The sequence below is a fragment of the Gallinula chloropus genome, assembly GCF_964237585.1.
Source record: "Gallinula chloropus genome assembly, chromosome: 11".
NCBI classification, from domain to species: domain Eukaryota; kingdom Metazoa; phylum Chordata; class Aves; order Gruiformes; family Rallidae; genus Gallinula; species Gallinula chloropus.
Genome location: NC_140096.1, coordinates 7,533,951 through 7,602,940, shown reverse-complemented (window position 1 = coordinate 7,602,940; position 68,990 = coordinate 7,533,951). Strand labels below are relative to the sequence as shown.

Genomic DNA, 68,990 nt, shown 5'->3' with positions numbered 1-68,990 from the left:
TCCAAAGCTTTGATAGCCACAATTTGTTGCTCATTCTGGAAAGAAATTAAAACATCTTTTGTATCAACTGCACTGCCTCAGTTACCACAAAAAAAACCAACAAAAAGCCCCAAGAAAACCCAACCCTACCCCAAAACTAAACCCACCCAAATCAATAGCATATTCCAAAAGTCTGTGCAGCCTGCTAGCAGGAAAAGGAACAAAGGACTCTGCACAGAAGAGTCTCACAGTCAAGAGAAAACCACAAGGAGAGATCATATGATTCCACGCACAAAAAGCCTACGGCAAGAACAGGATCAGTGCAGGTGGACAAGGCTTCTGTGCCTCACAGTTGAAGCACTGAAAGGCAATCAAAGGCCTCTTCTAATTGTGCTAATGTAACCAGTCACTTTAGACATCACTCCAGACATCAAGATGCAAATAAGGACAAGTGACTGTTTAGTCTTACATCACTGACTTTTGTGTATTCTGTGCTGTTTCCCCCCAGCACATCAAAGATCAAATCCCAGAGGCAGAAAAAGATGTAACATTTTGCTATGGAGAACTTCACAGAAATACAGTGTCATTTCCAGATACCAACATTCCTAACTCAGAATCCTTTCTTTTCCTGAAGAAATATTAAATACAGTTCCTTTATATGTGAAATCAATTCCTACTTTGCATTACACAAAACATTTGATTGAGACTGAGGTCAAAAAAGCACAAAATACTTATAAATGTGCAAAACATGCAGAAATATTAAAAGTAGGCCAGGTTATATCAATAAAACAAAGTAAAGGCATCATGTGCTGTACCTCTAAAGCAATGTGGGCAGCTAAACTCAGGAGGTTAGTGCCTGTGTTCTCATCCGCTCTCAGCCTGTCTTCATGTTGAGATGGTTTTTCTGCTAGCTTCCCTATTTCAATGGCTGCTGCCACAGCTGAATCAGACAGAAGGAAAAGTTGTTGGGTTTTTTATAGAAGCAATTGGAAGGTGGAAAGTTCTACTGTTTTAACCAGGCTTTTTTTTTTCTTTTAATATGAAAAACCAAGACAAGAAAACTTGACCATACCAGCACTTCTCCACAACTAGGCACTTCTGGGAAGTAAGTAGCTTTCCAAGCTACTAATCTAGAGAGACAAGCATGCCACAAAAATAAAACTCTATCTCACATCCTTAATTTTTTTCTGCTAAATAACTGTTTGTCACTGAAGACAGAAGACTTTCTCAAATATATTGTCTGGGTGGGATTCCAAGCTCCCACATCTTGGTTTATGCTATAGGTGCTGCTGCTGCTTTTATGTTCACACTGTGCTGTGGTTCTCGCTCTATATAATGGGAACAAATTATGCTGTCATTAAGAAGATGTATAGAGAACCATTAATTGGCACAGAACTCGTCATATAATAAGCTTTGGATGTTACTCTGTATTCTGAGTACAGACTGTATTTCTCAATTTTCATTGCTTGAGCTAAGATTCTTATTTAAATATGAAATGGCAGAACTCATTATAAAGAAGAAAGAGTCTACAGAGATATGTCATTTTGTAATGCATCTCAGTAATTCATGTATTCTCTGGTAAATTCAGGCTCTACTTGTCCAGAGAAATTAAAAGCAGCAGTAAGGATTCCATTAAGGTTCATTTAACTCAGTATGCTTTTTTTATATTGTATACACATACAATATTTAAACAGTAAGTATACAATGATTCTTACCCTGGGATGCTACTATAGCTTCTGCCCATAATATTAGGAACTTCCTAATCCAAGACTCCATCCAGACAATATCAGATACAGCAATGGACTCCACATCTTACATTCTGTGTGCAAACACCTCACTATGGCAGTGTAAACTCTCACAGTTTCAATGACTTTATAGACCCCTCTTCTAGCTTCCCTCTATTGTGTCTTTCACAAGATACACAGACCAAATCTGCCTAGTATTTTCTAGTATATTTGTCACTTCTTCTCTTTGTAGTGGACTCTTTATCTTTCAAATTCTACCTTTATCAGTATCTTTCTCCATCACTGCAATCTTATAGACACTGAATTTAGTAAAGATGCTGTTTGGATCACATCTCTCTGCTTCTTTAACTGCTTCTTTAGCCTATTCACAGAAAGGATTAAAGGAAATCAGTACAATGACATCTTGAAATCAGTAATATAATTTGCAATATGAGAGATCTAGAAAAGATAACACAAAATGTTAATAGTTACACTGTTAATATTTATATAATTATTCAAGAAGTTTGGTTTGGCAACACCTTCCCTGGAAAGAAAAGTGAGAGAAGAGTGCAGAAGGTGGCACCAAAGGTTGACAATGACCAGACTGAGGAAAAAGCCAATTCCTCAAAATTAGAGCTACAGAATCAGAAAGCAAGTAAAGCCCTGGGAATGGTGACAAAACACACTCCCTTCTGTCACTTGTAACTGTGAAGTTTAACACCTCCAAGCCAGGAGGCCTAGCTAGGTAAAGCAGGTGCACTTCTCTGCAGAAGTGAAGGCTAAAACACGATACTGAGAAGTTCCAGTGAGATGTCAGACATTTTTTCTGCCAGGGCTCATCCCAAAGCAAAAGAGGTACAATAACAAAGCTTAGAGCTATAAAACATTAATTAAATAAATAAATGTGCATACATATATATTCTATTTACCTTGTCAACTTGTTTCAGATGAAGATAGCAAGAAGCCATGTTTCTCTGCAGCTTAGCCAAGTTCTGATCTATCTGCCCGGGTGTGTAGAAGCTGACAGAATAATTGTACCAGTGAAGAGCTTCAGAATAGCTTTTTGCCTAGAGAACATTAAAAAAAAAAAGAAAAAAGAAAGAAGAAAGGGTCATAGGAAATGAAAGACTTAGGTAATGAACTATATTCTAGTATAACCCTTCCCCCAGAAAAGCAATCATTGCAGGTAATACTCATTAGGAGAACTGATGCTCTACCTATTCCTATTCTTCCCTTATTCTTACAGCCTTATTCAGAGATAGGACACTGGACCAAATGAGTCGTTCACCTGACCCAGAAAGTATATCCTTATGACTAAATACAAACCAGAAATATTATTTTAAAAAACTTTATCTCTTCATGACACTAAGCACCTGAAAACTACAAGAAAAAGACAAAAGTGCTTATCCCATTTCTTCTGCCAACCATGCTGTCAAGCTGAAGATGGCAGCCCCAACTACAGTCCTAACTTGGACAAAGAATTCTTTTTTTTTTTTAATAAGGAGGAAGGATACTATGTCATTAGCAAAACTCCTTCTTGACTTGCCTGGAAATTTTGTCAAGCTGAGCATAACTGTTGGCATAACTAAATTAAGTCAGTATAACTAGTTGCTACATTTGCCAAAAGTGTAGGCCACAAGTGATGAACTTTCACTTAGATATACTGAACTTTTGCTGAAGCCTTTCCCAGTTAAAAGAAGGCCCCATAGTTGGTTTAAAGTGGAAGATAAGGAGACTACAACTGTCAGCAGAGGCTTTTAGAATATATAGAAAAACAAGCATATGACAGAAATGCAAGAGTAGAACATGAACCTATCTTCTCCAAATACTGAAACAGTAAGAAGGCATCTGGTTTTGAATCACAGAACTTAGTTCATAGGCATTTGTACCAGAAGTATGTACAAGATACAATGTAATCATCCAAAGCTACTTTATATAGACTAAAAAGACATCTGATGTACAAATGGTAACACGTCTTGCTCCATAAAGCAAGAAGTGACCACCAGAGGGCAGGAACCGTAAAATAAACAGCTGTGTGTAAAGAATATTTTCAGGGTTTTGTACCCTCCCCATGACAGAGCCAGAGTGATGGGCTGCACAAGTGCCTTGGCTGTGCCCGTGTATGAACCTTGAGATGAGGGTACCTGAAACTCGATGCTGTAATGGAAAACAGCACCCAGCTGGATGAAAATAAAACTAGTGCAAACTGGAAGGGGGATCTTGGTAACAGCTTGCACTCTAACCAAAAGTAGCCATACTAAAGAGGTCAGAAAAAGCAGATCTTCATTTTCACTGATAGAAATAACAACACTACTGTTTGGTCCCAAACCTCGTAATGTTTGGCAGCTCTGTCCCACAAGATGATGTGCAGCTGGTTTAAGGCTTCAGGCAACAGCTGTTTCCCAGTATAATGACCTGAGAAGATATTGCAAATCATCACTTTACAAGTTTAAAGCAGCACACTGAGCAACACATAAGAACTATCTGAGAAAGACCATCCCATAACCTACAACAAAAAAACTGAAACAGCAACAGTTTCAGCCATGAGCCAGTGTTTCATATCCTACTTCTGGGTAAAAAAAAAAGCCCAAAACTAAAATCAACCAACCAACTCAACAACCTCACAACAAGAAGAAGAAACATAAAACAAAAAACCCAAACCAAACAAAAAAAACCCCCAAAAATTAACAAAAGCACCCTCCCTAAAAAGCCAACAACAAAAACCAACCCACAGTAGGTAAGAGAATAAATATATTCATGGTTGAATAATGTAAATGTGGCTCTTGCACCTAGCTCAATGCTATGTAAAATGCTGTCTGATTTTTAGATCTGGCAGTCAAAACACACTACAGTGCTACAGGTGCAAGAGTCCTGAAAAAGAAACTGTTATTCAGCTGCTCAAACAAGGACATCCAACCTGCTTTAACAACGACAAACAAAATCACACTGGGCTGAATGGAGGAACTGTGAACATTACACAGAACTGCTGATAAATGTTTCTAATCCCACGTATATCAGTCACACACAGCCCACACTAAGAAGGAGGAATTGTTCTAGCAAGTTAATTTAACCCTGAGCTTTATCACGACTGTCATTCATTATGGAAGCTGAGAGTTGCCATGCAGAAGGAACACAAGGAAAGCAGACACAAATAGAAAGAACGAGGACAATAAGGAAAAGCAAAAAACAGAATTCAAGACTTTAGCCAACTAAGTCCAGCAAACAGCAGCAAAAGATGGATACAGACCTATAATAATTTCTTCAACCTTTTGCTTAGCAAGCAGCTCCCTCTTATTCTGTAACAGGAACTCGATGTGGAGCAGGGCAATCTTTCCAAAGTCAGGTGAAGATTCAAATCGTTGAGGTACAGATTTCAGAAAGTCTAAACCAACTGATTCCCTATTCACACAGAAGCACTTTTAAGAGCCCATACAAGAAGAGCTGATAATTATCCATTCTAAAGAATAACATATTCACACCATACAGCTTGTACAGCATTAACACTGCTGGCAAGCTACCACACTGAGAGAGTGAGTCATGGTATGTATGAATTCACCACTTGTGCTGAATTAGCACACACTGGGTCCACAGTATTCACAAGAGAGTTTACTCCTCACAAAGAAAGAGTAAGAATTCACTGCAAGCTAGAAACACACACAGGTAATTATGATGGAGCACTCAACAGTGTGAAATTCCATTCTTCAATTTATTTTGCAGTGATTTGTTCATCCTTATTCTATTTTTCATGAGTCTAGGACTCTAAACTCTTTCATTCTGAGGGTTGGTTGGTGAGTATGGAAGAAAGATTTCAGTCAGGTAATTACAGACCCATATATATAATTCCATATATATATTAGAGCCATATAGGGAGAATCTTAAGCATTCAAAGTAAAGCTACAGCATTGCAAACTGCCACTGAACATTATTTCACACCCTGTTCTGCTGCTTCCACCATCTGTTACACCTTGCTACAGAAAAGAGAGGCTACCACTCAAAACTGTTCACCTACCTCTGTGAGTTTTTATTTAAAATAAAGCATTATTGTAGAATAGATGTTCTTCACTTATAAAAAAAAAAAAAACCTACAAAGAACAGGTATCATGTTCACCTCAAGTAGTGACACTTTCATACCTTCCATGTTCCAGCAGCAGTTTGGCAGTGTTCAAACAAAAGTCTAAAGACATCTCATGGTGCTGGAATTCCGCAACAGCTAGAGAGGAGACAATGCAGTTGAGACTATTTAACCAACGTAGACACTTGACTGCTTAATTTACATTTTACCTCTTACAGCCTCTTTGAAAACAAAAGAAAAAAAAAGTCAAAATAATAGTTCTAAACCAGAAAAGAATAAAACATCTCTATTGTGCTTTGACTTTCATTTTGCTGTACAGTTAAATCAGTACTACAGAAAGCTGACAGGCTGATAGCCTTGGAATTGTAGCTCGCTCTCTCTTTAAACAGGAACAGCACGAGCATTAGTTGCACAGACTTTTGCCTCAAGCTGCTTTCCATCAAAATGTCCCATCCTTATCCAACAGGAATCACTTAAGACTGGTGTCGCATTGCAATGGGAACTACTTAAGCCTAATGCTAATGGCATCAGCTGTTGAACTGACTGGTGCTGATAAATAAGTATCAGTTGTAGACCGCTCAGATAAAGTTTAAAAATTGCTAGACTGTGCTGATGGTTAATAAAAAGATTTATAGATTTGTACCCTGGACGAGATCAGAGAAGGAACACATAGGGACATGGTCGTAACAATTGTTAGGCGAAACCTTTCTAAGGCATCTGTGTAAAAGTGCACAATACAAGATATTACTCAAATGCCTAAAACTTAACAGGAACCTTCACTGGAAAGAGGAGTGTATGCACTCTTTTCTGCCAGCCATACAAAAGACAGACATCCACTCATTGATAAACCTGCTTGAAAAACCAACTGGAGTCTTAGTGCAACTAAATATAAGCAGAGTGTGTTTTGAGGGAGAGCACTACGGCTTCACAATTCAAACTGCAGAACTGGAGCCAACCATTGCACAGGTAAGTTCTGAGTAACTGTCCACCTGAAAGCTTGCTGAAATTCCCCAGCAGCAATGTGAACTGCACTTTCTACTCCTTCTAGACTGGCAGCATGCAGCGCTCTGCAAGAAATTCCTCAATTCATCCTACACTTACTTGCCCGAGCATTCATTATACATCTGATGCTGTCCAACCATGAAGAGTACAAAGCCTCTTTTCCTTAAGATTTCAGTATTTATGAAAATAAATTTCTCCTGATACATTAACCTTTCTATATTGAAGTCCCCCCAAAAAATTCTTCTCCTCTCAAGCCCATAGAAAAATCAGTTCTCTCCAAGAAGTTTGAGGAATAAGGAGAAAAGAGTTTCTATGCCCTAGCCAAGCCCTGGTAACACTGGTTTGTAACACCACACTTGATGTCTCCTGGACAAAACATGAAAAAACATGTAGAAAGAATAGAAATGCTTGACAAGCCTTTCTTTTCTGCTGACTGCATATGAGGCAATACACCTTCACACTTTTTGTGTAGCAATAGGCATATGTCTAAAATAAACCATACCTTCATAGTCTTACATTTTCACCGTCTTCATTCTAACAGGCTTCAGAGTCTTATTCCTTCTCGATTTCTAGCAAGTCTATTTAAGTCCTCAACAAAAATAAAATCATGCTTAATTCAAACTTAGATTAGCACGTGGTAACGCCTCTGTGAGCACTGACTACTATGTCTCACACTGCAAACCAGAATGACATTTAGCTAATGAAGATTCCTTTAAAACACATGAGAAAGGGATTTACTTTTTTCCTTTCTATCTATAGCTCAGGCCACCTTATTGGATATGAAGTCGTTACACCTCACTATGAAACCCATACAGAACTATACCTGAGTTGATATCTTCATCTGATGCTCCACTCTTAAGAAGAATTTTAACTTTCAAAAAAAACCCTGCTGGATGAAAATTCTCCTGCACAATGAAAAATAATACATTATTTGGACAGCTGTTTGTAGAATACGGATCCCATGAAGAGCTCAGCACATTCATAACACTGACAAACATCAGGAAATCACATATACTCCAGTGTCACCTTCAGTTCCATTTTAATGACTGAAAAATAGGCAGGCAACTGCTAGTATTTTCATGTAAGTGCAATGTGCATTTTAATATTTATTCTTATACTGCCATAAGACCATGAGGACAATGAAAGCAAAAGATACATGACTCTCATTTTACTGTGGCCCATTTCCAAAGCTTTTAAATAGAAGCTCAACAATACTGAATGACAGAAACATTTCATGCTTCTCTACTTGTGAATTGGCCAGATTACTCTGGAATTAATATAGATGGAATTCAAAGCAGCTAATAATAAGAAAAAATTTAGGAGAGAACAACAAAGGGACCAAATGGAAATAATGAAAACTGTACACTACAGCTCTTACTGAAACACTGCACATTTCAGGCTCTAAAATAAACATTTTCTTCTAGTCTTCTATACCCACATATAACAAAAATATAGATTATAAAAAATGACAAAACCTCTTTGCACCTCAGAATATTTTGTGAAAGTAAATAGAATAAAAATTGCACAGGGCTTATACACTGCAGTAGCATGTTATTTGAATTATTAAGAAACACTGCCTTTTATCCTGATCTCACAAGCACATGGATCGTGGTCTGGTTTTAAGAGAATGTAGAAAACTGAATTTTCATTTAAAACAGGATTTTATATTTAAAACTTGTTTTGTATTAAGCAGATAATGGAAATGTAGAAATGGTTAAAGACAAATGTAATTTTTGACATTTTAGTTACTCTAACTAACCTGAGGAGTTAGGAGCACAAAATTAATTCAAATCTTTGTTTGAGAAATGAAAATTGTACAAGAGCAAGAGACCTCAATGTAGTGACTGCTTAGAAACATAGGAACTTTCCTCAGGGTAGCTGGAATGCTCATTTTTCAAGTTCCCACAAGAAATAGAATCATCTTAATAAAGTGCAACAGCTAAACTAATTCTTTGAAATAAGACTGATGTAGCTGGCTACAGAGCTTTCAAAACTGAACTCTGGGGCTTGCTCAAACATTTGTACAGATAATTAGATGGGGACTCAAAATGCAGTATAGACACATCCATTACAAATAACCCAAAGCAAGGTGTAAGGTCTGCTGCATAAAAAGCCAGCTATTCTATATCTCAGGTAGGCCACATTGTAGTTTATTCTGTTTGTACCAGAATACGTGCCAGAGAAATTTTAGTCATATCATTACCAAAGGACTATTAAATGACATGAGTCAGAAAGACAGCTCTATATCTATATGCAAAGACGTATTTCTCTATAAAAAAGCTGAGAACACCAAAACATACTTATGAGCATGAAAACCAAAGCAAAATCGCCTCCATCTGACATCAGGGATAATACACCGATGATTAATGCAGTCCGTATTATTATGCTAATAAATGCCTGAGTTTCAGCTACTGCACACCAGAAATCCAGTAAAACATTACTACCTGATTTGCCAAGCTAATAGCTCTCAATGCCTTGTCAAGATACAGACTGCAATCCCACTCGAAATAGGCTGTAGCTAACAATCGCAGCACTTTCGCCTGGAAAGAAGAAACATGACATTTAAACAGTCTGAAGAGCAGTGAAATAGCCACACATGGACATACATATGAATACAGAAGACTTTTAATTTTAATTCATGAAAAGTAAAAGCTCTCTGAGTCAAAAGAATGCAGGCCTGATATCAGACATATAAAGTGACTGCTCAGCTCTGAAGCGTACCCAGCCTTCAGCACTGCAATCCACACAGGCCACGAATCAGCTAGAGTGCAGAGAACAGAAGGGTGGCAGGGAAAGTCAGAGATCTGGAAAAACAGAATGAAAGAAGTTGAAGGAACTGGAAGTACACACTTCACTGAGAGACAAAAAAAAGGAACACAAAAAGGAACACAAAGACATACATGATAAAGGCCTTCAAATAGAGAAATGATTTCTATAAAGAGGAAGAGATTAAATTCTCCATATCCAGTGTGAGTAGTTAAAAGGAGACAGACAAACATCTATCAGAAATTACACAGATGTAACTGATGATACCTTACAAGAAGAGGGAGAAGGGAAACAAGATGGCCTTTCAGGGTCTGCTTCAGCCTTGCTTTCTACAATTTAATTTCTGTGAAACAGTAGATTGAAGTGTGATTTAAGGGCATGCATCAGTGATTGAAGCCTCTGAGTAACACTCAAAAGTAACTCAGCCTGCAACTTTGCCAAACTTCTTAGCAGACAGTATTAAAGAGGAGGCCAAAGGATCACTGGGCACTTCTGGCACAGCAGTGGCAGATAAGAAGTGGAGTCAGGTTAACAAAATCCTTCTATTTGTAAACCAGCAATTTCTCTATTCCTTACCTGCATTTCTTTGCCAACAGAGTATTTCTTGTCCATCTTTCCAATGTCATAACTCTGGCTATCAATTGTAAGTGAAAGTTAGAATTAAATGGGATGACAGAGATAAATTCAGCCAGTCTTCTGGCATGTGCAACATTTTCATCCTTTCGTATCATACAGGAGTTGTTTCTGTGAGAATTTGCCAAACAGAGCCAATGCCAGCCAGCTCCAGGACTGACCCACTGCTGGCCAAGGCAGAGCCCACCGGTGACAGTGACAGCACCTCCGTGGTAACATAACTAGTTAAAAAGAAAAATAAAACCCACCACAACAAAAATCCCACAAACTAGGAGGACCATTTACAGCTTGAAGGGAGGATGGATTGAAAGCAGCCCTGAGGAGAAGGACATGGGGGTGTCAGTGGATGAGAATCTCAACACAAGCTGGCAATGTATACTTGCAGCTCAGGAAGGCAACTGTATCCTGGGCATCATCAAAACCAGTGTGACCAGCAGGTCAAGGGAAGTGACTCTATGATATCATTCTGATTTGTTTCCTAATCTAATACATTCTCAGCACAGGGACACTTTACTCACTAGATGGAGCTACATCTTTCTCCATATAATTATTTGAACTTTGCAAAGATTTGCTTCTTCCTCAAATTTTGTCATAAGGATTCAATATTGAATTTTCCACAAGTATAAAATATAAAATAATCTCCAAAGCACCATCTGAAATTAACTCTTAATAATTTCTACTAATCCACTCTGACAATGTATATGGCCATAACTATTCTGAATTAATGTTGCCATTCATTTTCTTCTGACTACTTAAAAGAAATAAAACCAAATTTTCAGAGCTGAGGCTGTGACCTTGCATGAGGATGCTCTTCCCAACAGCCTACATTTTTCTTTCTTAGTAGTAAAACACTTATTTGGATACTACCCAAACCACTTCTTAACTATTCCTTTTTCACCTTGATGTTTGTCTCTTTCATCAGTCAAGGACTTGCTCCCAATGAAGCACCTCCTTTACGGGAAATTCAAATACTGGTTAAAACAAATCCATTTAAAACTGGTCAGAAGAATTTTTCTACTCCTTTCCGAAGCTTTCAAATCCCTTCACTATGCTATATGAATGGCAAAAGAAGTGGGAACAGCATTCTCATAAAAATAATGTAACTGGAAGAAGCGTTAGGGAGAGAATGGACAAAAGCCATGGAAACACAATTTATGTCTAATGATATTAAAACTGTGAAAGCAGATAAATGTTAAGCAGAGCAAGACAGTCACTAAGGATCTGGTCAGCTAATTTGGTTCAGCTAAAATCCTATATTCTCACATTTTTAATTAAACTTCTACTTTCTCTTGTTCCCCCTCTCCTTCACAAGTATTTGTACTTCTCAAAACCAGGCTTTTCTGTTTGCCTTCATTACCTGAGCCAGAAGGAGCTCTGCTCATACTTCTTCCATTCATAGGTTTCCACTCCAAAATTGTAACAGAGGATGGAGAGGTAACACGCCTGCAATAGAAGACTCCTGCTTCTACACTGTTCTTGTAGGAACATCATTGGATCTATGGCATTACAGCCACCAGTTCTTTAAAATGCATTTTACTTTGAAGATTTATCCACTGTTATCACTTCTGACCTTATACAAGGGGATACTGAACATGACTAAAAGGGAAACATAATTGTCTGGGAAAGTGAAGCATGATTAACAAATCCAGGACGTGCAAAACAGCAAGATTCTTGAAACACATGAAGGATCCCAAGAAATTATGGTGAAAAGACTAGAACTGTGTAAAGTACATAATAAAAATTAGAATTTGAGAGAAAATTGGAATATTACAACTTAATTTTTACAGAAAAAGGTTTTACATAGTTAAAAGCCTTTACCTCTCCCATGGTGGCTTCTTCCCTGCATGCCTCTTTGGGGTTAAAAAAGGACTATCCACATTACAGGTTTCATGAGAAATCTGTTTTTGAAAGCTTAGTTATTCAAAGCACTGCTGCTTTCTGCTCTATCAGTCAGGCCTGACAATATCTGTTCATAACAACTTGTCTTTCCTTTGAAATGATTTGCAGCTGTCGTATGTTATTCAAGGAAAGGACAGAAAAGTCATTTTATATGCTAACAGGCTGCCAATATTTACATCCATTTTCCCTTTTCAAAGTATAAATGATGTTTCTTGCAAGTGACTATAGATTTCAAATCCTCAAGCGAGAAGAAGAGGTGTAGCACATCTTGTTTCAAATGCATTGTTTATCTCTTCACAATCCAGAGACAAAAGCACAGATTCAGTGTTTGTGAACAAAGAGGGGGGAAAAGTCAGGATTTAAACCCCTTATTTTTCAGAAGTTCATTTGTGAATGTTTTCTTTCCAGAACAGTAAGTTTACTGTAGTTTCAGGGCTTCATGCAAAGTGTTTAGCATAACACTGCAGGCATACTGTGCCAGACCTCAGTCACTTGCACACTTGGAAAAGAGGTACTTCAAAGGAAAATTAAAGTATTATTTCAGTGAATGACTGTTCCAGGCATTGAGTGTAACACTAAATATCCCCATAAACCTGACACTTCTTTGAACAAGTGTTTGGAACAATTCTAGTATTTCTCCCTGCAGGGCGAGAGTTTCCAGTTATGGTTCATAGGCCACTGATGGACCAGAAGCTGCAAATCTTCTCCAGCTTATCTGCAGTACCAGGTATTACCATAATATGTACTATCTCATATTGCAATACATGATATGTAATATAATTTCCCAAGAGGGAATGGCTGCAAGTTGTGCCAGGGAAGGTTCAGGTTGGAAACGAGGAGAAATTTCTTCCCAGAAGCGGTTGGCCATTGGAACAGGTTGCCCAGGGAGGTGGTGGAGTCACCATCCCTCAGGGTGTTCAAGGAAAGGTTGGGTGAGGTACTTAGGGACATGGTTTAGTGAGTAATATATGTGGTAGGGGAACGGTTGGGCTAGATGATCTTGGAGGTGTTTTCCAGCCTTAATGACTTTATGATTCACCTATAACGCAACAATCGCCTTGTGATACTCTGCAAGTGCTATCTGGTGCAGTGGGAGCCTCGAAGAGTTAAGGACTGACAGCAACCCAGTGCTCCAAAAGTCCTGAAGGCACTCAGCAGTCACCAGCTCTTTCCTTTCTTCTGTTTAAATACCACTTTTTAAACCAGAAGTAAATTGTATTTCTCATACCAGAAACCTTTGCCATGCCTGCGTCAGTGCTGCTGGGTTGTGAAGGGCACTTGTCATGAGAAGTTTAATATTATTTAATGGAGTTTAAGCAGAAATGTTGAAATTAATTTAAAATGGCATGAGGAACAGTAATGCAAAGATCACCATGAATCGTTGAAAATGCTCACTGGGAAAAGCTCTGCTCTCATGAATCAAATCAAAACTAGACCCCAGCAACTGAGTCGCTCAGATGCACTGAACAAGGCCAGTGGATCACACAAAACAATTTAATATTGGTTGGAGTTTAATTGATTAAAAACCCAATTAAGCTCCAACCTTATTTCCCAAGCTTCCCTTTCAGAATTTACATCCATCCCTTTGAATTTTATTACCTGTGCCACAGAGACAAGAACAAAATCTTCCCTAAATTTTGGGAAAACATTAAAGTAAGCACATGAATGTGGAGAAGTTTATTCCAAAGTAAAAACAGTAGACTTTTATCTTTGCAAATGAAGAATTAAGCCTGCATATGATAGAGTTGCTTTTCTTTGGACACTGTTTTGTGACACGAACCATAGTTCAGTACAAGGGGAAGCCTCATAGCTCTACAGCTTTGTGAAGATAAAAGATTAGTGCTGAGGGTTGTGATAAAATCGCACACAAAAACCTTAGTAACTCAGTTCTCATTCCATCTGCTTCCCAACAAAAGTTCACATGGGTACAAGTGAAAAAGTATACAAGATCAAGATATAAAATGCAGCTGGTTCTGTAGAAGAGTAGGTGGCATATTCAATTTAGAAAACTTTTTGCCTTGCTTGCTGATTTGCTTTCTCTCATTCTTCAGGAATGAGAAACAAGGACAAAAAGAACTTTGAATAAAACCTCCTGCTTTTTTCATGCAAAACTGTTAGGAAGAAAATCTCAAAGAAGCAAACAACCACAGAAGAGATACACAGCTCCGAGTACTTTTCAAAATGTTATGTGGCATATGTCATTCTTTAACATACAGAAAGGAAAGCAGATTTTCAAAGTCTGGAATTATAAAGAGAGGATGATTTCACTTACCTCTTTTGGCAATTTCATCAACATCTCTTTGCAGCGCTGCACACACATCATCGCCTTCTGAAAATCCCCTTGAGCAACTGCCTAAGAAAGCAATAGAGTATGCCAACGAACTGCTAATGAGCAACTTGCCGTTAAAATTCATTAGAAGACTGATTCTCTAAAATAGGACTTGGGTTTCTTTCAAATTCAGTAAAGTTAGATTTGGGATTAGATATCTCTCCTTACAGAGCCACAGTAATTCTGTATATCTCTATATATTGCCAGATGATAAAGTCATCCAGAAAAACTCTGCAGTCCTTATGAAGTGTGAAAAGACCAGATGCATGGGACAAGTTCATTCAGATGTTAAGATGATACAAAGATTCAGCAAGTCTTATACAACCTCTCCAGTAATTTAAGGTTCTCTTTTGTCTCCATGATCAAATTAAAAATTCTGGTCCCTGTCTTGGCCTGTTTAGGGAAGCTCTTCAGAATTTTCCATAGTATCCCCCTTCTAGAAACTAAGGTCAGTGTTATCAACAAATGCAGGCAGCTAAATTTTTCTCATACGTACCCTTGTATGTCTGCAATGCTCAATAGCATTGATAAAGTACTCAGTCAGGCACAATACCCTACAAAACTGAGAATTTCTAAATGACATGCTCCAAATTGCTGTCATTTGTGGTTTTGATCACCTAGAAAACCTTTAGCACTTTTTCAGACTTCTCTCATATTGCACTAATTACCACCATGACTCTTACCTGATTGTATGATGCCATAAAATACCAAACATCACAGATCTTGCTAGTTTCAGATCTTGTAAATTTATACTGATTCTCCCAGTGTTTAAAGGTTTTAAATGTGAAAAGCAGTATATATGAGATCATGTAAGAGGGGGCATCCATATACAAAAAGATCTCTGCCTGATGGCATACACAATTAATAGCTTTGATGATGAGTTTGCAGAGTCATGAGAGTTTTAAGTTACAGAAGACTTGCCACATGTGGATAATAATATCTACTTGTTAGCTATGAAGCTCGGCTGTTTGCAGCCACGATGAATACTACCTTCATATACCTTCAATCAGTCTAACCACCAATACTAGCACAGTACAATGACCGTTCTGAAGTGCTGTGCCCATGTCATACAAATGCAGTTTGTGGTACCCAGGGTCTACACCAGTCCTTGTGCAGTGAAGCACAGGAGACCTTTGGAACTGACACATTTATGATTCAAAAAGGTAGCTGTTTGTTTTATAAACAGTCACACTAGCCAAATCATGGAGCAAAAATCTGAACCAGAATACACAAACACCACAGCAGAAAATGATTGTGATAAATTAGGCAAATTAAAAATGATTAAATGATTGCAACACTGAATGCAAACACGAGATCTGCTATCGTACATCTAGGTGAAGGAAATATATCCCTCAGCAAGTCTTCAATGCCAAGCATTCATACATTTAATAACTGGGCCAGAGTTTCCCTTTATACCTCTAGTGACTTATAAGGAAAACTGTGAAGAACACATACTGATTCAGCCTGATAAGACAGTACTTTGAAGAGGTTTTTCTCCACATCAGCTTTGTGCATGCGAATATTTGCTTCATCATTGGTCTCCTTAAGTAACTTTGCATACAGTTTTTCTGTGCTCTGGAAAACAAAGTGTAGGCATCACCCATGGAACTTACATATAGGTGTGTTTATAAGAAATTTAAACTGGAAAAGAACTTACACACATAGCAATCTCTAGAAATCCATCAGCAAGATCAGCTTTTCCAATATCTATCCAGCTTTTCCCAGTCTTCATACACATCTGAAGGAGAAAATAAGTGCTCTGTGAAAATAGTCACTTTGGGGAAAGGCAATGTGAGATCTCATCTTGTTGATGCATATATCTAACATATGAGAGGGGTATTTCAGCTCTTCAATTTCTGACAAGCGCCTCTCATGTCTGAATGAAAGCCTTAACACTTAGATACAGCATATGACTTATGAATATGCTGCTCATATCACACTTTACCATACGACAAAGACATGCTGCTAACTGCATTGTCCAGAAACTCCTTAAGTGCACAGGCAGGTATGGCTCCTCCTTCTGCCTGCACATTCCCCAGAATGACAGGCATATCTCACTCCTTTTCCAAAACAAGTATAATGGGGTTTGAAGGTTTCCCTTGGTCATCAACTGTACTTCACTGCTCACCCACCATTAATTAGCCTTACCAAGATCTGTCTTCGGATGGTTCCTTCCGGAGGATCAGCGCCTTCGCAAAGGCACACCAGTTTGCAAGCAACAAACCGTACTGCAAGAAAGCAGAGCAAACATCTGTGAGTTCCTTTTTTATTATTTAAAGAAAGCCAGGCCCTGCTGTATCCAAAAGACTGCTTCCCATTTCCATTTTAAATTACAAGAGAAGACAAATTTGAAAGCTCCAGGAGTCAAAGCAGCCTGAACTTTAGCCAAGCTGCTTAAAAATGCTTTTTAGGCAGTGAGGGGGGAAAAAAAAAAAAAGGAAATTCTCATCAAAATACCTATTAAACACTTCATAGTGAGTTTAAGTTAAATACATGTGTATTCAAAGACTTAATTACAATGCTGGCACTTACAGTAACATGTCTTGAGAGCCTCAAATAGCCTTCAGCAAAACAAGAAAACAAAGTTTAATAATCTTTAGTTTCAAAGTAAAAAACAAAAGTATTTGCAGGCCTTCCTTACACATCAGGGATGGAAAAGACACCACTTCATGTATTTAAAATAGCCTCTCCCTGGCCCTTCAGCTGTGATACAAGATCTGAGAACATTACACTCAATTACTGCTTATTTTGTGTAAACTTAGCCTTTTCCCTTCACCTGATATAATTTATATGATGCAGATTATATGTAATTTTGACTATAATCCCTCAAGAGAAAAATGTAGGCCAGATATTGCAATCCTGCAGAACCACATAAAGAACAGGCTGAGAAGAAAAAGCTTGCTTCTGCTTTCCCCTAGCTCCGCTCCTGGCTTGAAGCAGACCCACAAGCTGCATACCTGGCTAAAGCAGGCAAGTAAAAAACAGGATTTAGAATTTTTCAGTATATAAACATTGACAACAGAGATAAATTAAAGAAAAAATCTTACTTGATATAAATTAAATGACAAATGGTCTAAAATTTACCTCTATGTTATTTCTATATATTTTTAGATTAAAACCATAGCATTAGAAGGCAAGTATCAGCTTCCTTTCTTCACATCACCTCTTTGCCAATTCTCTGGCATGGAAAGGGGGAGTGTAAGAATGGCTACACTGATTCTATATCACAAGAGATCCCTATTACACAAGGATGCTCCTTCCTGAACTGTTTATACAAGCCTGGCTGGGTATTTTCTTCTGTCTACAACGATCCAAACAAACCTACACCACTACATACATGCCAGTCAGTAGAGTTTTCCCCAGATCACACAAAACATGTTTAGGAGGGTCCAGAAGGTATACATACGCTTTGCTCTCTGCTCATCACTGAGAACAGAACCCATGTGTTTGGTCACTGCCCAGTTCCACAGACTTATTGCACTCTCTTCGACCTGAGGAGGAGAATTCTGTTAAGATTTAATTTTGTCCTGGATTTGGGTCACACTAAAATTTACTACTAGAAAAGGAACCAGCTTTCATGTGTATCACAGCAATGACCTGTCCACGTATCTGTGCAGCTTCCTTTTACACTGGTGCCAAAGGTGTGAGTTTTCCACTAAATGGTTACATGACCCCACAGGGAGATCTGGGATAGTGACCTGAAACCAGGCGTGCTGGATGGACCATGTAGCACTTCTTCAGCTGAAAATATGGATCATTTCTTTCCTATAGATCCATTTTTTCAGTAACACTTTAAGCAGCTGGCAGGAAGCACATCATCTTTTCAGAAGTGTATTTCATAAAGATATATTCAGTCTTATAAAAATACTTTCACGTGTTCTAAAAACATGAGAGCACTTCTAAGGTGAAGCAAGGTAAGAAAGAAGGTAACTCTCTAAATCCAAGGCTGACAAGGCTCGAAACTAAAATGAACTAATTAATCCTATGAGCAATAGCACATGTGTGTCACATCATCCATGACTGCCTTCAGCTCCAATCTGAAGATATGCATAACATAAAATTCTGTAAATAAAGTGTTGGACTTCAGAACATACCAAATATGTTTCTAAACAAATCCCATTAGGCGTTCATATTACTGGAATGTCCTAACCTATGTTTCCACCAAGTCCTTTTCCAAACTTGACAAACCATGACATCACTTACCCTATCCATCTGGGATAAGGTTTTCTCACAAACACTCATAAATACAGAATTTGTGCATTAGGACATCACCATGTCCAAAATACAACTGATTCACCCGTAGATGTCAGAATACATTATGTAAATTTTAAACAGATAGAGAAAAACATGAAGGAATTGGAAAACAGCTGAAAGAATTCTATCAGGTTTGAAAAAATACCTATAGCAAGGCTTCACCTCTTTTGCCTATCAAAAAGAAAGTATAATTTATCTAAACACTTCCACCAGGAAACTTCTGACATGAGCAAATACAGAACAAGGGTCATTGACTACACACTTGTTAAAAAGATAATGCAGTTCTACACCAAGTCAACAAGCTCCTTTAACAACCCACTTTGTAGGGCTGTACTTTCCATCACATCAAATCCTAGTTTCCATGGCAGATTTTGGCTACAAATACACTCCAGCCTAACAAGAAGGCATTTTATGGCCCCTTTTATTGAAGGGATTAGATTATAAATGAATGATTTCTCCTTTCTTTAAAAACAATTTAGCCCAACTGATTCAGGAAGAATGGAAGGATGACAGTTTTATGGTCCTGAATTTCTTTACAGACTGCACTAGGCATACTTTCTGCTCTTACACTTGCTAATCTATCTTGCTCCTTGTCACAAATTTAGGACTTTGAAAATCAGTCTTCCTTAGATGATAATCGCTATGAGAAAAGTCCCTCTTCAAATGACAATTTTGGAGGAAAAGGTTGGGTGGTATTTCAGCTGGTCTTGTTTTTATTCCAGATTCACATTTTTCTCACCAGCCTTCTTCTTCAAAAACATCTTCTAAAGTAGAAGCTCACTACTTTATAAGCACTCCTCCAGAAGAAATACACAGAAGGGAAAAAATTAATTAAAAACATTATAAACAAGAGCCTCATTCACTTTTGTAATGTATGAAAAAAAGAGTACCTCCCACTCTATTATTATGTACTGTGTTTACCAGGCAGTTCAAACAAGCTCGCTTTTCTTCCTCCAGTATCTACCATCACTATCAGAATCCACGTGTGCCAAACTCAATGCATCAGCACTCTATGCTTGCATTTTTACTTGAAATTACAATTAGATACTACTGGAAAGTTGAAATAATAGTAACTTTTCCCATTATGATGCACACTTTTATATCTGGGATCAGCATTCTGCATGGGCTTTTTTAACGTAACATTCTCCATCCTAGTTTGGACTTGCATGCTATTGGGTTACTAGATGCAAACCAAAGCTTTATTTACATTCCAGTGTTGCTTAGCTAAACGTTTAGCTTTACCACAGAAGACAAGAAGAGGAAATGGCACCCAGTTACACCAGGGGAGGTTTAGATTGGATATTAGGAAAAGCTTCTTCACAGAGAGGGCTGTTAGGCACTGGAACGGGCTGCCCAGGGAAGCAGTGGAGTCTCCATTCCTAGAGGTATTTAAAAGAAGGTCAGATGAGGTGCTGAGGGGCACAGTTTAGTGAACGGCAGACTAGGATGATGGCTGGACTAATACAAAGGGTCCCTTCTCAACCAAGGCAACTGCATTATCCTATAAAGCAAGAGCACGTGCGCAGGGAGCTGCTGAAACCGCAGCCACCAACCTGTGCAAGGGCTTCAGCACGGTCTGAAGCACACGGCAACTGCGTTTCCTCAGGCGGGCTGGAGAGAGCCACCGAGCCGGGAAGCCGGGGCTCTGCCTCAGCTGCCCTCCCGCTCTCCTCAGGGACGCTCCCCGCCGCCTGGAACAGCTCCTCGGTGAGGGCGGCGATGCGGGACAGGATCTCCTCCGTCACCAACTCCCGCACCAGCCCTGTAAGACAGTACAAGGGTAGAACGAGCTACAACCCGCCAACAGGCCCGAGCGCTGAGGGGAAGGGGAGCCCTCGCCTCACAGCGAGCAGTACCTCCCATCGCCACCAACCGCGCCTCAGCCATCGCCACACACACCCCACCCAGCCCAGGCGGCTCCGAGAGAGGGAAAACCACCCCCGCGCATGCGCACTACGCCCCCGGCGCGCACGCCGCCGCGGAGCATGCTGGGCCCAGCGCTGGCGCCGGTTCCGCGCGCCGATTGGCTGGCCGGAGTTCCCGCCTCCTTTCCCCGCCCCGAGCGACGGGCGCCGGAGCCAATCGGGCGGCGCGGCCGATCGGTGGCTCCTCTCGCTGCCCGGTGGGCGCCGCCGTTGCTGCTGTTCTGGAAGGATCGCGGGAACGGGGGCCCGGTCCGGCTCAGGCGAGATGTCGGGGCTGCTCCACACCACGCTGAGCGGGCTCAACAGCGACTCCTACTGCGAGATCAGCCAGTACCGCGACCAGCACTTCCGGGTGCGCCCAGCGGCCGGGCTGGAGGCGCGGGGGTGCGGGCGGCGGGCCCCGGCCGGGGGCGGGGTGGTGGAGCGGGGAGGCCTGTTGCCGGGCCGAGGCCGCGGCGAACGGGAGGGCACCGCGTCTGTGGGGCGGCGGGAGGCGCCCGGCGGGGCCTGGAGGCGGGAGCGGGGCGGCGGAGGCGCTCACCGGGCTGCGCGCTCCCCTCTGCTCGCAGGGCAGCAGGCAGCTGCAGGAGAAGTCCCTGAAGATCTCCTCGACGCTCTACGTGGGCAACCTGTCCTTCTACACCACCGAGGAGCAGATCCAGGAGCTCTTCTCCAAGTGTGGGGACGTCAAGCGGATCGTCATGGGGCTGGACAAGATCAAGAAAACCCCCTGCGGCTTCTGCTTCGTCGAGTATCCTTCCCGGTGTCCAGCTGCTGGCAGCCCACGTGTGGTTGCCACCGTTAGTTCCTCTCCACGCAGCAGAATGAGCCAAGGAGTGATAGGCAGGCGCTTCCCCTGCTGCTCCTGAGCTTGCTTCTTCCCCGTCATCACTTTAATTAGGAGACAGACTGTCTCACAGAGCACATCTTCACTTTCTCACCTTCCCACCTGAACGGAGCAGCAGAATAATCTGCAGCAGTGTTCCCAAGCAGGGGCTGCACACTTGTGCAAGTTGTGCCGTGCCTTTGCAAAGCTTTCCTGTGAGGCCTGCCCCTCTTGTTCAAACTCAGCCAGGTTTTATGTAGCATATAAAGGCATATTGCAGATTTCTTGCTTTTAGCAAGCTGTTTGTTTCATCTCCTTGTGAAGTAGATGATCCAGAGCTACTTCTCTCTGCAGGTACTAACATTAAAGTCCAAAATCCTTTCTGAGCAGCAGCTGGTTTTGGCTTGGATTTATGTGGGCACAGGTTTTGAGGCCATATAGAAGAGCAGGAGGAGTAAGAGGGGCTGGAAGGCAGGGGTTTTCTACTTCTCAGATACAATGGTTATCTTTCTTTTATTTTTTCTGTAGCCAACAAAAGAGCAGGCTTAGTTCTCCTTACAGTATGCTTCAGATACTACACGAGAGCAGATGCCGAGCACGCGATGCGGTTTATCAACGGCACGCGGCTGGATGACCGCATCATTCGGACTGACTGGGACGCAGGCTTTAAGGAGGGGCGGCAGTACGGAAGAGGAAAGACTGGAGGACAGGTACAGATAACACCAGTTTGCACTTTGAATTTCACACACACACCCACCCCCGAGACTGCATACTGCTTCTCTAGTTGTGCAGATCAGCGCATAGGCGGTAAGGACTTGATAACGAACCTCAGCCATTCCCCAGTTGTTTTGATAACTGGTGCAAAAGGTGGGAATAGAACTTAAGGCCCTTTCTGTCTAGGACTCCAGAATACCTGCAATCCAAGTTAGTAACCTTAAAATCATGCAGAATTTGGACGGATGGGTGCAGTGTAGCTGCTAGGCCAGTCTCATGATGCAGTAGTTTGCACCAGTGCAAACATAAGGTTCCGTTGTGGATTTTCAGGGCAGAAGGGAGAAAATGTTCTGGAGGCCAAGCCTGGCAATCCAGAAAACAGAACTAATGAAAATACTGAATGAAAATACTTTGGGATATTTCTTCCTTCTTATCTAAAAGGACCTCAGCCATCAGATAGATCCTCATTTGTCATTTTTGTCACCATTGCCACCTTTGTCACCATTGCCACCTTTCTGCTTGATTATTTGAAGAGCTTTCAAGTTAATCAAAGTGTTTGTCATCCTGAGCTTGTAACCCAACCTCACTGACCAAGGAGGGGATGATGAAGCTTAGCAGGAGACAGGCAGTGCAGGGTACTAATGTCTGTGTTACTGCTGTGCCCCAGGTGCGAGATGAGTACCGGACAGACTACGATGTGGGAAGAGGTGGCTTTGGGAAGATCATTCAGATGCAGAAGGCAAATCATCAGTCTGCCGTCTATTAATTGCCTCGTGAGTCCTAGCTCACATCCTTCCAGAACTAGCCCTGTTCTCGCATTTTGGAGTAGAGACTGAGATCCAAATTCCTGCAAAAGGTGACCCTCCTTAGACTGTGAATGTACATTCATTCCACCTGTCTTCAGGGCTAGAGAGGATGTTCTGTGCTGATCCAGGACAACAAGGTGGGGAGGGTGGGGAAAGGACAGCTCTGCAGGATTTTGGGTAAGAAGAAATGCAGCATGTCACACACTTTGTGCTATGACATAACTTTTCATGTTGCAGCTAAGCAGGTGGCTTCCTCCAAGCTGTGACTACAGCTGTGGTTGCTCTCAAATGGAACTTCTTAAAATCTTACCACCATCTGAGCTCTTCGGGTACCTGGGCACCCTGTGAGGATGCACAAGAGATTCAAGTTTCTAACTTAGAGCCTCATCCACCTTCATCTAAACAGTAATACTGTTTTCTGAGAGGTGGAACAACGTCTTCTGGAGGTGCTTGCCTGCACATCTAGCCCAGGGGTTGTTCAGGGCCTGCAGAGCATTTCTCTTTATGGTACCCCCAGTGCTGCCTGGCTTTTTAGACTCTCACTGTTCAGTGTGATTTTTGTTAGAAGTTTCTTTTAATTTTTTTAAATAAACAATTGTATTTGGTCTGGCTGAGAATGAGTCATTTTCCTCAGGCAGCCCTCACAGAGCTGCACTGGGGATCAGTCGCTGGAAAGGCGTTGATAACACACCAGTGCTGTGGCTACTGCTGAGCAGTGCTTCCAAGGCTGTCTCTCTGGCTTTGCCCCTCACCCAGTAGGCTGGAGTGGACAAGATATTGGGAAGGGACAGAGCTGACCCAAACTGACCTAAGGGATATTCACAGAAGCACAGGGGTTGGAAGGGACCTCAGGAGGTCATCAGGTCCAACCCCCTGCCAAAGCAGGGTCCCTAGGACAGGGCACACAGGTCGGCGTCTAGACAGGGCTGGAATCTCTCCAGAGAAGGAGACTCCACACCCCCTGGGCAGCCTGTCCCAGGGCTCCCTCACCGGGAAGAAGTTCTTACACATGTTGGTGCAGAACTTCCTGTGCTCCAACTTGAGGCCATCACCCCTTGTCCTGCCCCCATAGACCACTGAGAAGAGGCTGGCCATTTCCCTCTGTCTCCCACACTTCAGATATTTATAAACATTGATCAGATCCCCTCTCAGTCTTCTCTCAAGGCTGAACTGCCCCAGCTCACTCAGCCTTTCCTTATAGCGGAGATGCTCTGCTCCTTTAATCATCTTTGTAGCCCTTTGCTGGCCTCTCTCCAGGAGATCCCTGTCTTTTCTATCCCAGGGAGCCCAGAACTGGACACAACACTCCAGGTTGGGCCTGACCTGCTGGCCACACTCCTCTTGATGCCTCCCAGCATCCCACTGGCTCATTTAGCCACCAGGAGACGCTGTTGGCTCGTGGCCAACCTGTCACCTACCAGGACCCCCAGGTCCTTCTCCACAGAGCTCCTCTCCAGCAGGTCATCCCCCAGCCCTTGCTGATTCCAGTGGTTATTCCTTCGCGGGTGCAAGACTCTACACTTGCTTTTATTAAACCTCATTTGGTTTCTCACTGCCCAGCTCTCCATAGTGCATCTGCTGAGCCATAAAAGCTGGGTGGGAGGGAGGGGTGAGGAGGAATTCTTTACTTTAATGCTTGTTTTGGAGCAACTGCTATACCTACTGAAGCCCTGCTTCCTGGGAAGTAAATAATAAATGTTTTTATTTTCCTTTGCTTCCACACCCAGCCTTGCTTTTGCTTTACTGAACTGCTTTTATGTACCCATGAGTTTCTGTTGCAGTTTTGTGAGGCTGTGCTGTTGAGGCGGGTTTTGTAAGCAGCAGTTACAGTTTTCTGCCAGCCTCAGTGTAAACTTCGGGCAATTCAAGGCCAAAGTCATGGCCAGAGATAACCACAGCGCCTCTGAGAATCACATGTAACGAGCTGTGCAGACACCAAGGCCAGGAAAGGGCGGAGGAGGAAGCGGCCCAGGGGCCGGAGAGAAAGATGCCCCTGCAGCCTGTGGAGAAACCCATGGAAAAGGCTGAGACCCCACCTGCAGCCCGTGGAGGGGCTCCACGCTGGATGGAGCAGGTGGAGACACAGAGGAGATGCTGTGACCCTACGTTGGAACAAGCCCCTGCCAGCACTGGCAGCCATGAGGAGAAACAGAGACACCGAGATGAGAGAGAGTTTTGCGTCAGAACAGGTTTGCTGGGGGAGGTTTATAACCCCGTGGAGGACTGGGACTGAGAGACATTGTGATAAAGAGATAAAGCCCTGTGGGGAAAGATTCACGTTGGAGAAGTTCGTGGAGGACTGTCTCCCATGGGTGAGACCCCACGGTGCAGCAGGGGGAGGGTGTGGAATGAATGCCCCCTGCCCCAGCCGAGAGGGAAACCAACTTGCAAGGGACTGACCGAAGCCCCCATCTCCCAGTCCCTGCCCCCCTGTGCTGCGATCAGGGGGAAGAAGGGAGTGAAATCATGACTAGAGTGAAGTCTGCTAAGAAGGGAGCAGGGGGGCAGGTTAGAGGTGTTTTAAAATCTGGAAAAGGAAAACAGCTCATGAAGAAGTAACCAAGAACCCCATTTTTTCCCAGTCCCTGACCCCCTGTGCTGCAAGCAGGGGGAAGAAGGGAGCAAGATCATGGCTAAAGGGAAGTCTGCTTAGAATGGAGGGGTGGGGGGAAGGTGCTACTGAGAGCCCCATCTTCCCCAGTCCCTGCCCCCCTGTGCTGCGAACGGGGGAAGAAGGGAGCAAAATCCTGACTAAAGTCTGCTAAGAAGGGAATGGTGGGGGGAAAGTGTTTTAAGATCTGGTTGCGTTTGTTTTAAGATCTGGTCTCGCTCCCAACTCCATTATTTTCGCTGTTCTTTGTAGTGGAGTGTAATAAAGTAGAGTAGTTTCCCTCTTCACTCTGTGTTGAGTCTGTTTTGCCCACATTGTTGATGACAGAATGATCTCTCCCTGTCCTTATTTTTGACTCCTGAGCCTCTTAATATATATTTTCTCCCCTGTCCAACTAAAAAGGGGAGTAATAGACTGATTTTGGTGGGCGTCTGGCCTCCAGCCAGGGCTAAACCACCACAGTTCCTTTCCATCTTATTTTCTGCTCCCCCTGTCCTGCTTACAAAGGGGAGTGATAACAGCGAGTCCCGTACCTGTTGCAGTTTGTGCATCACAAACACTTGCTCTGGGTGAGAACATCTCCTGTCGGTTTCTTAAAGCTGCTGTCACTTGCAAACACAAAGATGGGATGCTGAAAGGGGGCACAAGTCTGGCTGTATCTCTTGGCTTCCACTGGTGCTGGTTTTTTCTCCTCTTCTGTTTTACTTACAAAGTGTGAGAGTAAGGTAAGTCCTTATGTTTCACATCACTGGGTTCTCTCAGACCTCTTCTCTATCCTGTCACCTGTCCCACAACCAGAGGGGTGTATAAAGCAAAACAAAGGCTCAGTGTGTGCTTCAGAGAGGAGGGAACAAGGATCTCCCTTCCCTGTGTTTATGACATACTTTCTTCCCATTTTAAGAGCACTGCTGACACTCTCAGACCTGCTCTTAACATCTGAACAAGGGACCAGAGACATAAAAACTCTTTCTTATTTGTCCCCAAGAACCTCTCAGGGCAGGTAGTTCCACTGAACAATTTAAATTCTGTCTAAATTGGATTTATACTGGTATAAATAATAGCAGCTTCTCCATGCCCAGTAACATATAATCACCATTTTTCATGCATTATCTCAACCAATATAATAGGAACTGTTACACACTCATCTGCAGACCAGACACACAATATAACACTGACATTACCCCAAAGGCTTGAGAACATGAGCAACAAACATTCAGTTTGTTGAAAAGCCTCCTGTTTGGTTTGCAAGTCAGGTTGCTGTGCCTATACAACTGTCACAGGTCTTGAAGAAACAACATGTTCAGTCTTCAGCAGGTTTAAGCAGTGACAGCATGGAGAAGCCTGTGATGACACTGGCTGCCCCTGAGATGCTGTGAAAAGGAGCAGGACGTTGACTTGTGAGCAAAAAATACAAGCTGTCATCTGGCAAAGCAGCATCAGCATGAGGTCCATGAGATCTCTTGTGGAGAATATGAATTACAGAAGGAATAATTGCCTGGGCAGAGGTGGCAGGGAAACAGGAGAACTTAAGGAAGATGGGGAGAGGTATCAGCCATGAAAACTCAAGAATTAGCAAAGGGATCTCTTGAGTATGAGGTAGGGAAACACCAGGCAACCTTTCCCTTTGCTTGTGGAAGAATCTTGTGTGGCCTTTTGGATGCATCAGTCCTGTGTATGCCACAGAACATGCAGAAACCTGCTCAGGGAGATGCCTGGACTGTTTCATGACTGCAGAAGGCATCCCCACTTTTGCAAGACACTCTGATTTCAGCTCTACACAGCTCTCCCGGTCCCACTCACTTCAGCCTGGAGAAAGAGTGTCTCCTTCAGCAAGTCCCAGAGCAGGGCTAGCAATCTATGCTCTGTTCCTCTTTCAACATAACCTTTGCAAAAAGATTTGTGCTGACTTCTATTCAAATACATGTGTTTGCCTAAAAGAATCCACCTCAAATACTGCAGCTGCCGTTCAGGATCGCTTCCTTCTTGAGACAGTCTGCCCCTCTCCTCCCTTCTCACACACACAACACAAAACCAAACCAGGCTTGTCAGGAAAGAGCCTGGGAGTGGCGGTCCAGTGTCGGAGGGATGGTGTGCTGGCAGTGACCCTTGGGCTGTCACCTTAGAGGTGGTGGTGGACAATACTCAAGTGGTAGCAAAGATGCAAAGTCCACTGACAAGCGCATGCACTACACCGAAGCCCAGAACATCACCAGCCTCTGCATCCCTGTCCCATTGCCAGTAACCTGCACCAGTTTCAGAAACCCCACCTTGATCTTCTTGGCCCCCTTTGTGTAGTTTTTGTTGTCATGAATTCAGTGGGCAGCAGCAACAACGTGCAGGTTGGACACCGCCACACCCATGCATCCCTTGGAGGTCTTGAAGGTAGGGGTAGTTCATCAGAAGTGGTTCCTGCTGATGGAAAACCATCTGTCTGCACCATAAATCTTCCACCTGTATTGCACACATTGCCTTCACCATCTCCTCTCTATGCCACTCACCCAGAGGCTCAGTCCTACCATGGTGAGACTGTGGGTGCCATCGGGACACACTGTCTCAGAGGTGCTCCTGGAAGTCCTGAGGGACCCGGGAGGCTTCCCACTGGACACAGGCATTGTCACAGCCTGTTGTCAACTCCAGGACAGGCTGTGACAAGAACTGCCCTTTGGTTATGGACTGAGAAACAAGAGTGGGACCCTGGTCACCAGCTGCATCACCGAGAAGAAAAGAGAGCAAAAGAAGAGCAACCACCTGGCAGCAAGTTAATAGTGTCAGACCTGCACAGGAAGGAGAGCATTAAGCCTGCACAATTAGAGAGCTGGCCACCTGCTGTGGCTTGGGCTGGAGAGGATTATCCCATGCATGAAGTCAGTTTAAGCTGTTACTACAGAAAGCAGAAGGGCTGTAGCTGCCTGGAGCCAGGTGTGACAGTATGCTTCCCCCATTGCCACCATGTTTTCCTGACTTTTTTCCTGTTTATATGGATTGATTGATAACCATCGGTGCTGATTGTGATTTCTGCATCCATCTCACAGCGAGTTCAGGAAGACAGATAACAACACAGTAGCAAAGGGTTATCTATGCTAATGTGCCCACCAGACACTGGTCAGTGTCCACTGGCATATATGGGTGGTATGTAAATATGACTATGAGCCAATTATCTTACTCCATAAATAGTGAGCAGTCCAAGAGCCCTTTGAGCTCTCCTGAGATGACAGTGGGCTGCACGTCAGGATCTCCCCTTGAAAGGGATGCCTCTGAAGGTTACTCCTCGAGGTTGAGAGAATCCTTGCTGCAACAGATCTGCAACAGATCCTTGGGAAATGAGTTGGGAATTAGTGCACTAACATTTGTGATCTTAGCTAAGAAATAGAAAGGATTGATTGTACATATAATCCTTTAGACATAAACCGTTGACCAAGCCTGGGACTGAGACTGAATCCAGCCGCACCTGGGCTCCTCTCTGAGCAGGAGTTTAGAAAGCAAGGGGATTCTTTCTGAACCTCGTGACTCAACAGGAGGGTCTCCCTGATAGATTCATCTGGCCCTGTTCTCTATGCACTAACTAATCAAGATTACCTTACCATCGAATCTTAATTACTGTCACGTTTATTACCAAACACTGTTACACCCTTTTGTTTTACATCAATAAACATATTATTACCTCTGTCTTAAGAGTGAAGTGCATCCCTCTTACCTATCCCATCTGCGACACCAGGTGAGCAAGTTGCGATAGGAATCTCACCCAGCACTGGCTTTGATCTCCTGGAGCTCTTCTGAACCATGAGGCCCTGCAGTGCAGCTGCAGAAATACCACAAGCTGACGAGTTTGCTCTACCACACCAGTAACCCTGTCTGCCCTGGAGAGGATTCCCTGGATTTCAGAGCTCATGCACCACTGATGCATCCCACCCAGCAGCTGTTGCAACTCCACTCCACCAGCTGGTCATCTTCAGGGAGGAGGATCTCATGGAACCTGCTCACTGGTCCTACAGGGAAGAAGGCAGCACGTTAACCCCTCAGCCAAGTGTTTGTGCAGACCAGCCAGCCCATTTTAACTCCCAAATGGACCACTGTACCCAATTTAAAATTTAATCTGCTACATCTGCAAGTGCCAGGGCCACCCCTGTTCTGGCAGGGGAGCTGTTCAGGGAGCAGGCTTTGCTGTGCCAGCTGTCCCTCCAAAGGCTCGGTAGCACAGCCCTCCAACCCCATCCTGCCCCAGCCCTGCTTACTCTTGTGGGCTCCTTTCAGCAGCCCCCAGAGAGGTTATCCCTCCCCAAGCAGCCAGTGTGCAGAGAGAGCTGCTCCCACACCATGTCCCTCAAAGGCAACCGGGCTCTGCAGCCACACGTGTAGCCACAGGGCACTGAGCAGAGCCAGGCAGGAAGGCTAAGAGCCACCAGCTCTCTGCACCTCCCACACCTTGACCTGCCCCTGCTGCATTGCATGTAACCATCAGCTGGTGCTGCAGCCAGGCCTCTATGGCAATGTGGCCGCAGCGTGGCTTGGGCCAAACGGAGCCAGAGCCAACCACCCTCCAGCTCCCTGCTAAATGCAGGGAAGGGCAACAGGAAGATCACAACCTTGCTGTAGGTCCCAGGGGGCTGCGTGAGCATTCCCCCAGCACAACCAGCAAGGCAGCACTGAAGCAGGAACCAGCCCTGCCTGTACTCCTTGCCCATGCTTGTTCCTGGCCTGCCCAGAACCCGTGTGGCGGCAGAAGCAGGGGAGCAGCTTCGGGCTTGTCTCATCCCCCCCAGGGCTCTGCCAGATGCTCTGCCAGATGCTCTGTCAGGGTTGGAGCTGCCCCAGGGAGGTTAATAGCTGGCCGGCCGGCAGGCAGGAGCATGGTCCCTGCCGCACCTCTGGGTGGAAACTCCATGGCTGATGGGGCAAACCGGAGCAAGCTGCGTGCAGGGCCAGGGAACTCACATCCCTGCTGCAAAACCAAGCTCTGCTTATGGCTGCATTTGCTCCAACCAGAACATGGCCCCTTCCAGACTGGCACACAAAGGGAAAGACCACCTCACAGCCCTCAGCACCTGACAGCCTTCACCCAGAACATGCTTCCCTCCCAATGGAGCCTCAGGTTGCTATCAGAGCATCCCAGCAGGCCCCACACAGGCTGGCAGAGCAGCAGTTAAAGTGGTAGGAGTGGCACAAGCTGCTCGCTTCTGCTGACAGTGTGCTGAGGCTCCAGCTGGGTGACAACTGATGTGCTGAGATGTACAATAATGCCAGCAAGGCCCAGGGAAGGCAGAGGCACTGCCTGGCAGAGGATACGGTGCCACCCCTGGCAGCTAGCCCAGCTAAGGCAGAAAGAGGGAGACAGGGTCCTCCACAGAGCAGGCACCCACTGTGCCCTGGGGGAAGCTGCCCAGAGCTTCCAGCACACTGGTTCACACATACAATTCTGCCAGTCCCAGTGGATATCCAGGACGGTACACTGGTGCTCAGTGGGATGGCCCAGAGCCAGGAGGATCACAAAAATACCTATGCACAGCCATGGGCATGGACGTGCACATGGGGACACAGGCACAGACTGGGGGGCAGCAGCATTGCCAAGACAAGGAGGGGGGGGCTGCAGCCACGTCACAGGCCTATCACTCACCAGCCTTGGGCAACAGCACCTGAACCAACATGTGTGAGTGCTGGGGGGCTGGGGGTACTGCACACCCAGGGCTCAACAGGGCCACTGGTGCTGCCCCCAGCCAGAAGATACTCACCAAGCAGGATGATGAGACCCAGAGTGACACACTGAGGCACAGGCATGACCCAGAGAGCTGGAAACACCTGCGAAGAGCCAGGTGCACCTGAGGGCTGGACCCTGAGGCTCTGGTAGGGCACCCCAGCCCACAGCAGTGGGGCAGACAGTGCTCAGTGTAGGGCCAGAGCAAACATCACAGCCCCTTTTACTCTAGGCACAGCCCTAGACCAGGGGCCAAGCAGCATACATGTGGGGCCCTCGCTGCTGACCATGAAGTAACCCTGCTCTGCTGCCAGTAGACAGGGAGAGACAGAAAAACCACGCAAGATCCATCTGCCTTAAATCATTTTATTTTGCAAAATAATCTGTCAAGGCTGATTTAGACCAGACCAGAATCCGGGAAATAATCATCTTCTCATGTGGATGCAGCCCATCTCCGGGCCATGCTTCCTCTGCAGACCATTGCTGAGGGCTCCAGGAGGTATCTCCAAGGTCTTTTCCTGCAGCTGTGATCAGTGACACAATCCCACACAGCTCAGCACCAGTAGGGCTGGTGTCCTGCCCACAGGCAGCAGCAGCACTGGGTCAAGCTGACCCGGAGCAGGGCTCCACAGTTCCTGCCCATAGGAGAGGGAAAGGGCTGGTGGCTCCAGCCAGGAGGTTTCAAGCAGAAAGCTCACCCAGCACAGCTGGCTGGGGCTTGGCCCTGCTCTGCACCAGCCCAGCAGCCAGCCCAGGAGCACTGGGGGTCATGCCCAGGGGTTTGTGACCACAGGGCTTTAACATGAGATGCAGCAGCAACAACAAGAGGGCCAAGCACTTAAAAACCATTTAGTTTAATAGATAAAAAAATCAACGGTAAAACACCAGTTATACAAAGACAGATAAAGCTGGACACTGGTACTGCTACACTGTGGACATCACCATGGACACTCAAGAGCTAGATGCTCTCGGGCAGCACAGAGCTCAGCATGGGATGCAAAACCCAGGCAGAGAGGGGGTTCTGGCCAGCTGAGCTCCATGCTGCCAGGGAGCACGGGCCTGCTGAGCTGCCCCAAGCCTTGTCATGTGGCTCCAGCCACAGCTGCCATGTACATGCCTGGTACTGGGAAAGCACAGAGAGGAGGTGGTGACAACTGCTACATATACTGATGGAATAAATACAGCTGTACCATCACAGGGAGACTCCTGTGGGAGGGAAAGCAGCATTCCTGACAGCAGCTTCCATGGTAGGAGGGATGGGCTGGTGTCACTGCCCCTTGGCAGGGTTGGGCGATGGCAGAGACCAGCCCCAGGGCCACCAGCACTCCCACGCACCCTGGGGACTCATCTCCATCACCTCTGCTCTACAAGGGGAAAGGGCAGCAAACAACCCAGCTCCACAGCCCCGAGTCTGCGACCCGCTCCCCATGGGAGAGGGGATGTATGTACCGTGTGCATCATCGTCTTTTTCCCCCAGCAGGAATACTGGCAGAGGTCCACAGAGCACCGGTGCCCAGTCCCTCAGACCGCAGCAGCCCCAGGGCCAAGGTCCAGTCCAGGATGGTGCAGAGGTTTTTCTACTGCAGCACAGGACTCCTTGGCCTTCTTCCCTTCCACGCTGTTCCGAATCCCGTAGCCAAAGTAAATCAGAAACCCTGCAGGACAATTTCAGCAATGAAACACGCAGCAGCAGGCTGCCAGCGTTAACAGCCCCCCAAGAGGGGACCCTGCAGGCCCCCCTCTGCTGCAGGACACCCACCCACAGCCCTGACACCTACCCACACTCATCCAGATGGCGAACAACACCCAGGTGCTGGCACTCAGCTGTACCATCAGCAGGATGTTAATGCAGATGCTGAAGATGGGCAGGAGTGGGAGGAAAGGTACCTGTGAGGGACAAGAGGTGCTGTGTCCGCTGTGCCCCTTGAGGGACCCAGCCAGGGTTGAGGATGCTCCTCTCCACAGAGGGATCCCACCCCTGCCACAGCCCAGGAACGCCTGGGCACTTCCACACTGGGGACTGCACCTCAGAGAGGCGCACCTTGGAGCCTTTGGCTTTCCTGGACACAGACTGCCCAGCAGTGAGCCTTGTCAGACCCTGCCATGGGTCTGTGGGGGTGCAGACAGGGAGCTGCTGGGGCTGCACTCACTTTGAAGTTCAACCGTGCATTGCTCTGCGGCTGCATCCAAACGATGATGATGGGAATGAGCAGAGCCAGGAGAAGGATCACCAGGACCACAATCCAGCCCACGCTGATGTCCTTCAGTGCAGTCACCTTGAAGGTCAGGATCACGCAAATGACTGTGATCAGTGTGACTGCAAGAGAGGGAAGAGTCAGAGGGCTGCATAGCGTTTGGCCTCCTTGGGACTCTGAGTCTCACCAGTGGCTGAAGCACCCACTCCTCTCAGTCAGGTATGGGTCCAGCACCTGCTGTCTCCAATACCAACCCCAACACCTCAGGAAAGCACTTTGCTGGGGGAAGTCACCAGCCAGCAAACTGAGGGGAGCCTGCATTCAGCTCTGACACTTGCCCAGACCCAGCTGAGTTTCCCCATTCTGGCCACACAACGAAGCTGCTGATGGATGGATGGATCACACCTTGCTGGGTAAGCCCAGGTGCTCTCAGGGAGTCAGGGACCACCCTTGCTGGATGGCCAGCCTGAGCCAGGCTTGTCACAGGGAGGTCCTGTGACTACCTGCACATTCCTGGCGCAGCACCCACATCCTCCATCAGCCCCCATGTGCCCCAAACCCCAGCCATGCCCTGCACTTGCACCCTACTCAAGGCAGAGTGGGTCCAGCACCTACGGGCACTGCTGAGAGCAGCTGGCAGCCAGCGCTGTCCAGCACCTCTCCTCTACCCAGCACGTCCACCTTCCTGGCTGTGTGGAGACATGCCAAATGCTCCAGCTCCTGCCAGGAGGGGACATCACCCGTGGACTCCTGCTTGCTCACCGATGACTGAGACACAGACGTAGACAATGCACCCCGAGAGCATGGTGGGGGTGTCTGTGGGCGGGTTGAAGAGCCTCGCCAGGGACAGTGTCTCTTTCTGCTGGGCCTTGGCAGCAGTGACAGTTGGGTCCATGATCCCGTTCTCCTCCTCATTCCTATTCAGCTCCAGCATTTCCATGGCCTTTGGGGAGTTCAGCTGCCCGGGCTGGTACCTGAGCAGATGGGACAAGATGCAGTGGAACTGGAGAACTTCCCATCCCAGGGAGACAGCGGGCAACACCATCACACCCCTCCCACTCCTCCAGCCTCACACACTGCTCTGGCAGCAGCATGACAACAACTACCCTGTGGATGTGCCCAGGGACACCGTGCAGGCTCCTGTGAGCATCCCTCATCTTGAGGGCTCAATGCTTCCTTGGGCTGCATCCCCCCCCCCCCCCCCCCGAGGATAAACTGCAGCCACAAGCCCTGGTCTCTGTGCAAGGCACCCCCACCCCGGGAGGAGGCACCCACCGGAGGATAAGCACGCAGACAGCCACCAGCGAATAGGCCAGCAGCGTGCCAATCGACATGAGGTCCACCAGGTCCTTCAGGTCAAACAGGAGGGCCATCACCGCTGCAACGAGGACACGCAGCATGAGTACAGCTCCCGACAGCCATGGGGCAGAGTGTAAGGTGGCAGCTGGGAATCTTACCTGCAAGGACCCCTGAGGTGATGGTGGCTGACAGAGGGGTCTTCGTGCGGCTGTTGATGCTGGAGAGGAACTTGAAGAGCAGCCCATCCTCGGCCATGGCATAGATCACGCGGGGCATAGGAAACATGGAGCCCAGCAAACTGCCACGGGGGGGGAAATGGTTCAGAGCCTGCCAGGCAAGCTGCCAACACCCACCACCCAAACGGGGACAGGACGAGCTCTGTGCCAGGAACAGGGCAGGAGCTGGATGGGGGAAACCCCCAGAGGAGCCAGGACATGTGCTGCTGGACCCTGTGCCATGCCAAGCAGCACCAGAGATGGAGCCAGTCCTACCTGGTGGAGAGTGCACAGAGGGAACCGACAGCAACAGCATAGCGGGCAGGCTCCCAGCCCACCGCCTTGAAAGCCTCAGGCAAGGGGCTCTCCTTGTTCAGGAGGAAGTAGGGCACCATGAGGGTCAGGGCTGCGGAGACCCCAAAATAAGCCACGAAGCAGATGAAGAGGGACACAATGATGCCAATGGGGAGTGAACGCTGTGGGTTCCTGGCTTCTTCCCCTGTGCAGAAACAAGAGTCAGTATCCTTCCCCACTCCACAGCACTGGAGGATGAAGCAGGGACTTTCCATGGCAGCATGGGACTGGGCAGCAGCAGGCAGGGATTGGCAGAGGAGGGGTTCAGGTCCCCAGCTGTGCTGCCATGAGGGCAGAGGCTTCAGCACTGCTGAGAGCAGAGGCACATGGCCGCAGCCCCAGCTGCCAGGTATGAAGCTACCCAGCAGCTCACAGCCCTCTGCCTTCAGCAGCAGCTTCCCTTCCATGCAGAGCCTGCTGAACGCAGATCCTCCGTGCATGTGGGCACAGCAACCGCAGCCACCATGCCCTTTGCCCCCCCAGCCCTCGCAAAGGCATGCTGCACCACGCTCCCTGGCAAGGGGCTCGGCAGCTGGCATAGGAGGGATGGAGGCAGCTCCCGGGGGTGGGGAGGCACGGACAGGGAGGTCAGGCTGTACCAGCCGCCCACTAAGTAGATTCCTGGGAGAATGAGAGGAAATGAAGAGGGCTCCCTGTGCTCCAGAGCGTGGTGGCTCTGCATGAATTCAGTAATCTAGAAAAACATTGCTTGAGGCTGGGAAATAACGAGGAGGCACGAGCGATGTCCAGCGCTATCGCAGCCTCAGCTTGGCCACAGAAAGGCTCCCACTGCCCGGGGAGCTGCCTGCATGGACAGGGTGCAGCCCCACTCCCAGGGTGTGCTGTGGGAGCCCCTCTTCCTGGGGCAGGGCTGGCTGGGAGCCCTTTTTTGCTGGGCCAGCTGGGGACAGAGCTGCTGCAGGGAACTCCCAGGAGTGGTGGGACAGGCTGTTTCCCATGCCATGGAGCATCCTCCTTGGTGGGTCCCAGACAGCTGTGCTAGGGAAATAAATGCCCATGCTACCCTTGCCTAAGGCAGTACCTGTAGTGGCAATGCAGTCAAAGCCCACAAAGGCATAGAAACAGGTGGCAGCGCCGGTCAGGATCCCTTCCAGTCCAAAGGGGACAAACCCGCCGGAGCCAAAGGCTTTAATCCTGGAAAGGAGGGAAGAGAGCAGCAGCCATGGGGCTGGTGTCAGCCCTGTGGCAGACCTTGGCCTGGCACTTTCACCCTCCTCACTTGTCGTCATCCAGCGAGTCCAGGTGCGAGCGGTTGTAGTCCTCCACCGAGAGCTGCCAGTTCTTGATGTCTCCCTTCACAAAGCCAGCGATTATGACAAAGCCCAGCACCAGCAGGTTCACTGCTGTGAAGATTTTGTTCACGAGGACGGATTCGCTGACGCCGAAGGCCAGCAGCGCTGCACAGACAAAGGGGGTAAGTAGGAAGCCACTGGGCCCCCATGCCACCACCCACAGTGCAATGGAGCCACTTCTATGCACTCACCAGTGAGCAGCCCAATGAGGATAAGGGCAAAGAAGTCTGGGCGCTCAGCTAGCACCCCTGGCAGGTGTATCGGGGTCTTGTCCATGAAGAAGTTGGAGATGTGATTGCCGATGATGTTGTCGAATGCTGCACTCCAGGCTCGAGCCACGCTGGCTGTGCCTGGTTGATGGCAAATCCGTGCATCAGTCCAAACAAGGGCAGAGCGGGAGCAGCCACCCCACCCCAGCACCCACCTCCCTACTGATCCCACACCCCACACTGCTCCCACAAACTGTGCCCCCCCCCCCACCATGCTGCCAGTGCAGTGCTGGAAGGACTCTGGGCACACACAGCAGCATCTTACCCCGCCCCGTACCTATCACGTAGGAGAGGATGAGGTTCCAGCCAGTTGTGAAAGCCCAGATCTCGCCAACGGTGACGTAGCTATAGAGGTAGGCAGAGCCAGTCTTGGGGACGCGGGCCCCAAACTCTGCGTAGCAGAGTCCAGCCAGTACCGATGAGAGAGCAGCCACCAGGAAGCAGAGCACGATTGAGGGACCAGCCATATCCTTGGCCACTTCCCCAGCCAGGACATACACGCCAGCCCCCAGCGTGCTGCCCACCCCCAGGGCTATGAGGTCCAGCGTGGAAAGGCAGCGAGCGAAACGTGTATCTTCAGAGCTCAGATCCACCACACGCCGGCGGATCAGTTTCTTCCCCACCCTGGTCATTTTTCCCCAAAACATCTTGCCCTCTCGTGGGTGGTGTTCAGCTGCTCAAAACCCCTGCAAGAAAAGGGACCGTAGGAGCATGAAGCAGGCAGCAGGACCCACGCTGCAGGGAGCAGGGCCAGCCCCAATGCCCATAGGAGCTGTGTCTGCTCCCAGCAAATCCATTGGCACCAAGTGCCTGCCACACTGGAGGAGAATAGACCATGGTGTCTCCATCCAAGGCACTCTGGGGCTGCACATTCTCCACCTGCACGGTCCCTGCACCCAGACAGCGAGCCAGGGATGAACCCAGCCAGTCCATGGTGAGAAAGGCTCATTGCATAAGCCTCACGTGGTCCCCACCAGCGGCCCCTGAACACATCCCAGAGCTTGCCCATTGTCTCCCAGCAACTCCCCACTGATTTGGCAGCCTGGAGATCCCTCAGCCCAAACTTGACTGCTGGCACATCAGAGGTCTGGTTGCATGGGCATGCACAGCAGTGATGGTGTGGAGACAAAGCATTCCTCCAGCAGAGAATTTGGTAGGCTGGGCTGACTCACCAGAATACAGGGATTCCTCCCTCCACCCAGCATCTGCACTACACCCCTGGCAGAACTGTGTGGCCAGACACGCAGCACAGGTCCCGGCACACATCCCTCACATGCCAACGGCACTTTGCTGAGCAGCCTGCACAATGCAATTGCCCTAAACATCCAACACCCCCATTCACCTTGCTCCCAGCAGCCACCCATCCCAAAAATCTCTGGGAGACGAGCACCCTGTAGAGCGGGCAGCCAGCACAGGGTGAGCACATGCCCATGGCTGGCACCCCACACCCAGCGTTGTACCCTCCACCTACCAGCATCTTCTCCCTGCTGGCTGCTCTTTTCGCTGAGGAACAAAACAGGCCCCCAGCCAGGCACCCAGGGCATCACGGGTGCCGTGTTGGGTGGGTCAGTGTAAGTACACGCAGGGGTAACTTATTTTCTGACCCTTTTCCACTGGGGGGAAATGCCAGGATTGCAGTGGCAGTCACCAGCTCGGCTCCTTCCCTATTACCCGAAACCAGCCAGTTACTGGAGAAACCTTCTCCTGATTGGCATGTGTCACATTTGGCCTTGGCCCAAGAAGCCACCTGGCCCAAAGCAGCTTCTGGGCCAGGTTTCAATGGCACAAGCCCCCCAACACTAACCACTGTCGTCGTCCCCCGCGCCCAGCCACTGCCCTGACAGCGCTGTCCGCCTCCCCCAGCGCTGCTGGATTGTTCCAAGGACTTAGAATCATAGAATGGTCTGGGTTGGAAGGGACCCCAAGGATCAGAGTGTTCCAACCCCCTGCCACAGGCAGGGCCACCAACCTCCAGCCCTGGATCTACACAAGGTTTCCCAGGGCCCCATCCAACCTGGCCTTGAACACCCCCAGGGATGGGGCATCCACCACCTCTCTGGGCAGCCTGTTCCAGCCCCTCACCACTCTCTCTGTAAAAAACTTCCCCCTAATATCTAATCTCAACTTCCTTCTGACACCCAACACAACCTTCGCTCCGGCAGCTGAAGCGCGCTCAGCCCTCAGCGCGGGACAGAAAAAGGCGCCAAACAGAAGGATGTGGGTCGGCCTTCCCCTCCCAAGCCCGACACACTGAGCTGCATTCATCCACTGGAAGGAGCACGTTGAGCACCCAGACCCATGCCGGCACCCATCAGACACGTGTCACCCGACACGGAGAGTGTGGGCAGAGGAGAAGCGATGTGTCGGGCAAGAGCTCCTGCCGGGAAGGAGCCTCCCGCTGACCATCGCATCCCAGGGCTGGTTTGGAGGCCGGCAGCCCCCACCCAGGACCTTCACCCCAGACCCCGTGGGGCATCCCCAGCCCACGGCATCGCGGGAGGTCCCGGCCGATGTTGCCCCACGTGTGGGTGACGGCTGACTTGAAATGAAACCGACACCGGTTGCACCAGGTCCCGCCTGGTCGCGACTCACCGGCCACGCAGCGCGGCTCAGTACGGCTGGGCTCCGCTCCGGTCCCGGTCCGCTCCGGTCCCGCTCAGCTCCGCTCCACGCGGAATGCTGCTTCCGCCAAGGGTGCTGAGGGGCTTGTGACTCCGCCCCGCCGGATGCTCCAACCCACCCAGTGCTTAACTCTCCAGCTACACACACCCCCTCCCGCCCCCCCCACCCCGGTCCGACTGCCCCGCTCCCCTCAGCCCCAGGGAGGCGTTGGACAAGCGGCACCGGCAGATGCGGAGAAGCTCGCCCCAAATTCCCTGTGCCTCGCCGCCTTCCAGGTCACAGATTTACAAATCTATTATAGATTCAAGCGGGAACCGGCACCGGGGAGGGCGCCCGGCACGGCTGCGCTCCCGGGAGAGCGGCCGCTGCCACGCCGGCCGGCATCAGCCGCGTGTCCCCAGCAAAGCCCACGGAGGGGGCGGCTGGGGATCCCCCGAGCCCAGATGTGCCTGCGGGTTAGAACTTACCCCCTGTCCCTTTCTTCTTCTGTGCTCCTACCAGGGCTGGGAGCCAGGGGAGAGCAGGGGCCCTCCGGGAGGCCAGCCCTCCCAACTGGGAGTGCGGCCAGCGCCTGGCTCCAGGCACGGCGTGGTGTGTGGGGGGGTCTGTCCTCACCCGCTTCGCAGGGATAAAGCCCCGGGCAGTGCCCACACCGCTCGCTACAGTCTTCTCGACTCCAGGAGCAACAGGCGGCTCTAAGCGATGGGATACATACGAAAGCCTCGGGAGAACGGTTGGGCAGTCCGGCGGGCAGCCAGGAGCAAGGGGGGAGCCAGCACCTAGCCTGGGACCAGCTGCCTAGAAACCTGCTGATGCAATGTTCACATGTCGTGAGCAGCCAAGCAAACCAACAGCGGTGCCGGGAGGAGAGCCAGCCACTCCCTGGTATCGCTGGAGTCTCTGCTCCAGCACCTCTGCTAAGGATACCGAGGCAACAGGCTTCCAGCCACCCGCAGCAGAGCAGAGCAGCGCAGGCAGAAGCACCAGGCAGGGGGCTACAGGCCCTGCGCTAGGTACCTGCCCACCCCACCTCTCCGAGGGGGGGGGGGGGGGGGGGCACACGGAAAGGCCAGGGAAAGAAAAATGCTCCATTTGTCAAAATGACATCAAGGAAACGGAAACAGCAACAGCAGCAGCTTGCGAAAGCAGCTGCTGGGCAGTGACGCAGGTTTTCATCCTCTCCTCCCTCCCGCCCCCGTGGCAGCTCAGCTCACTTCCAGACAGTCACAGAAATCCCGCCCCCCCCCCGCCTCGGTGGCAAGTAGGTGCTTCCTGCTCCCTCTGGGGTTACCTGCAGCAGGCAGGGATGTGCCTGGGCCGAGGTGGGCAGCACCATCGCTAAGGGGGCTCTTGGGCAGGACCAGCCCCGCCACAAGCAGAGCACGACTCTGTGGGGGGACACCCCAACCCAGCCAAGCAGAGAGAAGGAACCCAGAGCAGCAAGGGGGGGCTGACACCAGAAACCCTCTTGAGACTGCAGTGGTTGAGAGGCAGTTTCAGCAGGGATCAGCACCAGGGGACCAAACATGGGTCCAGTTCCTAGATCTCACACGCAGCCCCACATCCATCTTCCCATTGTGCCATCCTCACCTCCCAATCTACTGCTCTCCCTCTGCCCTGTTCAGGACCCTGATTCAACTGCATGGGCCAAGGGCTGGGAGCAGGTGGAGACAGGGAGTAAGCTAAGCACATGTACTAACAGGACCAGCAGGAAGGCAGGGAGTGCAAAGCCAGTGCCACAGAAAGTAGGAGGTGGCTCCAGTCCAGAAAGGGGGACAAAATCCTTGCAGAAGCTGATTGGAATCAGCCCTTGGAGCCCAAACACCTTCTATGACTGGAGCACAGACTCATAGAATATCTCAAGTTGGAAGGGGGACCTATAAAGACCATCTAGCCCTACTCTCTGCACCTTGCAGGACTACTACCTAAAATTAAACTATACAACTAAGAGCATTGCCCAGGCACACCTCAAACTCGGACAGGCTCGGTGCCATGACCACTTCCATGGGGACCCTGTTCCAGTAACTGACCACCCTTCTAGTGAAAAACCTTTTCCTAATGTTTAATCTGCTTTCCCTGATGCAGCTTCATTCCATTCCCTCATACACCATCACGTTACAAGAGGGTACCTGCCTGGTAAGTGATTTTCAACATGTCTATGCAGGGAACACACACTGTACCTAGAGTGCCCTGCTGCTGCTCATGCTGGAGCTGCTTACCACAGCAACTGAGTGCTGGGCAAGGCTGGAGGGAAGAGCATCCCTGTGCTGCCACCCCTGACCACAATCAAGAGCTGGTGCCCCAGGAAGGGGTGCAGGCTGCCTGCAGCACTCCAGGGCAGCCAGGAACACCAGCCAGAGATAAAGAGGGAGCAGGAGCAGCCAACCTCCCAGGAACACCAGCCTCAGGCTGCTGCCAGCACCAGACAGTCTGACTTTCCAGGGCCTCACCCAGCAGCACAAGGTGCCTATGCCAACCTACCACAGTCAGCAGGGTCAGGGCTTTCCACGCTGGCACACAGGAACAGCGAGGGACTGGGTCCCAAGCACTACTACAAGCCACAGCTAATGAAAAGTAAGTAGCTCCTAACAGTTGCAGAAGCCCAACACGCCATCAGCCAGCGCTGGCTCTTCCCACATCCACCATGAAGGTAGTTTAAGGCAGAAACCTGCCAGTACAGCCACCTGCTGCCACCACCACCACATATCCAAACATCCTGCCCAGAAGCAGTAAGTTTGTCCAGGAAGCCTGTCCCAAAGCCACGCTGTACCTGCCTCCACCATGACCTACCTCCTCCACACAGCAAACGGCGAGTCTCTGGATGAGCAGAACCAGCCACAGTCCCATCCTTTCTGCCCAGTTCTCTCAAGAACAGCAAGCATAACCCCAGGAAACAGAAAGCATTGCTGGAAAAAGACAACTTTATTTTAAATACAAGGAGGTAATTCATACGAAAATTCGTTTGTTCAAGAGTTCCACGAGTATGACTGGCCCAGCAGCTCAGGTGGCCAGGCCGGTGGTTGTTCTGAGTCTGTCCCCATGTACCAGGTGTCAGCCCTTCCCACTTTCCTCCTGTGCTGCATCTACCAGACAGATTCCTGGGGAGCAAGAACAGCAGCATCAAAGCACTGCTTCTCCTGGGCCTCAGCACTGCCCCACAGGAAAGGCCACCAGCTATGTCCCCTCCACCTGGCAGCCCTGTTCCACCACTGGAGCATCTCTGCTGCCTGCCCAGGGTAAGGGGTCACCCCAATGAGGGACAATACCTGTTGCTCTGAGCTGAACCTGCAAGGAGATCATCTGGCAATAGGCTTCACACTGGGTGATCTTGTCAGCTGCAGGCAGGAAGCAAGTAGGTGTGTTCTCAGCCCATCCTGAATAACTCATCCCCAGACCCTGGAATCCTGCTCTAACCCGAACAAGCAGCCAGCTCCATCCCCACAGAGCTGAAGGCCCTGGGCTCCAGGTACAAGTAAGAGGGATTTCAAGTGTCCCACAACCCCAAACAAGCATCACGTACCAAGCTCACCCTTTGCTCGCTCCAGCTCACTCTTTACATGCTCTAGCTCATTCTTTACTTGCTCTAGCTCATTCTTTACATGCTTCAGCTCTTCAGACAGCTGATCACCTGCAGACTGGCAAGGGCAGGGTGTTAAAAATATGATGCAGAGCATGGTCACTCCCATGCAGTGACCTGCATGCATCCCTGCTGCGAAGGAGCAGCACCTCTGAAAGCAGCACACACACCAGCAGTTCCTGGGCTTGGAGAGTCCAAGAGCTTGTCATAGCAGGGCCCTGTTTCAGCATTCACCCCTGCTGCAGGAGCCTGGTGCTGTTCCAGTGCAGCCCAACCAACATCCCAAGCCTAGTACCCATGGGACCACTGTCTGTGTGTGTTCAGTGCAGCAGCAGTGCCTGGCAAGGGAGGCACTGATCACTTGTCAGCAAGCAACTGCCAGGGCCCGTGGGTCACAAGGATCCCTATGGCAGCTACAGCCACATAGCAATGAGCCTTAAAACTGCTGGCAAATGCACAAACATATTTTGCAGGTAGGAAACTTCTCACCTTGGAGCCTCACCTTGCTGCAGGCTCTGCTCACCCCATCCTCCCACGTGTCAGGAGGTATAAAAGTGACATACAAGTCACAGGGGATGTGCACCTCTCAAAAGCCCCTGCAGTCCCCTGAGCACTGGAGAGGCAGTAAAACCATGCAGGCTAAACCAGCTCAGGTGCCAGTCCAGAAATTGGCAGCCTCAGGTCCCATCAACTCCCAAGTCTGGCACAGCCAGCCCAAGCCACAGGCTAAACGGTGCTCTGTGGTGCCACGACACGTTTGGCTCTTACCTGCTCAGGAAGAACTGCATCCCTACACCATGGAGCTGGGCCAGGGGCCAACTTGCTTGAAAAAGAGGACTGCACACACATCCACGTGTGGTCATGCTTATCTGCAAAGATAAGTGCTGCCATTAGAAAACTCACTGCTATCCCAAGGACCTCTTCAACCCAGCTACAGAGCTGCTACAGACCAGGGGCAGAACCCAGGTGTTCAAGCCCCTCCAGTCAAGCAACTGCTGCTGGCCTAACCTGTGGAGGTGCTGCTGGGAGAAGGTTCTCCAGCACAGCCTTGCTTCCCGAAGCTCCAGGCTCCTGCTTGGGGCTTGCTTCTGGATCCTGAAGCGGGATCCAGGAAATGAAGGTGAAGATCAACCCCTAGTCAGGGAGCGCCCTGGCAGCAACACGGGTCGCTCCCTGTCCTACAGATGAGCTACGACACCGGATTTGTTCGGACTCAGCTGGGTGCCTCTCAGGAGAAAGGAACTTTGCCTTCACGTTCCACTCTGAGCCCAAGCACATGCTGCCCCCTGCTGCCTTTTCCCCAGAACCAGCCTTGACTTGGCAGTAGAGAGCAGAACGCAGCTCCCCCCTCCCGGTACCCCAGCCTCCAGGGTTTCTGCCCAGATTGAGCCTTACCGAGGCAAAAGCGCTTGGGGGGAGGCAGTTTTCCCGGTGGTCGCGGCCGGGAGCGAGCGGACACGGTAGAAATCGCTGTAGAGAGCCTCTGGGAAGGCTGCTTGCAACACCCGACCTTGGCAGCAGCTATGGTGGACAACATTAGGCACAGAGGCTGCCACTTCAAAGCAGCAACCCCATACGTCTCCTAGAGCAGGCCAAGGCTCAATGAGGTTGCCAATCATGGCCCCACAGTCAACAGGACCAACACAACCCCACAAGACATTGGGGTGAGAGCTCCAAGCCAACCAGCTGCTAGCCCACATTGGTGAGAGGCCAGATAGAGCTAGATTAATACAGCACTTGGGGCACAAGTGGATTTCCTGGAGTGCTACCTGCACTACTTCCAGGGACTCCCCACACTGTCCCATTCCCAGGCTGCAGCCCAGGCTTTCCTTCCCCTTCTCCCTTCTAGCTGCAGCCCCATCCCCGCCCCTCCCAAAGCTTCCCTACTTTGCACGAGGTAACTGGCAGATGCAGAATTACTTTCCACCTCTGCATCCTGGGGGGTGGGTTTGGAAACGGTGGAACGTTGCACCAGCTGCGAAGCCCTGCTTGGATGCTTAAGCCCGGTCTTAGCAGCCGGCATCAGCTTCAGCCTGGTACCTGGGAAAGAAGGAGAAGGTCTTGCAGGGCTGGTGCAGCGGCTGCTGCGCTAGGGCTCTCCCAAGTAACCCAACTCACCCGTGGCCTGGGGGAGCCTCGTTCCCTGGGCACCGAGCCCCCTGCCAGCCTTGGGGAGCTCCTGACCCAGAGAAGCCTGTGCCCGCGACCCGCCGCCCTGTAACCAGGCCGGGGTGCGGGGACGGACGGCGGGGCCTGGCCCGCCGCAGGGTGGCTGCCCGGCACCGCGCCCTGCTACCTTACGGGCCGGGGCCTGAGGGCGGGCGAGGAGGGAGCCAGACCGGGCTCCGCCGGCGCTGGGCTGCGGGAGGCGCCGGGCCTGCCCGCGGTCCGGGCCCGAGGCGGCCTCGCAGCGCCCCACGCTCGGACGGGCGGCGGGTATGGCGCTCTCCGGAGGCCCCTGGTCGGGCGGCGGCGAAGAGTCCAGCGGCGTGGAGGTGAGGATCTCGGCGCCGCCGCGCCACAGCAGGCTGCTCTCTCCCAAGCCCCCCAGGGGCTCTGCCGCGGAGGGGGTGCCGAGGCGCAGGCTGAAGGCGATAGCGCGGCACTCCTCTTCGAAGAAGCTGAGGTACAGCGGGGACAGCGGCGAGCGCAGGTCCCCCACGTGCCGCAGCCGGTCGAGGCGGCCCGGCGAGGGCGAGTCCGAGCCCGTCGGCAGCTGCTCCGGCCGCTGCATCCTACCGCCGCGACCCGCTCCCGCCCCAGGCTCGGGTAGCCCAGCCCGCTGCGCCCCGCCCCGCCCGCCGCCGCGCAGCGCCCTCCGCCGCCGGGGCGGACCCCCCGCGCCGCCGCTTTCGCCATCCCCTTCCCGGTGCCGCCCCCCGCCCCGGCAGCCCGCAGGACGAGGCACAGACTTGGCTTCACAGTGGTTTAATGCGAACGGAACCGGGACGTTACACTGGACAGGGTGGGAGACAGCTGGGTGGATGGCAGCCCCGTAGCAGGTCAGGCAGGAAGAAGGGGCCGCCCCGAGCGAGGCCCGGCAGCGGGACAGGGGCTGAGCCCTGCTGCAGGCACACAGCCGCCTCCACCGGCACCAGCCTCCCTGCTGCCCCACTGCCCTTCCCTGGGCCGAGCCAGCCCCCGCGGAGTTCCCTCCCGGTCTCAGTGACTTCTCCTCTGCCAGAGCCACCTCTCACCCAGCAGTGCCAGTTCCTCACCACAAACCCCATGCGACATTAGGGAGGCCCAGGGGGAACCTGCCTGGAAGGGACAGGAGGGCAGTCACTCCAGACCGATGCTCCAAAGGCTCAACTGTGCCACCACGCAGCGACTTACAGACCAGTCAGTACCAGAGGAGCCCCCGAGCTGAGGCCCAGCTTCACTCATGACAGCTGGGGCACTCGGGGGGAGACTCCAAAGGACAGTTCTGCTGCAGCAAGTCACAGCCTTGTGGCTGTCCTCAAGCTCTGAACACTTCCCTGACCAGTCTTACGTCCTCGCTTCCACGCAAGTTACTGCCTAGCTCACCAAAGAACAGGGGAGAACACACAAGTAGCCATTGGTACTTCTCTATGAAGAAAATGTCCCACCCAGGACTGACTAAGCATTTTCTGCTGTCCTTTCTGGAGAGGTGGCCTCACCCCAGGCCCCACTGCTGGGCTCTTCCAGTGGCAGTGTTCACAGGCACACACAAAAGCCCCCACCAGCCCTCTCCTGCTCCTCCTCAGCCAGACCCGTCTCGTCTCCTCCCCTCTGCAGCTGGGGTACAGGATAAGGTCACAACAGCTCAACTGAGCAGGGTGCTGCTGGAACCACCACCACATGAGCCTCTGGCAGAGAAAGCTGCTGCACTATTTCAAGCCCGGGCCAAGACATCACAGCACACACTGCTACAGCCCAGGCTATTTCAGCTTCTATGTGCCAAATTGCCTATGCAGAGCATCGTGAGAGTACACTTCATCAAAACCCCTTAAGCTGCCAGCAGCACCACATTAGAAAGGAGGGGGATTAACACAAACACACCAAACGGGTCCGTAATGCAGGAGGCTGAGAGCAGGGTTAGAATAGGTCTTGGCCTCAGCACTTCCAGACAGTGAAGAATGGGGGTTTCATGCAGGGTGAATGGGGTGGACGAAAGAACAACACACCCAGGCACCTACTCACTGTTTTGGATAAGCCTTACTAAAACTCTAATACCTGATGCGACCACTGACCAACATAACTGCTACTCTTCCGAGTCTCCTGCAGAGATGCTTGGGGCTGCACAGATAGGGGAGTGAAGGTCATCTTTTGCCTTTCTGTACAGGGAAAGAGGCAGCTCCTACACCATAATGCCATAAGCAATCTCCTGCTCCACACCTATTCCCATCTGCCCCTAGGTGCAGGACAACACGGTCCCTTGAGTAAATCTTCATACCTTTAGGCCAAGACCACAGCCCAGTAGAACAAGCTGCTGCCAATTACAAAAGAGGAAAATACTGAACAAATTGGGAGGTTCAAGAGAGGAAAAGCTGGTTCAGAGAAGACCAATTTAGTGTAAAAATAAATGTCATTTTTGCAGGAAGGAGAGTGGAATGGAGGAAGACAGTGCCAGGTGTTCCTACTGACGCACTTTTCCTGGGACGTAATTCCTATCAATAGTCTCCTCTTGCAGGAACATATGTAAGCAGCGCTCGTTCTGTGCCAGTGGGTGTCCAGCAATTCTGGAAGAAAATCAGATGTGGAGGTTAGCCACCACAGGCCTGCTGTTGGGAACAGGCAGACTCCCTTGCTAACAGGCAGCCAGCTCCAAGCACATCCACACCAGCTTCAGGCCAAGGTCACTGTATCGGAGTGCAACGGGGGCCAACACAAGGTGCCTGAGCACAAGGTGTTCCCTCCCACACTGTGCCCTGCAGCAGGGCACAAGCATCCTGAAACAACGCTATCCTGACAGTGGATCTCTGCAGCACAGCTGTTCTGGTAATTTCTGCTTCACTCTCAGAAGAGCACACCAAATGTGGCCCACACTCAAGGCAGAACTTACTGCAGAACCCTGGTTTCACTTCCCAGCTGCAGCCACCATCCTTTGTGCAGCAAACCAAGATTCCTCCCTGATCCACCCATAGCCCTCTTCTAACAGCACCAGCCGGGAAGGCAGCACGCAGCAAACCCAGGACACCCAGCTTACTTGTTAATAAACTGTTCTAGTCCCTGTCTCCGCTCCTCAATGAAGGACTCCTCAAAGATGCCTTCGTCCCCTCGGAAGGGAAGCTGTCGTTTCAAAGCTTTTCCAGGCAGCGGTGGCACTACAATCTGAAAGCACAGAATCACCCTGTCAGCAGAACTGCCTTTGCTGTCTGACACGTCTCCAGTCCCATTACATGGATAGAGATCAAACCCCAACAGCTGCCCATCACCACAGCTTCTCTTCTGGGCAGCTCAAGATACCATCACTACAACTGTTCCCCAACGTCCTGGTTTCATGAACAAGCGGGTCTGAGCCAGGCCTCACCTTACTGTCTCGTTCCAGCTCATTCTTCAGCCACTCAAAGTCACTGTATCGTCTCCTCACACACGACTCCTTCAATTTGAAGATTGGGAGGTTTGTCTGTAAGGAAGAGCAGCAGTTAATTTGCAGGTTGCTTTGGAAGCCAGATAGTATTTTGACACGTAATCAAAACCTGAAGCTGTGTTTAGAAAACCAAGCCCCCTGAGAAGGCAGCATCACAAGAATACCCAGTATCTTTATTCAGGACAGAGGACATGCACAAAAGCCCTTCAGAATCAAGCAAGCACTTGCTAGGCTAGTCAGAGCCAGCTATTCCCTTCCCCTCAAGTGACTATTTCAGGAACACACTCCCTCCCAGGGGCACACACTGGAACTAGGGCTCACAGTACAGAGAGGGCCTGAGTTCACTCCATTTTGAAGTGATCTACATGAGAACTTCACAGCAGCCTGCAGAGCAAAAGAACCTCCAACCCAACACTGGTGTTTACATGGAAGAACTAAGGGAGGAAATCTTGTTCCAACAACTGTTCAAAGACAGACCTTATGCTACAATTTTCTTTCAGAACAGTATCACCTACCCTAACTGGTGAGCAGCTTTTTCATATCTGACTTGTGACACTGGAGGAAGCTGCAATTCCCCACCCTTCTCCCGTATCACTAGAGTCTAAAGACTAATAGCTACAGTAACTTCACTATTACCCTTTCAACACAGTCCGACACACTCAAGGAACTAAGGTAGCAAAACCTTCCTAAAAGCAGCACCCACATGAACAGAGACATTGCTGAACATGCTTAACTTTATTCTTTGGTATCTGCAAAATAAAACCAGCTGCTTTCAAAGTATCTCCACAAGAGCCAGTTTCAGTGGGACCAAGAAGATCTCGCTGCCACCTGCCAGACACCCTTCAGCAGGCTGATGGAAACCAAGCCTCAGAAGAGAAAAAAGCAAACACACAGTTCTTCTGAAAGGTGGTGGAGACTTAGCAATTAAATCACCCTATGAACAGAAGTCAACGTCAGCATTATAACGTACGCTAAAGGTAGCTTGTTTCAGTGCAGCCTCTATTATACTTCCTTCAGCTATGAGATGCAGAGATATATATAGAGGTCCCCAGCTTGTCTTGGTTAAGGCCCCTGCAAGACATTCTCAGCCTGCTGCACAGGCTCCTTGATCAGAGGCTCTTTAAGTGACCAAGCCAACTCAGAAGGGGCAGTTAGACTGCGCTGTAATCAGGTCCTAAGATACTGCTAGTGAGCTTTCCACCCCTGCTTGAGATAACCAGCTGCGTGCAGTCATGCCTCGCTCAACAGGCATGCCCACTCAACACGTCCGAGTGCCAGGCCTGGGACTCCAGAAAAGGGACAAGAGCAGGAGGCTGCTGAGGCAGCACCTCCCTTGTCCTTGTGCAGGCCGGTCCGCGCCGGATGCCGAAAGGTCTTGGCAAACCCATCAGCTACAAGCGCTCTGACGTTGAGCCCCGACCGCTAGGAAGCTCCCGGCCCCTGCCTGTCACTGCCCGGCTTGCAGGGCCGGGACTCGCCTCCTCAGCCCCCGCATCGCCGCAGACAGGTACAGCCCCTCCTGGCTACCCCGAGCCCCAGAAGCTACGCCCGGGCTGCACGCCGCCGCCCCGGCCGAGCTCCCCACACCCGCCGGCGCAGGCCGCGCTCAGCCAGAGCGGCAAAATCACCCCGGCCGCCGCCCGGCCTCTCCCCGGCACCACACACCGAGCGCCGCCTGCCCTCCCCAGGCCGTACACCGGCCACCAGCCAGCCCGGCCCAGCCCCGCCCTGCCCGGGCCCGCACCGGGCTCCACAGCCCACAGTGGGCCCCGAGGCCTGCCCCGCCCACCCCGGGCCCGCACCCGCATCCGGAGCTCGTAGCTGGTGTATCTGGCGCGGCCCATGCCCACGGTCTGCGGGTTAAAGATGTCGATCTCGAGAAAGTTGCTGGGCGGCCCGTACGCGTCCGTCAGGTCCTGCGGCTTGGCGTTCAGGCGCCGGGTGTCCGCCACCGCCGCCTCCGACATGATGGTGCCGCCGCCGCCCCGCCCGGCCCGCTGCCGCAGCCCGCCCCGCCCGCCGCAACGTCGCCCGCCCACTGCCTGCATAACACGGGAGGTATACAGGGTTCGGGGCCCCTCCGCTGCTGCCCCACCCGCGCACGCCAGCACCTCCACCCGCTCGCCGCCTGTATGAGCGAAGCGGTTATACAGGGTACGGGGCGCAACACGGGGAGGCCCCGAAACCTGTACGCCAGGCTCTCTCCCGAGGCGGCCCATCGCCGCCCGGGCTACCCTCGCCATGTCCCTGCGGGGCGATACAGAGCCGCGGGCCGAGCCCGCCGCGCTGCGCGCCCGAGCTGGTAACCGAGGCAAGGGGCCGAAAAACGTACATAGGTTCTGCGCAATGCAGTGTCCCGGGAGGGGCCTGCCTCAGACGAGGCACGGCGCGAGGAGCGCTGGGACCCCGGAACCTGGTTGCGGCGGCTCAGAGGGACTGGCCCGGGCCCAGCACGCCTTGCGCTGGGGCGTGTCCTGGAAGCGGGCTCCGGGATAGCACAAGGGAGCAGCGCTCCCAGGTCCCCCCGCCACGGGGCGTCCTTGTGTGGGAGCAACAGCTGCTCCCGCCAGGACAATCCCAACCACGCGCGACCGGCAGAGCTGCAAAGCGCCAGGCAGCGCGCAGCGTGGGCCGGGTTATGTAAGGGCGGCTGCCGCGGCGCCTGCCGGGAACTGTAGTCGCGCGAGCGCACCGCCTGCCACGCTCACCCCTCGGGGGCCCGCCCCGCCCCTCCCTCCGGCGCGGGGGACGCTGGGTATTGTAGTCCTTCGGCCTGTCCGCGTCGCCTGCGGCCGTCCTGCCGGGACTACCGCTCCCGACGCGCTCCGCGCGCGCAGGCGCAGGGGGCGGCGGCGCTCCCTGGTAAACAGAGCGGCGCGGCGGCGGCGGGGCCTGGGTCTCACAAAGGGGTGGCGGGCCTGGCCGGGCCGATGCGCGGCGGCGGCGCGGCTCGCGCTCGGTGGCGGCGGCGGCGGCACTGGCGCTGAGCCCGGCGCCCATGGCGGAGCCGGGAGGCGCCTCGGCGGCGCCGGACATCGACCCCGACTTCGAGCCGCAGAGCCGGCCGCGCTCCTGCACCTGGCCGCTGCCGCGGCCCGAGCTGCCGGCGGCTCCAGCTGAAGCGGGCGGCGCGGCGGGTGCGGCGGAGGATGGCGCGGGCGGCGCGGCGGCGGGGCCCGGGCGGGCCGAGGCAGCGCGGGCGGGCGGCGCGGCGGCGCGGAAGGGCGGCTCCCGGCGCAACGCCTGGGGCAACCAGTCCTACGCCGAGCTCATCAGCCAGGCCATCGAGAGCGCCCCCGAGAAGCGGCTCACGCTGGCGCAGATCTACGACTGGATGGTCCGCTCCGTCCCCTACTTCAAGGACAAGGGCGACAGCAACAGCTCCGCCGGCTGGAAGGTGCGCGACGGGACGGGGCGGGAGGGCGGGACGGGCCTCCGGCGGGGCGCCCGCTGTGTGCCGGGGCGGGCCGGGTGAGGAGCGGCTGCTTCGGGCGCCTTCGCGCCCTGGAGCTGCCGCTCGTCCCGGCCGGTGGCCCTGCCCGCCGCACTCACCTGTTGCTACTTGTCGGCGCCGGTGCCAGCGCCTAATCCCGGCGCGGCGGCCCGGGGCTCCGCTCTGCCAAAGCTGGCACGGGTTTGTCGGCCCAGGAGTTGGGGTAGGGTCTTCTCAGCCTCTGTCTCCGCGCAGCCGTAGCAGAGGAGCGGGCTGCTCTCTGGGGTGGCTACCGCATGGCATGGGGAGGCTGCTCCCTGCGCCTCTCTCCAGGGAAGAAGTGAGGGGCAGTTAAGGGGCTGTAGCTAAAGTTCTGTGCGAGGTGAAGCATCGGTTGAGGGGTTTTTAAATGCATGGCTGTGGGGTTTCACAGCCTAACAGTGATATAGATCTATCTGTTGATATGTACCCCAATATAGACACCTGTTTCATGGTAGCACTCTTGGCTTTCAAGAGGCTCCCTTTAGAATCATAGAATCACCTGGGTTGGAAGAGACCCTTTAGATTGAGTCCAACCCCAGCCTAACCCTGACTAGCCCACCTCTAGATTATGTCCTTAAGGGCTTCGTCTACACACCTTTTAAATACCTCCAGGGATGGTGACTCCACCATCTCTCTGGGCAGCCTGTTCCAATGCCTGACAACCCTTTCAGTAAAGAAATTCTTCTTGATGTCTAACTTAAATCTCCCCAGTGCAATTTTAAGCCATCTTTAAATGGGTTTTTTAAAGCCTTTTTTTAAAAAAAACATTTAAAAAGGTTGCAGTGTTCCAGAGCAGCAGCGGTGCTGTGGCAACACAGGGACTAGGGGCTTCTTCTCGAGCTCAAAAGAGGGAAATCAATGTACTGCTCAACACTGTCTTCTCCTCTTATTCTGGAAATAGGCACATGCAGTGCTCTATTAAAAGAGCTAAACTCTGCTTCCGTTCTCTGCAGGTGGCATTCTCTTTAGTCAAGTTTAGCAAAGGGAAAGGGAGATGTGAGATCTGGCTTGGAAATAGCCCCTAGGGCTGTCCTGATATATCATAGTGGATGTCATGGTTACCAGAGCCAAAAGGCTGTGATCCATTGCTCTTGTTGCAGGCTGCAGTTACACTTACACCACACTCCTGTTTGCAGTGGGCATCTCTGTTTGTGGTGTAAGTCAGCACAGAGAATTAATTGAAGAGAGGAAAAAAAAAAAAGAGCTTTTTCTGGTAGGTTAGGTTTCAGCTGGCTCAGCTCTCTGAAGTGGCACACCATGTGGCTGTGTGAGTGTGAATGTTTGCTCCTGAGGCGTTCGCAGCTGTCATAGCTCAGGCTGCCACAGGTCAATACAAAACTTTTCACCTTTCCCCTTTATCTGGCTCCCTGGCAGTTCCCAGAGAGGCCAGTTCATTTGACTGAAATTGACTTATTTTTCCCACCCTGCTTTGTGCAGGTTGAAGTCCTCCTTAAGTTCTGGTGTGGGACAGTGTGTGAATGTGTTTTCTTTCCCTTCAGAAGGTTTGGTGCTATCAGCAGAAGGTGATTCTTGCTTCCTTGGGCCAGCTGTGCTGTCATGGTCCTGCTGCTGCCCTGTGGAGTCAGGTTATTTTGTCAGGCAGTTTATGGAACTGGTGTGTTTTCTCTTCAGGAGTGTCTGTATCTGTGTGGTGGTGGAGCTTGAGTCTGAAGCTCAGTGTGGCTTCTGAAATGCATCCCCAGATATCATGGGGAAGGTGAAATATAGTCAAGTGTCATTCTGGACTGGATGCTGGAATAGATAGATGTCCAGCTTGATTCATTACAGCTGGGTTGTTGTTGTTGGGGGTTTTTTTGGTTGTTATATTAATTTGTATATAATGGGACCATCACTCTTTTGCTTTGCTCTTGTGGTTTAATCACGTATCACTTTGGGGAAATCTGCAGGTTGGATTTATCTTGCAGAAAGGCAGATGAGAGCTTGTGTGTGTGTATGAGGGCTGAGCTCCCTGCTGAGGTGCTGTTGCTGTTCCTTGATGACTTTTCAGTGTGAAAGTAGCCTGTAGTTTCTCAGCCTGGGAACAGACTAACTCAGGCTGGCTTTAGCAGGGGAAGAGAACAAACCTCTTGCCAGGGAGGATGAGGCAGGGCAGACCGGCAGCAGCTGTGGTGGGAATCAGCTGCCATATGGTTAGGGCAGTTTAAAACCCTTGACTTTAACTAGCAAACAGAAGACTGATAGGAAAACTGTTATAATGCCAGGGGAAAGCCTCATAAAAACCTCATTTGTTTTCATTTTAAACAAATATGGTCAAAGTTTGGGTTGGTACATAGGGGATGTGTAGTTAATCTTGAGTGCCTGGGAGAGGCAAAGGGGACTGTAGTCTGTAGCTCTGTTTTCTTCCCTGCTTCCTCTCAAATCCTGTTGGCAGAGCTTGGCAGGACGTGTGTCCCATCATGTGTGACCATGGAGCTCTGACTTGTTTTCTTGCTTTATTTTAATGTACAGTTACATGGATTTGCAGGAGGCTTTGTTTGGTTTACTTCCTTTGGCCTGCTTGCATCGAGGTGCCTTAGATGAAGGCAGGTTAGACATGTGCAGTTTTAAAGGTATGTAAGTAATCAAATCAGTGTATTGTGGGCTTGGGGTAAATTGAATAGGGGGTTGCCTTGTAGCTAAGCCCAGTGAACAAATGATACATCTACAGGTGAGGAGTGGACCTGCCTTTTGGGGTTGTGTTGGTTATTTTCACTGTTGTTTGTTATTTTTAGAGCTGGTGAGGTCTGCTTGCATTTATTTTATTACTTGTAAAGTAAAAGAAAGTCATCTTGAGTTGTCTTGGCTTTATTGAGTTCTCAGTTTTTCAAGTGAATGAGTTTGGATAAAGGGAATGAAGTTTGGATAAAGGGAATTAAGGTGAAGCTGCTGCTGCTGTGGCATTTTGATGGCTGTTAGGACAGTACAGCAGCTCCTGGAGTCTGGGCATTTCTGTGGTGTGTGGGCAGCTCCATGCTGATAATACATTTGCCTGTACCGTAGTTCTAAGAGAGAAGTTTAAATGGGAAATGAGATGTGTTTCCAGTTAATGTCGTTAATCTCCTTGAGTTAATACAAACCCTGTAAACTCATTGTTGCTTCCTAATGCCTGTGGGGCTGCCCTGCTCCACTGCACAATGGAGGGAAGCGCATCTGCTGGGGACTGTCTGGGTGTGACCTCTGGGAGTTCCGGGAGGGTCTGTGTTTTCGAGGAAGGTGCTGTTTGCTGTTCTTGAATGGCTCCAGGCCTTTTGTGGAGGGCAGATAGATCTGCTGTCCTTTCCCTGCAGTAATTCAGCTGAAGTTAATTCTTAACCAGCCCGAAAGGCTGAGGTGTACTTGCAGGGAGGGGTGTGTTGTGGAGCTTCTTTCTGACCTGCTTTTTGTGCTCTGCAAGCTGCTCTGTGTAGAACAAGATAGTTCTTTCTGGCATTTGGGTTATGTGGAGGAGGAAGGTGTTGAGGGTTTTGAGTAAAGAAATGCACAAACTCTGGTGAAGCAGTTTGTGCTGGCTGTTGTGTTTCTCACATCCATGGGTGTAAGTTTGACACAGTGAAGAACAATGTTAGGGGTTAGTCTTTAGTGAGACAGTCTGTGTGTTCTCCCAAAGCTGCTGTCTTTACCTTTGTTCCAGTGATCCACCACCCTCACACTGAAGAACTTTTTCCTAATCTGACCTAAATCTCACCTTTTCGAGCTTAAACCCATTACCCCTCATCCTACTGCTACATGCCCTTGTGAACAGTCCTTCCCCAGCTTTCTCATAGGCACCTTTCAGGTACTGGCAGGCTGCTGTAAGCCCCCCCACCCAAAAGCCTTCTCTTCTCCAGGCTGAACAAGCCCAAGTCTGTCTTCATAGTGCTCCATCATAGTCTGTCTTCATGGTGCTCCAGCCCTTTGATCGTTTTTGTGGTCCTCCTCTGGACATGCTCCAACAGATCCCTCTCCTTCTGGTGTTGAGGGCTCCAAAACTGGACACAGGATTATTTTGTTTTCTTGGACGTTGCTGCCCTGCAAGAGGAGCGTGAAGGTCTTGCTGTTTGAATCCAGAGTGGCCAGAGTTGAGTGGAAATTGCTGGACTCCTGCTATTACCTCCTGTGCCCACAACTGCATTCATGCAGTGTTAGCCATGTGCTTAGTCCTGGCAGCAGGGAGATGTTTTCTGTCCCAGCTACTGACAACCTATCTGGGTTTCCTTAAAGCAGGGGGGCAGAAATAACAGGAGCTGAACAAGGGTTGTTTAGAGAATGTGGTGAAGAGCCTGGCGTGGAAACCTGGGGAGCACAAGTGGCTTTTGTCCAGTAGTTTTTCTTTTAACAGAATCTTTTACCTTTTAATCTCATTAGTGCTTAAGTGGTCTGGCCACTGCAAACAGTCTGGCCTGGTTGAGGGCCTGGTGAGGAGGGAGGAAGGCAGCTGGGCATGGACGAAACTGAGTGTGGAGAATGAGGCTGGTGGCAGTTCCTAATACCTGATGTAATCCTCCCCTGACATAACTTGAGGCCGTTTCCTCTTGTCCTATTGATAGTTACTTGGGAGAAGAGACTAACACCCTCTGCTACAACCTCCTTTGAGGCAGAGAGAAATAAGGCCTCCCGTCAGCCTCTTCTTCCCCAGATGAAACAGCCCCAGCTCCCACAGCCACTCCTCATGAGACTTGGGCTCCAGGCCCTTCACCAGCTTCATTGCCCTTCCCTGGACATGCTCCAGCACCTCACTGTCCTTGTACTGAGGATCCCAAACCAGACACAGGGCCCAAGGCGTGGGCTCACCAGACCGGAGTACAGGGGGACAATCACTTCTCTGCTCCTGCCAGCCCCATGGTTTCTGATACAGGCCAGGATGCTCTTGGCCACCTGGGCACACTGCTGGCTCCTGTTCAGCTGGGTGTCAGCCAGCATCCCCGGGTCCCTTTCTGCCTGGCAGCTTTCCAGCCACTGCCCCAAGCCCGTTGTGCCACCTGGGGTTGTTGTGACCCAAGTGCAGGACCTGGCACTTGGCCTTGTTAAACCTCATGCAGCTGGGCTCAGCCCATCAATCCAGCCTGTCCAAATCCCTCTTTAGAGCCTTCCTACCTTTGAGCAAAACAACACACTTGACCAGTTTGGTGTCTTCTGCAAACTGAGGGCTCACTCAGTGGCCTCAGTCAGATCACTGACAGAGACAGTAAACAGAACCGGCCCAAATACGGAGCTCTGGGGAGCACCACTTGTCACTGGCCACCAAGGGGGTTTAACTCCCTTCACCACAGTGTAGCAACATGAGCTTAACCCTTGTTAGAGTGGCATTAACAGCCCCTTTCCCAAACAAGGTACAATGCCATGAGTAAACATGGCTGTGCAAGACTGACTTTTTCATTTGAAGTCTTACAGACCATAGTTGTCCCCCTCTAAAGTGGGGGAGAGCTTGTCTTGTGGTGGAAGTTCATCTGTCTTGTGCGCTGCCAGTCAAATTACTTGAAGATTTTGCTGCCGCTCCTTCCTGCTTCCTGCCAGTTTGTTCTGGAAAGCTCCTTTGCTGAAAGATTATTCCTTGCAGCACAGCTTAATTTTCCAGGCAGTCCTTGGAGGAGGCTGCTCCTGGACTTCTGCCATTACTTGTTCCAACAAGTTTCTTCTGCTCTATCTCATCCTGACTAGCTTTTGTTTTTATGTGTCCGCCTGTCTTTGTAAACTTTACATTTCCTCAGTCTTTGCTTTTTAGAGACCTAGGATTTTCTTTTCCTGGACTCCTACTGAAAGATTGCAGTAAGGAAAACGTTGTTAAGATACAGCTCCCTGTCTGCCAAGCTTGATGCCTGTGCCCAAGTGTGCCTTCTGGAAGGGGGTCGCTGGGGAGGTTTTTTAGCTCCCCAGCTCTGGAGCAGGTGCTGCTGGAGTGTAACTCTGCAAAATCTCTGTAACTGAGAAGTTTTTCTGAAGCCTTTGGAGCCAAGGGGCTGGGTGAGCGCCCAGACAGGCACTGACAAATGTTCTCTCCCTGCAGCCTCCCAAGAATGCCATGGCAAATGATAATTCAGCACAATTATAGACCTGGATTTGGAACACAGCCCTGCACTGGGATGGGACTGTGTTCTTTGTGTGCCTCCAGGGCAGTGAGTGTTACAGGCAGCTGCAGTGGCTGCATTATTTTTTTTTCTGGTACTTGTTCTTAAGGGAAACATTTTGTTAAGAAATCTGGTACCTCTGTGGTTTGTAGTACAAACTTGACCTTTCCTGGGAGCAGTGGTGGGGAGCAGTGATTAAAACCTAGGCAAATGTGAGCAAGCACAAAGCTTTCAAGGGTAGCTGCTGTTTTTTGTGTCTCTCTCAGCATAGCTTGTGTTTGACCCCAAGTGCTCTGGTAGCACAGCTCCTGCAGCCCTGCTGCATGGACCAGCTCCTCTAGCAGGGCAAGAGAGCCTTTCTTCTTTTTAGAAGAAAGTACATTGCAGGAGGGTAAGTTTAAGCTTGGTTTTAGTGTGAAGAACCTGAAAATGTGAACGAACCATTCTGTGTTCTGACCTGCTCCAAATAAATCTTCAGTTTTATGGTAGGTAACCTCAGCCTTGCCTTCAAAGCTGTACAGTCCCCTGGAAGAGCTGTCACTGGCATTCTGTCTTCTGTGTGAGCCACTTGTGCATTTCCACAGTATCCCTGTGTCTGTGGCAGTTGTTCAGAAGGCTGATCTGGTGGGATAATTGCTTGGTTGTGGTGGCAGCTCTTGTGCCTAGTTCCCCATCCTGAGACTGAAGCACTATTTCATGCTGGGCGGGGTCCACGGCAGCACTGATGCTATTTTGGGGACAGGCCTGGTGTGATGGTCAAGAGTGTTCTGGCCCTTTAAATAGGGCTAGGAGATTTTATCAAAGAAGATCTATGGTTGTGGTAACTGAGATTTAGGAAATAGTTTGTGTGTGCTGCTAACCCTCCTTCAGTGGCTGGTCCATACACCCTAGCTTGTACAGGGGGACAAACCATGCAGTGTCTGGGACCTAGGGAATGGTCCACCCTTCACTGTACAATCAGTGTCTCTAGCCAAGCTTTACTTTTTTTTGCATAATATCTGTCATTAGTTTCAGAATGGGCTTGTCTGAATGTGGTTTACAGGGATCATCTGTGATGGATGAGGAGGACAGACTTGCATCGTTGTTACCACAATACTTAACATACAGCCAGAAGAATCTCTCTAAGATATCTGAATAAACACCCCTAACTACTTGTTGAAGAGATCCCTGAATATTTGAAGGATTCCTGTCTGTGCCTCTTCCTTCAGGCCATGCTTCCTTATGGTCAGAGATGTTGCAGAGCCACAGTCTGGTACTGCAGGTGCTCAGAGCAGCTGGGGTCTTCCCACACTGCTGAGGATGAGCGACTATAAAGATTGTCATCTGTGTGTTCCTGATGGGAGTTGCTTAATGCCAAGAGAGGAAATACGTCAGGGTTGCCTGGGTGACTTCACGCTGTCATTTCCTGTCCTGAGGGGTTTGACCTGGAGTGCTGTGATGATTTGGGTGTGATTGATCTATCCCTCGTTATCCCTAGTGCCCCCCACATGTGAGCTGTGTGAAATCAGTCTAGCAGATGCATTCTTGTGCCGGGGAGCATGTGAAGGGTGAATCTTCTGTGCTGTCTCCCAGCACCCAGGCTGGGAGTTGTGTCAGTTCAGTTGTATTTTGGGACTCTCTGGACTTGAGTCCTCAGTGCTAGGGCTCTGGGTGCTGTGGCTGTGGTGGTGAGCTGCCTCTCAGAGTCTGCAGGAGAGGTGTGAGAGGGATAATTTAGGCATTGTGGTTTCAGTAGCAGTTAACCCTAATGTAATAAATGCTCAGGTGTTTTCCTCTGCTTCCAGCCACATGTTCTGTTCTTTTCCTCAGTTGTCAGTGCTAGACCACCACAGTGTGAGGTAGTTCCAAAAAACAGAGATAAGAAGCAGGAAAAGTAATTTTCCAGGAAGGGACAGGGCTGCTTTTTGGTTGGGTTAGCTCTCTGAACCAGCTCATGGGGTCGCAGATGCTTGTGTTATGGGAGGAGAGGAGTTTGAAGGTGAGAAAGGCAGTAGCTGTGCAGCAATTAGCTGTGAGGGCAGCTTAGCTGTAGCAGAGAAGAGCACTTTGAGACAGTTGTCATAAAGCATGCCAGGCTTCATATAGCTGTGTCCATATGAATCCTGTTCTTATTTCAAGCTGCTTTTCATCTGAAAAGCCTAGAAAATTAATTACTGAAACTGTGGCTTAGGATACCCCATGTGGTGCTATCTTTCTTTAGGTTTCAGTGTGCTTGCACCAGTGCAGTGTGCTTTTGCTGACAGGGGAATCAGACCCAGCCTGTAGCCATGCATGGGAAGGAAACAGAATATAGTTTGTTGTAAAATCCTGAACTTCTTGGCTTAAGTTCCATTTTAGTAAATGAAGCTGAAAACCAGGTGGTTATGAGGCTCCAAATGCGTTCCATATGTACAGGCTACGGGGTCGTACCTGCCTGGACTGTGTGTCATGTGTTCACAGGTTACTTTCAGGAGAATAAGTGAAGAATTGGTGACAATCTAGCAGTTCTTACTGCTGCAGCAGTGTACATTCAAAGTCATGCACATCTACCTGGGAAAGGGTGGGTTGTTGTGGAGCAGAATTCTTTGGAAATGAAGCTGGAGCCTTCCAGGGGACAGGGTGCTGGTACCAGTCTCACTCTTTTCAAGACTTGAAGAAACGTGAATCTTCATTTAGAGAAGATGCTGGGCAGGGGTGTTGTGTGGAACAGCTCATGTAAGAGCATTAATTGACACATGTTCTGTCAGGCCCTGCAGTAACCCTTGGGGTGCACTATACATCCTTTGATGCAGATCACAACAAGCAGCCAGGCTTCTCCAAGTCCTCAGCAGCTGAAGGTTAAGATGAAAGCTAATACAGAATGATTCTCACATCTCCTTTCCTCTCCATGGAAGCTTTTCACTCTGCCTGCATTGTTTATCTACATCTGCTTTGTTCTTGGATACTGCTTTTGGTGAGATGTCCAAAGTTAGGATGGTGAGGACTTCTCAGAGAGAAAAGGGTGGAGAGAGGGAAAGCAGCAGACGGGAAAGGAGTGTGTTTACAGGTGAAGGGAAAGGTTATCTGTGATGATAAGCACAGGTAACTCTTCAGAATGGGCTGGGAGCTGCCATATGCCTTTTTATTTGTAGGTAAAAGATGTTGCTCTTGGCCCGTTGTTATGCTACCAGCGTAGCACCTTTTAATGATGTTAATTTGGCCATCTGAAAAAGCTAAATGCAAATACCAAACAGATGCCTGACACAGGCCTCAAGGGAAACTCATGGAGATCTGCATCAAGTGGGATTGTTACTCGCTGGTTCTGAACTGCCAGGGAGTTTATCAGTTGAAGGATGAAAACTGTGTTTGATGATACTGTAAGGGTATGTTAGCTTTCAGGTTCCAGCAAAGCTGAACCAAGAGCAGGGAGGGAGCTGGGAGAGGCAAGGAATGGGTGCCTTGCCAGGTGGAAAGATGGGAGAGGCTAAAGGTGGCACATAGTGTGCTGGGGTGCGTTATTCCCTGAGCGTTGCACTTCCTTAGCAGTGCACACACAGGAAGGTGTACTGTCTTCTTGCAGAGTGAGGTTGGCAGACTCCAGGATTACTAAGACTCAATAAAGTTTCTCTGTTCTCTGGTTTGGTACTGAAGAAGGTAATGGGTGTGCTGAATTAGAAGTGCTTTGCCATTTCTCCTCACCCAGTGGTTCCCTGCCACGCTGTGTTAGATCCATCTGAGAGCTAGCCATGTTAAAATCAAAAACTTCATGGAGGCTTACTCTGGATAACAGGGTTGGCAGTACCAGCTCAAATTCAGTTAGGCTCGTGTTGGAGTTGCAAGCTGTGTTTGGGAATGGTCTTGAAAGTTCTTTTGCATTAGTATTTTGCTTGTTGGAAGCTGCTGGTTGTCATGGTAGCTTCACCCTTGGTGCTACAGTGAAACATGGCAGTGCTTGCTAGTGCTGTCAAGCTTGTTCAAGCAGAAACAGGGTTTTGTGGGTAGGTCTCTCTTACTTTGTTCTCTGAATACTCTCTGAATATATTTATGCTCTTGTTTTCTAGGTGGGGGGGTGTGTCAGCAGCCAGGTCCTCATATCTTGTTTGGTGTTTTTGTTTTGTTTTTCTAGAATTCTATTAGACACAACCTGTCCCTGCACAGCAAGTTCATTAAAGTCCATAATGAAGCCACAGGGAAGAGCTCTTGGTGGATGCTCAATCCTGAGGGTGGTAAAAGCGGAAAAGCACCAAGAAGAAGAGCTGCCTCCATGGACAACAGCAGCAAACTCGCGAAAGTCAGAGGTAAAGCATCCAAAAAGAAGCCGCTTCTCCAGTCTGCTCCAGAATCCACTGCTGACAGTCCCAGCTCCCAATTCCCAAAGTGGCCTGGGAGCCCATCCTCAAGAAGCAATGAGGACTCTGATGTGTGGAACACCTTCCGGCCTCGAACCAGTTCCAACGCAAGCACCATTAGTGCCAGGCTGTCTCCTATCCTAACGGAGCAGGACGACCTCCATGATGAAGAGCTGCTTCCTTCTCTGGTGTACTCCAGTGCATCCAGCAATGTTCCACCAACTGTGACCGAGGAGCTTGAGCTCATCGATGGGTTAAACTTGATGTCTCCCAGCTCATCTGTGTTATCCGCCCAGCAGTCTGTCTCCAGTGGTCAGATCCAGAGAGATTCCAGCTTCTCCTTGCAGAGCCCAAATGCAGCTGGTCAGGCTGCTACTTTTGGCAATTCCCTGTTTAACCCTGTTGATATCTCACTGCAAAGTTCTGTTGGCCATTTCTCTGCCCCTCACACCTTGGAAGGTCTTCTGACACCCAATTCTCCGCCTCCAAGGGATGTTATGATGACTCCAGTGGATCCAGTTCTCCCACAGACTGGTAACAGGATGAACAGCCGAACTCTTCTGCTTCTAGGTGGACAAGCTTCCCAGAGTAAAATGAGTCCAGGCAGTTCCCGAGGAAAGCCTACAGAGCAGCAGGCAGAACCAGCTGGTGCTGGTGTTTTGCCATCAACGCTTCCCATTGTAACATCTCCGCAAAACACTGCCAACACCGTCAGTTTAAAGGCTCCACTTGCTGCAACAACTGCCCCATCAGTCCAGCTGGGCAGTCCACTGCTTCTTTCTTCTTCTAGCCCTGCTCCGTTGGGATTGAACCAGGACAGGCTGCCTATTGACCTGGACATGGACATGTACATGGAGAACCTTGAATGTGATATGGATTACATAATCAACAGTGAACTCATGGATGAAGAAGGACTGGACTTTAATTTTGAACCCATTCTGTCTACTCCCAGCTATCCCAGCACCTCACAGGCCTCCAACCATACCTGGGTACCAAGTTAACTTCAGGAGCACAAAAAGGTAGGTGTAGTTATGTAAAACTCAACACCTCTGTGGTGGGAACAGCTCTGTCTGTGATGGTTCCTGTGCCAAACTCTGCAGCAGTTAAAGATACCTCTTTGGAAGTGCAGGTGCTCTTTTACTCAAAGCTTTGGGGAGAGCCACATTCCCATTTAGAAGGGAAAAAAAACTGTGTAAAGGTAGATTAAATTATTCAGGTAGTAAAGTCCTTTATGGAGCAGAGCAGCAACCTGGATGAAACTCCTGCTATCTCTTGCTACCAAAGATGACTGCACTGCAGGATGGCTGCCTCTGCCATGCAGTGCCTATAGCTCTGAAGCTCACAAGAGAGCATATGCTGATTCCATAAATAAAGACATGATCCTGTGCTGCAGAACAGTTGGAGTGAGCCAAGCACACTGTGTTGCTCTTCAGGTTCTTATCCTTGCAAAAACTTTCTAGAACATGTAGATGCAAAGCCTGTCTGTGTTGTGGCTGTTTGTCATGTGTGTAGCTGGGCACAATCAGACCTTTTGCCCTTCCCTTATCTGGGGTGGTGTCTGTAAAGCCTGGCAAGCTGTTCAGCAGTGCTAACTACTGAATTGTTTATGTACCCCTTATTGGCATGGGAAACAGGAGTGTGCAGCGTGGATGGAGATGGGAGGAGGAAGGATGTGGTAGTACTATCCCAAGCACTGTGAAGCTGCCTCTTCTGTATTCACACAGCAATTTCTGGAGTCAGCTTGGCAAATAGTGTATGTGAGAACAAGAATTAAAAATGCTGTCTTCTCTGAGGGTGTGGCAACCTGATTTGAAGCAGTTGAACTGGAGAAATGGAACCCAAAGGCATACTTCACACTTAAAGCTCAGGTAGCTAAGAGAGAACAGACTGTTGTATGGACTGATGCGTAGGCTGGGTGTTGGTTGGAAGGTGGAAGCCTTGCCAAAGATGTTTCCTGTTTGGGAGGCAGATATGCTATTTGTTAGTGTTGCAAATTCAGCCTCTCCTACTGGCCAGCTGAGCAGGCAAATTGCAGATTCAGTGGTGGGAAGTCCTTGAGCTTCAGAATGGTGGAGACTGAGTAAAATGATCATGTACTTGACCTTAATACTCCTTCCTAGGCACCTGAGTAACCTGGAAGTAGTTTGGCCTAGGGAAGCCTATTTCAGCCTAAATTTCCAGGTGGTTTCTGTGGCTGTTTGTGCTGGACACCACATATTATGTTAAATGTTTTTTTGCTCTGCCCCAGTACAGCCATTCCAGAGAAGTGTCTTGGGTCCAGGCAAAGTGATGTGCTGTCCTTTGAGCTGCCAATACTTAAATTGTATCAACATATCCATACATCACTATATAATGACAGAGTATAACTCCCTCTTATTCCAAGCCCCACCACACTGATGAGGATTTAATTTATTAGCAGTATTCTTCCAGCTGTACCTAACAGCTCTCTTTACTATAGGGAGGGAGGATCAGCCAAGTTTTTCTGTTCTGTGATGGCCCTTTTACTCTTGTGCCCTTGCTGAGTTTACTGAGTGGCTGTCTTAAACTGAATATCCAAACTTCAGGTGGAATATGGAAGCTCAGTTCTGATTTCAAAGACAAATTTGGTTGACAAAACACTGTCATCCTTCACCTGTGTTAGGACAGTTTGCAAATTAGTGACAGGCTGTGGCCTTTTGAACAGTGTTGCCACTGGATATTGTTCTGAGCTTTTCTGGGTTTGGTTCTTTGCATTTGTGGGGTTCTTTTCTGTTTAGTTTTTTTGTTTGTTATTCCATGCTAGGGCAGACCATGACAGCTTGGGAGTACATTTATGTTTTATAAATGTTTTTCACAGGGGTGGTTTCAAAGCAGGCAGCTGTCCTGCAGGTCTGGGTGCATTAATTACCTGGGCTGGAAAGACAGGACCTCTCACCAGAATCCCAGGGATAGGTTTTTATTTATTTTTAAGAATGTAAAGCAGGGAAGCTGAGGGAATGCTTATCAAAGGGTAGGGTCTAATATTGGTGAAGATGTGGCTATAATCAAATACATGAGTTCTTAACAGTGTGGTTATGTTCTTGTTCCATGCTTAGCATGTGACTTGCTTAATCAAAGCAGAGGAGTTCTCTGATGTTGAAAACTCGGGTTTGTTTTGTTCCCTGGGTGAAGTTGAAGTGATACTTTCTGAGAAATCTTTTCTCAAGCTTACGAGTTCCAGAGCCAAGTGAGCTGCAGACATTGGTGTCTGTGAGGTGGTCAAGACTGTGTCATCTCTTTGTGCTCTAAATCTTACGAGAGTAAATTTTTAGGGTCCCTGTTTGGAAATCTTTGTTCAGGGAAACCATGGCAGCCCCTATATCCTGTTCCAACATGCCAGATTTTTTCCTTTCATATCCTTCCTATGAATGTTTTTTAACCTGTTAACTTTATGTTGGCAAAAACTACTCTTTGAGTCATCACTGGCCTTAAAGCTGTCCTGAGTAGTTCCTGTGGGCTTAACCTGTAGCCTTCTGGGTCAGTTATGGGTGTAACGCTGAGCAAAACCTGCTCATCAGTAAATGTCAGTGATCAAACTCTGTGACTTGAATAGGCAGAATGAAACTGGAGCTGGGGAAGCATTTCTCTTTGTAGCAAGAGAAGACCTTAGGAATAAATACTTTGTCTCTCTTCTGTGGAAAGACACAAGTTGATGTTACTCCTGGTGCTCAAAGCTGACATGACTTCATCCTCTTTCAAGTTAAATGCTAAAGAGCTTGCCCACAGCTTCACCAGGAGTCTGTTTGAACCCTGTGACTCTTTTCTTGGAGATTAGAGATCAAACACTGAAACTCTGCCTCTACCCAGCAGTGATGCAACACCCCCAAACCTCGCTGTTAGCTGCAGAGGAAGAACAGCATGTGAGTGCTCTTCTTGACTAGGAGAAAGAGAAATTCTGCAACTTCAGCTGCTGTTTGTCCACTGGCTGTGCCTCAGTTGGGACCCTGCTGTTCACTGGCTCTGGCACTGGATGTGCAAGCCATGGAGTCACTTATAGGAGTCTTAGTGAGCAAGGTCAAGGAAAAAGGGTAGCCACAGCTGGAATTAGACCGTGGCATGCAGGAGCTCAATCATGGGCAACTGATGCCTTCAGCACTCAGTGCAAATGGTCCTCTGTTGTGTTTGTGGGAAGCGTGGATGGCCAAGTGTCTCTGAGCAGCTCAGGGACTTTGGGGTTGCTCATCCCCTTCCATGTTAGGTATTTCTGCAAGCCAGTAGGAGGAATGCTTGGGAACAGAATTCCCTTTTTTGTACAGTGTTACTGTTTGTGCCTCATTGACAAGTGTGAAGTCATCTAGTGGACATTAACTAATGCTCTTCAGTTGTTCAGTTAATGTCACTACAGCTTCATAGCCCAGAGAACTCTATCCCTTGCCCAGCTTGGTCTGCACTCATGTTTTTCTTGCTGCGCTTTATCTAATTCCCTTTGGTCCAAATGGTGCTTTTTGTCTACCAGAACATTAATAAATAGACCCTCCATCAACTTGCAGTTGCCCAGAGTAGTCTGTTGCTCTGGCTTTTTTTTTTGTTTTAAGCTCCTATCTTCTGTTGTTTGAGCCAATTCACTCTTGTAGCTTCTTTCCCTTCCCACAAGTTTATTTCATGCTTGCTGTTCCATAATGCAGCTGGTTGGATGCTCTGTGTTTATCGTGCTGTTCTGCCTTCCCAAGTGGATCAGAGACCTATGGTAGAGGTTTTATGCCAGTGTTTTAAGTCTGCTTAGATCTGTTCCAGGGCTTGTTTGAACAACTTGTGGCAGCTTCGTTGAGGTGAGACAGAAGACCTGAGACTGGGTCTGTAGACTTGTGGGAGAATGAGATATCTAGAAATGTTTCATTATTTGTAGGTAGATGCAGGATATTTTTAAGTGGGTGATCATAAACAACTTCAGCATGTGATCTTTAAAAATCCCTTTTTTAGTCTTTTTCCCTACCAATTGATATTTGTTGTTGTTTAAGGTGAAGAGTAATCTTCCTCTTCCTTGCTGCTTTCCTGCAATGCCTCTGGTGTTAGCCAAGTCCTCCTTTAAACCTCCATATCTTGCAGAGCTTTGGTGCTGTCAGCTTACAGGAGGAGTGTTTACCTTTGACCTTTGTGCTTTTGTTCTGTCTTTGTCTCCCTCATACTCTGAAGCTTGGAGCTTGAGCAATTGCATCTTCCACTTGAATGTCTGTTGATCAAGGTCTGTTGTGATCTGGAAGTTGGCATCCTCTGAGCAGTAGTGGCTGATTGATAGTAATTAAATCCTCATCTAAGCACCCAGGATTCTTACTGAAGCTGAGATGTAACCATTCACTCTATTTTTTTTGTTCTTCCTAGCATCCTTCAGGTTTTGAACATCGGGTTCTGACTTCACTTCCCACCCCTGGCAGAGAAAAGAATGGAGCACGTTGGATTCGGTTTCCCTGCACACCATGCCTTGGGCAGAAGGGGCTGCCCACCTGGGAAAGAGAGGCAACCTGCATCTGGCTGCAGCAGGAAGAGTTTAAAGATAATAATCCTGTTATGTGCCATGGCTTTTCCTACAAACCTGACTCTGCCTTGGATCGTCTGGAGAAACCTGGGCTGTACGTGTTCAGAGAGGAGCCCTGGTAAAACACCTTGGCCAGAAGACTCGGTGTCAGCCAGGCTGTGAAGAGTTGGGTTTGCTGGAGGAATCTCTCAGTGGCTGTCCTCTCTCTGCTATGGCAGAAAAATCTCCCAGTGCCTCAGACTGGTGGAGGGCTGGCTCTGCTCTCACTTGGCTTGCCCCGTGGGGCAAAGCAGTTGGATGTTTTCACTAAGCCACCAGATGTGCACTTGGTATCCCACAGACTTGCAGAGGAATTGGAAGGAGCTTGTTGCTGGAAGCCCTGTGGGAAAAGGGTGCCCTATTTTCAGGGGCTGGTGTCAGTGTACCCATCTCTGGAGCACCTGTCATCATTCTGCAGGGAAGGATGGTGGTGGTGGTGGTGGTGTAGAAAGCTTCCTCGTGTCCCCCTGAGCGGAACAGGGAGGACACTTGAGTGTTTCCACTGTGCCAACTGAGCCCCACTGAATCAGAAGCACATTTTGAGAAGTCCCTATGCTGTTCTCAGCACTTTCCTGATACACCAGGCTGCTGTAAAATAAGCACAGTTGCTAATAGCTGTTTGGGGGGACATAAAAACACGATTTTGGGTTTGTTTCTGATCTGTCTTGCTACAGCAGAGAAATGGAAAGCCTGGGTGTGGCCTTAACAGAGCCCTGGTTGCTTTTCAGAAGGGCATTTTCTATAGATGAAATATTTTTTTACTAATCTGGGAACTTTCTACAGCGACTATGAAGCAACATGTTAAGTGTGTCCCCGTTAGGTGTATTGGGCATCTCTCCCTCAGAGAAGGTACCAGTGACAGACTTCTTTTTCAGAGCTGTATTGGGAACAAACACATTTGATGTTTGATAATGTATATGATCGAGGGGAAAAATTGATGGGTCCCAGTGGTTTCAAACCACCTTGGGGAAGAGTTGTACACTATTGTAATCTATATGTAAGAGTAG

At 49.3% G+C, this 68,990-nt stretch overlaps 5 protein-coding genes across 5 annotated transcripts in view; 2 read left to right on the top strand and 3 right to left on the bottom strand.

Moving 5' to 3' along the window:
- The window catches only part of TEX11 (testis expressed 11), a gene marked incomplete at its 3' end in the record, with an annotated part of 32,551 nt that extends 11,990 nt beyond the window's left edge, over positions 1–20,561 (bottom strand). Inside the window, exons 1-18 of the mRNA XM_084269232.1 lie at positions 20,515–20,561; positions 20,308–20,420; positions 17,811–17,895; positions 16,553–16,632; positions 16,062–16,142; positions 15,860–15,979; positions 14,348–14,428; positions 11,534–11,619; positions 10,120–10,177; positions 9,222–9,317; positions 7,601–7,682; positions 5,835–5,913; positions 4,951–5,102; positions 4,033–4,118; positions 2,633–2,770; positions 1,983–2,085; positions 795–919; positions 1–35 (exon numbers count right to left, since the gene is read on the bottom strand). The exon at positions 1–35 is cut by the window's left edge and continues 51 nt beyond it. Coding sequence (XP_084125358.1) covers positions 1–35; positions 795–919; positions 1,983–2,085; positions 2,633–2,770; positions 4,033–4,118; positions 4,951–5,102; positions 5,835–5,913; positions 7,601–7,682; positions 9,222–9,317; positions 10,120–10,177; positions 11,534–11,619; positions 14,348–14,428; positions 15,860–15,979; positions 16,062–16,142; positions 16,553–16,632; positions 17,811–17,895; positions 20,308–20,420; positions 20,515–20,545 — 1,631 coding nt within the window. The 5' untranslated portion in view covers positions 20,546–20,561. The remainder of the gene's footprint in view (positions 36–794; positions 920–1,982; positions 2,086–2,632; positions 2,771–4,032; positions 4,119–4,950; positions 5,103–5,834; positions 5,914–7,600; positions 7,683–9,221; positions 9,318–10,119; positions 10,178–11,533; positions 11,620–14,347; positions 14,429–15,859; positions 15,980–16,061; positions 16,143–16,552; positions 16,633–17,810; positions 17,896–20,307; positions 20,421–20,514) is intronic.
- A 209-nt stretch (positions 20,562–20,770) lies between these two features.
- LOC311195801 (nuclear cap-binding protein subunit 2) lies at positions 20,771–23,530 on the top strand. The gene is made up of 4 exons (XM_084269229.1): positions 20,771–20,935; positions 21,153–21,334; positions 21,981–22,119; positions 22,791–23,530. Exons 1-4 carry the CDS (start codon positions 20,849–20,851, stop codon positions 22,887–22,889), a joined length of 507 nt encoding a protein of 168 aa, XP_084125355.1. The 5' UTR covers positions 20,771–20,848; the 3' UTR covers positions 22,890–23,530.
- Positions 23,531–32,073: 8,543 nt separating this feature from the next.
- SLC7A3 (solute carrier family 7 member 3) lies at positions 32,074–37,521 on the bottom strand (the record flags this gene model as incomplete). Its single annotated transcript, XM_084269248.1, has 11 exons — positions 32,074–32,884; positions 33,008–33,116; positions 33,380–33,546; positions 34,187–34,398; positions 34,700–34,802; positions 34,882–35,021; positions 35,215–35,437; positions 36,335–36,447; positions 36,533–36,710; positions 36,797–36,955; positions 37,152–37,521. The coding sequence occupies 11 exons, from the start codon at positions 37,519–37,521 to the stop codon at positions 32,751–32,753; spliced, it is 1,908 nt and encodes a 635-aa protein (XP_084125374.1). The 3' UTR covers positions 32,074–32,750.
- Positions 37,522–47,588: 10,067 nt separating this feature from the next.
- On the bottom strand, positions 47,589–50,610 carry SNX12 (sorting nexin 12). The gene is made up of 4 exons (XM_084269071.1): positions 50,430–50,610; positions 48,568–48,663; positions 48,244–48,368; positions 47,589–47,776 (listed from the first exon to the last, which is right to left on the bottom strand). The coding sequence occupies exons 1-4, from the start codon at positions 50,592–50,594 to the stop codon at positions 47,674–47,676; spliced, it is 489 nt and encodes a 162-aa protein (XP_084125197.1). The 5' UTR covers positions 50,595–50,610; the 3' UTR covers positions 47,589–47,673.
- Positions 50,611–51,625: 1,015 nt separating this feature from the next.
- FOXO4 (forkhead box O4) lies at positions 51,626–67,820 on the top strand (the record flags this gene model as incomplete). The annotated part of the gene is made up of 3 exons (XM_084269234.1): positions 51,626–52,024; positions 62,231–63,472; positions 67,791–67,820. 2 exons carry the CDS (start codon positions 51,626–51,628, stop codon positions 63,452–63,454), a joined length of 1,623 nt encoding a protein of 540 aa, XP_084125360.1. The 3' UTR covers positions 63,455–63,472; positions 67,791–67,820.
- Between the last annotated feature and the right edge of the window lie 1,170 nt (positions 67,821–68,990).

What these genes read in the sequence shown, in the direction of transcription:
- LOC311195801 (XM_084269229.1), top strand. Translation starts at nt 20,849, where the DNA reads ATGTCGGGGCTGCTCCACACCACGCTGAGCGGGCTCAACAGCGACTCC. An exon ending in ACCGCGACCAGCACTTCCGG is followed by an intron (nt 20,936 to 21,152) that starts GTGCGCCCAGCG and finishes CTCTGCTCGCAG; the next exon opens with GGCAGCAGGCAGCTGCAGGA. An exon ending in TGCGGCTTCTGCTTCGTCGA is followed by an intron (nt 21,335 to 21,980) that starts GTATCCTTCCCG and finishes AGTATGCTTCAG; the next exon opens with ATACTACACGAGAGCAGATG.
- SNX12 (XM_084269071.1), bottom strand. Translation starts at nt 50,594, where the DNA reads ATGTCGGAGGCGGCGGTGGCGGACACCCGGCGCCTGAACGCCAAGCCG. An exon ending in AGCTGGAACGAGACAGTAAG is followed by an intron (nt 48,369 to 48,567) that starts GTGAGGCCTGGC and finishes CTGTGCTTTCAG; the next exon opens with ATTGTAGTGCCACCGCTGCC. An exon ending in CTAGAACAGTTTATTAACAA is followed by an intron (nt 47,777 to 48,243) that starts GTAAGCTGGGTG and finishes ATTTTCTTCCAG; the next exon opens with AATTGCTGGACACCCACTGG.